The sequence below is a fragment of the Stegostoma tigrinum genome, chromosome 14 (assembly GCF_030684315.1).
Source record: "Stegostoma tigrinum isolate sSteTig4 chromosome 14, sSteTig4.hap1, whole genome shotgun sequence".
In the NCBI taxonomy this organism is placed as follows: Eukaryota; Metazoa; Chordata; class Chondrichthyes; order Orectolobiformes; family Stegostomatidae; genus Stegostoma; species Stegostoma tigrinum.
Genome location: NC_081367.1, coordinates 31,557,320 through 31,612,861, shown reverse-complemented (window position 1 = coordinate 31,612,861; position 55,542 = coordinate 31,557,320). Strand labels below are relative to the sequence as shown.

The following is a 55,542-nucleotide window of genomic DNA, read 5'->3' as shown; positions in this document are numbered from 1 at the left end:
ATTGGCAAACACTCTAATCCTGATATTGGAAGGGGAAACCCAAGAAGCCAGCCTACCCCAGTCCTCCTAACTCCAGCTAACCTCAAAATAGAGGTCACTAGTTAGTCATTAATAGTCTACTTAAGATCCTCAATTGTGGCAAGGACAGCGAAGAGTTAGCCTTTATCTTTCCTGTTCTATTGTGATTGTGTGAATAGGTTGGAGTGGGTGCAAGGGAAGGGCCACTTGGGTGATTTCTGGAACACTACCTGCAGCCCAGAAAATACTGAAATGAAATACAAATATCTAAGCAAAGGCTTGGCACATAACTTTCACTTTATTTTTAAAACTACCATTGTAGCATTAAGAGTATTACCAAGGGCTTCATAATTAAATAGTTTAGAACGTTATAAATATGGAACAATGTTCATGTATTTAGGAGAGGAAGGTGACAGTACAATAACAGTACTACAAAACATGTTGTAAATACAGACTTCTCCTACAAATTTTCTCTATTCTTTTACTTCAGCTAGTTATGACAAAAATTACCAGACTGTAAAAGTGCAAAACTGCAAAACACATCATTTATGAATGAAAAGCTGTTAAATGAGGCATTATCAGTGTAAAACTGGTGCATCTACAAAGCTTCAAAATCATGTCTATTTGGATTAATATCTTCAGGGTGCATGACTCTGCCCATGAACAGGATGGTACCTAGAAAGGAAGAGAAATAGGTCAGTCTTTAGGTTATAAAAAGTAGTTACATTTATCCAGTTATTTTGTATATTTTTTAATAATGCATAGCTTTGGATTAAGTCCTTGACTAATAAAGTAACAATTTGTTTGTTTTCACAACTTTTAGCAGTTTATATTTAGGGCGGTGCATTATTCATAATAAGTATCTTTTTGTATTGTGTAATACTAACATACAAAATGTGAACTTGATTTTTGCTGTTAGTGCTGATACATTGGTGTTAGGAAATTACCTGTCCTTCGATTTCTGATCAGAAAGAAAAATGGATGATCAGCAATGATCTGAGGATTAAGGACCATCATTCTGCTAACAGCAATCATTTCTGCAAAGAACAAATACAAATACAATCCAATTAGATGTTGCTGGAAATTCATTAGTTTAATTTGACTATTTGGATTTGCCAGTCTGAAGAAGGAGATGTACATGATAGTAAATGAGAAGGAAATGGTTAATCTAAATCAAACGACCCACAGCAACATTTGATCTAGCTCTTTTAACAATGACTGCAGCTGAACAAATAGCCACCAATATATTTGTGTCAGCTGTATGTCATGAGCCAAAAAGGAAAAAAGAAGATGCGTCATACAAGTACAGATTTCCCCACAGAACACCTTAAATATACCAAAGGCAACAAAATAACCTGCATAAATGATAAATTAACTAGCATATTCATTCCCCAGTCCAACTCCTGATAATTAATAATATAAACAACGTCTTGATCAATTTTCCTTTGAAATTGCTTCCAACATGGTTTTCCTAAGCACCTTGAAAGACAATGGATAACAAGGAACAATTGGCTTACAGCTACGGAACATGATCAAGGATGTGGAGTGAAATCTCCTGTTCTCATGGGTTGTGAGCTTGGAGGTGGTAAGGGCATGTAATTAAGTCAGTGGTTGCACACCTAAATCCCACTCGTTTCTCACCTACGTGTTGATTTTGGTGGGAAGGTCCACATCTGACCTACCCATCCCACTGTCAGTCAAGGCCCTTAGATGACCAACTAATAGCCGATTGAGAACCACATACATCTCCTTGCCTCCCATAATCCCCAACACGTGAAGACCCCCTTACATTACCCACTGTGGCCTCAGCCTTAAGTGATTATGGAACTCTTTAGGGGGTGGGAGGGGGAGTGGTGGGAAAGTTCTTCTTGGAGCAGTCACTGCCTCCTCAGTGGCACTGCTGCTGTGAGAGCTGCCAGCCCCTGATTGGCTGGAAGCTATCACTAGTTGGGACTTATGTCCTCAGAATCGTGATTCCACAGGAAGTCCCATCACCTTATCACTGCCCGAGTGGTTTGTGGTTCAAAACGTCTGTCTGACAAAAAGCAATGCAAGTTTCTCACATGTTGTACAAGGGTGTAACTGGATAATTAACAGTGCTTTCAGCCACCCGATTATGGGTGTAATGGCTTAAGGACACAGGAAGAACAACATATTTAACCCTTGAAGTACAAACACCTAACGTTGAGCTCTCCCACACAGAAATTATTACTGTGATTATTGTACCAATGTAATTTGTAGTTCTTTTAGATTAGATTACTTACAGTTTGGAAACAGGTCCTTCGGTCCAACAAGTCCACACTGCACCTTGAAACATCCCACCCAGACCCATCCCCCTATAAACCACACACCCCTGAACACTACGGGCCATTTAACATGGCTGATCCACCTAGCCTGCACATCTTTGGACTGTGGAGGAAACCCACGCAGACACGGGAAGAATGTGCAAACTCCACACAGGTCACCCAAGGTGAGAATTGAACCCGGGTCCCTGGCGCTGTGAGGATGCAGTGCTAACCACTGAGCCACCATGCCGCTATCATGCGACAAACTACATCTTGCTTCACACAACAGCCTCTTTCTGGTACGTGACCCAGTGGCTGTTCTCTATCACACAAAACCAAGAAGGCCCTGCACATTACTGCCAGGAGACAAAAAAAGGTGGGAGCAAATCTATCCAATTTTGTTTTTAACCATGATAAGCTGTGGTGAGGATCCACACCACAACATTTTGGTGCTCCAGCCAGCAGACTAGACTCAACGCAATGAGATTCTACCATGATAAAATAACTGGGCTTTAAGCATAAAATAATTAGGGTCAGAGTTCCAGTACATCTGGCCAAAACAAGTCGAACATTCTACTGGTGATGTTGGGGATGAAGAGAAGAGGAAGAGTTGGAAAGGTAGAGAGGGGATTGCAGGAAAACAAAACAAGACAGGCAAAGATTTGATGTCTTGTATTCAATACTCTGTCTTCTTACATTTCATTAATGTTACAGCATTACATAATTTACACATGCAGTTACAAATATTTCAGGCAAGCTTATGCATGTAACTTAGTCAAGATTTCCTTCACTTATGTCTTAGTTAACTGTTGCAGAAGTCTGGTGCCACAATTTCTTAAAAAGTAAAATGGCAGGAGTTGGAAATCTGAAATAAGCACAGAAAATGCTGAAATACACAAGTATAGGTGTAGAGTTCTAGCTGACAGATTAACTCTTTATCTTCACAGCTGTTGCTTTGGTGAGTGTTTCAGAGTTAATGAATTCCTATTAGTCTATGGAACATCATCATCTTCAGTTTAATCACATTTGGTGGGGGTCAATTACCTTCTTGTTCCTGTCATCATTTTGTTGAAATGGGTTGCTATGTTTCCTTACTAGTCTCATAGTTCTGACTGTTAAATTTCAGCCTATCTCAAAATGTTTGCTTTTAATTTGGAAAATAGGCCCAGTCATGAAGACACTGGCAATCTTTACAAATGGCATGCAAAGGACCAGATCTGTAGTCCTTCCCTGTCTGTTTTGAATGGAGCATGGCTTGTGGGGGGGGGGGGGGTGGGGGGAGAAGAGAAACTGAAGTGGGAAGTGACTTACCAAATGAGAAAACCCAAATTCAACAAGGACAATTCAACTCAAGTTTAAGTAATTTTGCTGAAACAAGTACAAAGAATTGTGAATCCTGAAGAAGTTACTAATGTTCTTGAAGGGCAAATGAAGTCTGAAGTACGGAAAGGCTTGTTGTTTTTATTTAAATTGGCTAAACATTTCAAAAAAAATTGAAAACTGTTGCCCACAGGTGTCTGTTAGAATGGTAAAAAGTGCCCTAGTAATTTCAATTGCTGTTTGTTGACAGTAAGTCTTGCCATTATGCGGCTAACAACTTCCACGATCTAATCATAATGAGCATTGCAAGACAAAGTTTGATTGATGGCTCAAAGAGGTTATTAAAGATTAGCTGTATTTGATGTGGAATTAAGAAAAGTTATTTTCTGTGAGATATTAAGGAGCTGGAATATGGAATGGGCTTTCTCAAATGAGAGTTGTTTGCATTTTGTGGCGAAAGCTGTAATAAATAGATAAATCTTATTTTATTTCATCTTAACAGTGTTGAGATCTGCCCCGACAAATACTTGGTCAATCAACATGCAAGGTGTGAGGACAAAAGATAATGCGTGTAAGAGGGGAAAGGGGAGGAAAAAAGTCAAAGGGAGTGGATGCAGAGGTTACAGGAGGCATGAGTTGGAATGGGGGTTATAAAGGTGCCACTGGGTGGCTGGTGATCAAATGAGGGGGTTAGTGGACTTACTATTTAGCAAATCAATTGGGATGCAGTTCTTCAGAACCGAAAGGACCTTTGGAATCAGCTTGTTTGGGCGTTCGTGTTTGTCTCTAGTTTGTGACTGAAGCACTGGACTTATCTACCATTCTACACTTGCACCCAGCCCCTCCCAGACTGGGAATCATGCCACTCAGAGCATTGTTTCCGGAGGATGATATGCCAAGTTAGCCATCTTGGATGCAAATGTCCGGCCCTATGTTATTAGTCTGTAAACCTGCACAAGATGGCAGTATCATGCTTGCTGCCCATTACACCCAGAACCTGATATTCAGTTCCATTAAGTGCAATGGAACAGAACACAAAGTGTTGCATATAATGGACAGCTGATCCTAAATATCCATTTTTCTACAAATACCAAAGACAAATTTCTATTCCTTAACATCAATAAATATAAATGAATAAAGACCTTACACACTGGCACAGGGGACACAGAATTAAAATCAAAATGTGACAAGAAACTAGAGCTTTTAACATTCTTTCAACCAATGTGCAAGACTCAAATATTTGAGATTTAATACAGCACAATACCCGAGGCTGCAGCTGCTTCAGAACCTTCTTCAGTCACTTCAATAAAAGATGTATGAATAGCCTTGGAAATATGCAAGTCCTTCTTTTCTGTAAATAAGGGAGAGAAAATGACACATTTCACAAGCTAAGGAACCCATTAGCTTTGAAGTAAACTGTCAAACTGAATTACAACACTGAAGTAAAAAATACTGCAGATGTTGGGTGTCTGAAATAAAAATCAAAAATTACTGCAAATGCTTAGGTCAGGTAGCATCTGTGGAGAAAAGGAAAGTTAACAGTTCTGATTAAAATGCCCTTTTATCAGAATTGATAAAAAATGTAATAAATTTTGAGCCAATGGACAAATGCATATAGATCGCACATCTTATTTGGTATCCTTGATTCCCCTGCACAGAGACATCTTCTGAAGTCCAATTGCTCTTTCTTCAGTCAAAATGTATCCTGATGGCAAATTTGGTGAATTAACATTATTTTAATTATTGTTACCACTTAAACCATTACTGACTGGTACTCAATTACACGGTGATAACACTAATCTTTATTTAACTGCAACATAATTAAAAAGGACAATCAGTGCTTTTTATAAAATTAATTAATATATAAAGCATGTTGTGGGGGATGCTGGAAATCTGAAATAAAAACAGAAAATGCTGGAGAAACTCAATAGGTCTGGGAGCATCAGTGGAGACAGAAACACAGTTTAATACTTCAAGTCCAGTATGACTCTTCTTCATAAGCTATTTGTGGGAATTCTTCATGTTGCGTGAGTGCTTTGTTTTCTTGATGATATCACCACTGCTGCACACCAGACATCCCCCAATGTTAATGCTGAGATGGATCAAGTAACAGTTTTTTAAAAAAAAGTGAAACCCATAATTCAGAAGTTGCAGTGCTTTGTAGGCAGCTTCCTTTGAGGTCAACAGCAAAAAGAGTCATTTACTTCCTCATTGGCTACAAATTACAGGCCGATAACATGAAGATGACATTCACAGTTGCAACTGCTTTGCTGTCAAAATTTTTATTTTACTAAATAATTTTTTTTAAAAATTTACTTAAATATCTGGGAGTTACAGATGATGAAATACAACTAATTGTAAATTTAAAGAAAATATTAAATAATTTCTCTTTGCATTTTGTGTCTGGATCTGGCACCTTGGATCTACACTGGATGTTGTCTTTGCCACCACCGAAACACCACTAATCTTGTTGCAGTGTATTCTGATCAGCTCTCCAGCATATTGTGGTGAAGATTTACTACTGGAGAACCAGGGAGTAGAGCTGCCTAACTTATGGGGTGGAATGTTCAAAGCCCAATACCACATGGGCAGTGGCAGGTTAGTTGGATAATGTAGTCTTTTATGCAACTGGTTGCTTCCAATGACCCATTAAGCACCTGTGTGCAACCTCTCAACCCTTGACCAAACATATCAAGGCAGTTACATTGCAATCTGTGCCACGTCATATTTTTCACCCTGTGATGAGGTCAGTGCTGCAGCCCAGGGAATAGGTTTTGCCAGCAGTGCCCTGTTCCTGGGGAAAGCTAACGATAGATTGTACACGTCGCATTGAAATCACTACATATATGGTGCCTACATTCTTGAGAATTTCCATGTTTGTGCTTTGATGCATGGCTGAATGTCTTACAAGGATGTTTACTGGGAGATAAGGGCTACCTTTTGCAACTGTGGCTGGCGAGTGTTACACAACCCCATAATGCAGGCTGAACATAGACTCAATGTAGTCTATTCTTCCACCAGGGCTATGGTGCAGCAGACAATAGGCCACCTGAAGAGAATGTTCTGATGCTCAGATAGGTCTGGGGGTGGGCCTTGTAGTAAAGTCCAGAAAGAGTGTGGACATGATTTTAGCCTGCTGCGCTCTACCAAACTGGAGCAGATAATGAGGGGTCATGATGGATGCTGAAGACCTGAGAGAGTGACAGCAGTTTTCTGAGGAGCATAATGAAGTCAATGACAGAGCGCCTAGGGTGAGGTACAGGCCAAGCAAGAGGTAACTGACTTGGTTCCGGTAGGCATAGTAACTGTTCATTTGCTACTATAAAAGGCAAGCAGAAGCAATCTGCTCCTAGAAGCAAACACAGCTTATCTTTAGCCACTTTTGTTTGCCATTTGTGAATGAAAGTGAATATTCCAAACTGTAGGAATGCTTTCCTGTGTGGACACTCCCACAATCAAACAACAAGGTGATATTATGCTTCACTGGATGACATTGAAAGAGTAGCCCTCTTTCAGACAGACTTTAAAATGGGATAACTCAAGGACAGGTAACCTATGTAGCCTGGTTCTTATAGCTGAATTCACAATGACTACTGATCAGATAGATGGAAAGTAGGTTTATATTTACAGATGTGCACTTGTATTTGAAATGCACGTGCATTGGAAGGGTTCCTTAACCATTCCTCTCCCATCATACACAGCTGTTGGCTCACAATGCTCGACGTGGTGCATGGCCTGACTTTAAAAATGGTGCCAGCACAGATGGTCCCAAGGTATCCCACCTGCGGTAAGTAATTACCATCAATATTAAATGGAAGATAACATATGCAGGGTGCCACAGAATCATGGTGTATAGTTAATGAGGTGAGCGGTGGAGAACAGCATGAGAAGACCTGCTTGCGTTCACGAAGCAAAACCTTTCACGAAACTCACTGAAATGGATACCACTTATTTCTAGTCAAATTCAGCCTTTTGTGTTCATATCAATATCATTGATGTACAAAAATGTTACCAATTTGGGCAATTTACTTGCAGAGGTTTATTTCAAATAGAAGGCCCGAGACCAGTGTATTGCCATGCCTAAGCTATTGCAATACCGAAGCCCAATACGAAGAGAAAAAGAGTGGGCCTCTCCTTGGTGCTCCAATTTCTTCTAAAATATGGCCAGTGCCTTCTGTGATTGAATGAGAGAAGTGTGACAGTGCATATTTGCTGTGGGGCAGCAGTCAGAATTCAACTGACTGAATAAACAACTTAGTTTAATAACGTCACTCACACAATAATAGGCATAGTAGTTGTCATTAAAATTTAACTGCAATGATCTGTAACTTGTAATTTTGTGCTCGAGTGCTAGACTTCAAATTAACAGCACTTTGTGATTTTTTTTTTCTAACCCAAAATTCACAAATAGACAATTTTAAAAGTAGGTTTTGAACTGTGGTCATGTCTCTCTCTCTCTCTCTCTCTACAGCCTCCTTTTGACCAAGTTGTAACTGTGCTGCTAGCTTAGGTCAACTGCCCCTGTGTATCTGTGCCACGTTCATCCTTCACTTCAATATCATCAGCGTACCCCGACAGTACCTGAAATACAAATCCTGCACATTGGGATAAACTTAAAAGCGGAGGTAAACGACTAGACAAGACAACCAAAATTGAAAATGAGAGTTGCTTTTGCTGACTATAAATAGCAAAAAACCATTCCAGCAATTAGGGGGTATTCTTTTTACAAGGATATTTGAAAGTAACCGCAATAATGTTAAAATTCATCTTTGTAAACAGGCAAGCTTCAGAGACACCAGTCTTTATTTCCAAAGTGCCACAACCTTTTCAGTATTGTTACCATTACACTATTTACATTCAGGAGGGGGCGGGGGGGGGTCACTGGACCCGAAACATTAACTCTCTGCCTTCTCTCCGCAGATGCTGACCGACCTGCTGAGATTCTCCAGCAACTTCTGATCGTGTTTCTAAAAAACAATTCTCGTTCCTCCAATATCATCAGCTATTAATTCATCCTAACAACCAGTGCTGAAGGGAAGGGCTGCCCGTCTACAGCATTAGAAGAAAGTTTCAAAGATTTGTTACTGCAGCTAGTTTTAAACAGAATTTTACATGCACTGAAACAGGCAAATGAGACAAACTTTAAGTGAGGAGAAAAACAAAAACAGAAGTTTGTAGAAAAGCGCAGCAGGTCTGGCAGCATCTGTGAAGACAGAAAGAAAATCAAAGCTAATGTTTCAGGTCACTGGACCCAAAATGTTAACTCTGTTTTTTTACAGATGCTGCCAGACCTGCTGAACTATTCCAGCAATTTCTGTTTTTGTTCCTGATTTACAGCATCCACAGTTCTTTTGGTTTTTATTTAAATGGGAAGAACTTTACTTACCAGTCATTACTGAGAGGTCAGCCTCAGCACCAAACATTTCAGAGATTCCTAGGCCAGTGAGAACTTCCTTCAAATCAATATTCTGTGTCATTTTGAATCTAGCAACATAATTTTATATGCATTTAAACAAAAATGAAAACAAGAAAGTTGGAATTCATTGTAAACATTTCTTTTGCTTTAATTTTAAATGATAGATCAACGTTTATTAAAGGAGAAAGGTTTCTTCTGCAGAGCTGAAAAGGATTAATGATATCACTTCTGTAAAGCAAAAATCAACTGTTGCTGCTATAGTGCTTAATATATTCCCCTTGAACTGCAATTCCAAAACAACAATTAAAAAAAACCTTGTTCACACAGAGTTAGCACAAGCGGCAATCTCAACTGTAAAATAATTTTTTTTGTTCAGTATGTGAAAACACTTATTGCAGAAGGAGCAAACCTTGACCTTCTCTTGGGACATCAGGCATGGCAAGTGGCTGAGGTGTCATTGGGGGAGCACTTTGTGGCCAGTAATCATAATTCTGTTAGCTTTGAAATACCTATGGAAAAGGACAGATCTGATCCAAAAGTTAAAGTTCTAAATTGGAATAAGGCCGATTTTGACGGTATTGTGCAAGAACTTTCAAGAGACTGTTTGCAGGAAAAGGGACGGTTTGGAAATGGGAAACTTTCAAAAATGAGATCACGAGAGTCCAGAGGCAGTATGTTCCTGTTAGGGTGAAAGGCAAGACTAGATGACTAGAGAAATTGAGGCTGTGGCCAAGAAAAGGAAACATATGACAAGCATATACAGCTGGGATCGAATAAAAGGGAAATCCAGAGGGCAAAAAGGGGACATGAGATACCTTTGGCAAATAGAGTTAAGGAGCATCCAAAGAGATTCTGTACATACACTGGGGACAAAAAAAAAGTAAATAGGGAGAGAATAGGACTCCTTAAAGATCAACAAGACTGTCTATGAAGTATTTCGCATCAATATTTACGGTGGAGGGGGATATGGAATCTAGAGAACATGAGGAATAAATAGTGGTATCTTGAAAAAATGGCAATATTGCATTGGTGGTGGTGCTGGACTTAAAATGCATAAAGGTGGACATATCCCTGTGACCTGATCAGGTGTATCCCAGAACTTAATGGGAAGCTAGAGAAGGGATTGCTGGGCCTTTTGCTGAGATGTCAGTATCATCGATAGCCACGGGTGAGGTGTCACGATACTGGAGGGTGGCGAATATGGTGCCACTATTTAAGAAAAGTAGTAAGGAAAAGCCAGGGAACTACAGGCCAGACATCGGTGGTGGATAAGTTGTTGGAAGGGAATCCTGAGGTACTAGAGTTACAGGTATTTGGAAAGGCAAGAACTGATAGTCAGTATGGTTTTGTGCATGGGAAATTGTGTCTCACTAATTTGATTGAGTTTTTTTGAAGTGACGAAGAAGATGGATGAAGGCAAACAGTGAATACTGTCTATATGGGCTTCAGCAAGGTGTTTGACAAGTTTCTGCATGGCAGACTGGTTAGCAAGGTTAGATCACATGGGATCTGGGGAGAGCTGGGCATCGGGATACAAAATTGGCTCGAAGATAGGAGAGAGAGGGTAGTAGTGGAGGACTGTCTTATTTCAGTCTGAAGGCCTGTAGCCAGTGATGTACTGCAAGAAAATCGGTGCTGGGTCCACTATTTTTTATCATTTATGTAATGATTTGGATGCAAATACAGAAGGAATGTTAGTAAGTTTGCAGAGGACACCAAAATTGGTGGTATAATGAACAGTGAATAACATTATCTCAGACTACAACAGGACCATAGCGAAGGCGGCATTTGGTATGCTTGCTATATTGGTCAGTGTATGGAGTATAGGAGTTGGGAGGTCATGTCATACCGGACATTGATTAGGCTACTTCTGGAATACTGCATTTAATTCTGGGCTCCCTGCTGTCGGAAAGCTGTTGTGAAATGTGAATGGGTTCAAAAAAGATTTACAAAGATGTCGCCGGAGTTGGAGAGTTTGAGCTACAGGCAGCAGCTGAATGGGCTGGGGTTATTTTCCCTAGGGCATCAGAGGCTAAGGGGTGACCTTGTAGAGGGTTATAAAATCGTGTGGGACATGATAGGGTGAATAGTGAAGGTCTTCTTCCCAAGGTATGGGGGTTCAAAACAGCAGGAGCTAGGTTTAGGGTGAAAGGAGAAAGAAAGATTTAGAAGGCACATAAAGGGGCAATTTTTTTTCCACAGAGGGTTGGGCATGTATACCAGAGGCAGTGATGTAGGCTGGTACAATTACAACTTTTAAATAGCATCTGGATTGGGTATATGAATAGGAAGGGCTGAGACGGATAAAGGCCAAATGCTGGCAAATGGGATTGGATTTATTCAGGATATCTGGTCGAGTTGGACTAAAGGGACTGTTTCCATGCTATGTATCTTTAGGACTCTATAAATCTGTAACACCAGACATTTCCACAAAACTTAAAATAAATGTATTCTTCACAATCTTCAAAAACTTCACCTCAAAACAATATTAAAAGTAAAGCATCTTTGTAACTCCAGTCATTGTGAACCTTGCACATATCTATGAAGGTTCTCAGGCAGAATAACAAAATCATAGAGTCAGAGATGTACAGAACGGAAACAGATCCTTTTAGTTCAACTTGTCCATGCTGACCAGATATCCTGGATAAATCTAGTCCCATCTGTCAGCATTTGGCCCGTATCCCTCTAAACCGTTCCTATTCACATACAACATTTAAAGGGCATCTGGATTGGGTAAGTGTACCAGCCTCCACCACCTCCTCTGGCAGCTCATTCCATACATGGACCACCCTCTGCATGAAAAAGTTGCCCCCTAAGTCTCTTTTAAATCTTTCCCCTCTCACCTTAGACCGGTGCCGTATAGTTATGGTTTCCTCCACTTGGGGGGAAAAGACCTTGGCTATTCACCCGATCCATGCCCCTCATGATTTTATAAACCTCTAAAAGTCACTCCTCAACCTCTGACGTTATAGGATAAATAGTCCCAGTCGGGTCAGCCTCTTCCTAAAGCTCAAGCCCTCCAACCCTGGCAACATCCTTATAAATCTTTTCTGAACCCTTTCAAGTTTCACAGCATCCTTCCTATAGCAGGGAGATTAGAATTGCAGGCAGTATTTCAAAAGTGGCCTAATCAATCAATGCCCTGTTCAGCTACACCATGAGCTCCCAACTCCTATACTCAATGCACTGACCAATAAAAGCAAGCGTACCAAATGCCTTCTCCATTACCCTACTGACCTGCCACTCCACTTTCAAGGAACAATGAACCTGTACTCCATGGTCTTTGTTCAGCAATCCTCCCCAGGATCTTACCATTAAGTGTGTAAGTCATGCCTTGATATGCCTTTCCAAAATGCAGCATCTCACATTTATCTAAATTAAACTCCATCTGCCATTCATTGGCCCATTGGCCCATCTGATCAAGGTCCCATTGGACTCAGAGAGGTAACTTTCTTCACTGTAGACTAAACCTCCTGTTTTGGTGCCATCTGCAAACTTACTAACCATACTTCCTATGTTCACATCTGAATCGTTGATATAAACGATGAAAGACAGTGGACCCAGCACCAATCTTTATGGCACACGGCTGGTCAGAGGCTTCCAGTCTGAAAAGCAACCCTCCACCACCACCCTCAGTCTTCTACAACCAGACAGCTCAGTGAGCAAGTTAATGACCTCACCGCCAACCTGAGCTACAAATATCTGCAAGAGCCTTGCTAACCAGTCTACCAAAACTATGTCCCCTGGTAAAAGTTACCTCCACCCTAGGAAAAAGTCTCTGGCTGTTTATCTATACCTCCGATCATTTTGGACCGCTCTATCAAGTCACCTCTCATCCATCATTAGTTCTCTGCGATTTTTGAAGACATCATGAAATCAAGTTCATGAGACAATTCCCCATGCACAAAGTTCTTGCCTTTTCAAGTACATGTAAATCCTGTTTCTCAGGACACCCCAAAAACTTGCCCATCACTGATGTCACACTCACTGGTCTATAGTTCCCTGGCTTTTCTTTACCACCTTCCTCAAATAGTGACACCACGTTAGCCAACTTCCAGTCTTCCAGCACTTTGCCTATCGATGATACAAATATCACAGCAAGGGGCCCAAGAATCTCTTCCCTGGCTTCTCACAGACCTCTAGGGTACACCTGATCAGGTCCCAGGCATTTATCCACCATTGTGTGTTTTCAGATGTCCAGCACCACCTCCTCTGTAGCACAAACATTTTTCAACATGTGGTTATGTATTTCCCCATATTCTCTATCTTCCATATCCTTCTCCATAGTAAGCACTGAAGTAAAATATTTGTTCAGTATCTCGCCAATCTCCTGCAGTCCCACACATGGGGGCCTTTCTGATCTTTAAGTGGCCCTCTTCACTCCCTAGTTACCTTTTTGTCCCTAATGTATTTGTAGAATCCCTTTGGATCTCCCTTAACCCCATTTTCCAAAGCTATGTCCCTATTCTGCCCTCCTGATTTCTCTTTCTCAAGTATACTCCTACTGCTTTTATACACTCGTAGGGAATCACTCTCTACCTGACATATGCTTCTTTCTGAGTCTTGGCCAAAACATTAACTTCTCTAGCCATCCATCATTTCCTACATTCACCAATCTTGCCCTTCACCCTAACAGTAACATACTGTCTCTAGACTGTTGTTATCTCATTTCTGAAGGCTACACAATTTCCAGCCAAACCTTTACATGCGAACATCCGTCCCCAATCAACTTTTGAAAATTCTTGCCTAATACTATCAAAATTGGCCTTCCTCCAACTTAGAACTTTAACTTTTAGATCTGGTCTATCCTTTTCCATAGATGTTTTAAAACTAAGAGAATTATGGTCACTGGCCTCAAAGTGCTCCCCAATGACACCTCAGTCACCTGCCCCAGCTGGATTAAAGGAACACTTGCTAAGAACAAGCTTCATTATTAATCTCTCATGTCTGAAAAGAAAACCTTCCTGCTGAATGAATAAGTACTCATTATAAACTGTGAGATTCTCAAAGAGAAGAGTACAATGTTATTTACATGTTGCAACATAACCCAAATGGATATTTCACAAGAAGTACTGTTATCTATAATCACCAAATTTCCCCCAAATGCATATGTTACTTTAACTAAAAATTACTGATCATATTATAGAAATGCAAATAGATTCTAATAGGCATTATTCCCCAAACAAGAAAATTCCTCCAACCTTGGCAGATATACTTCAACCTTCTGCTTCTTTACTGAGTTTGCCCATTCATTAATTAGTTGAGTTTTGATAAGTGGCTCTAAGGTAGCCAGTTGTACTTCTTGTCTTGGAAGTACTATCATCATACTCATCTCATCGCCAACGTAAGGCATTTCTAAAACTTGGTACACTCCTCCTGCCTCATTTGAGCCATCACTGAATTCACCTGAAAGAAAACAAGGTTACATTTGTAAAGATCTTACAAACTTGGGATGTCACAAAATGCTTTACAGCCAAAAAGGTATTTTTGACGTGTGGCCTCTGTTGCTACATTGGATACACAGCAGCCAACATCGACACAATAAGCTCTCACAAACCACAGAGATAATTACTAGCTTAATGGCTTTAATGGTGTTGGTTGAATACAAATGCGAGGGAAATAATGCTTGATTCTGGAAATAAACTTGCATTCAAATAAGGCTGCAGATGAAGCCTTTTTTTAAAAAAATAGCAGCTGTTTGAATGATTTTTCTTTGACAAAAATTGGTATTCCCTGAGGGGAAGGCAATGGCCTAACGGTATTATCATTGGACTGTTAATCCAGAGACCCAGATAACATTCTGCAGACCCAGGTTCAAATCCCCCACAGCAGATGGTGGAATATTGCATTCAATAAATATCTGGAGTTAAGAATCTGAAAGTGACCATGAAATATCCCATGAATGAATAAAGGGAGAAAAATCTTTACAGTGCAAGTCTAGATTTCATGGCCAAATCTTTGGTGTCAGCATTGAGCTTATTAGCTTCTGCCCCAGCTGACACCATTCACCACAACAAAATTACAAAAGATGATATATTAAGTGAATATATTGATTTTCAGCATTTTTAATGTGTCACTGTCTATTGCTGAGTGCTATGATTAAAACAGCCCTGCTACCGTGTAGTTATAACAGAGAACCTCAACTCATTATGGTTAAAAAGGCTAAGGAAACAAAAGGAACAATGTACTCTAACAGATTTAAACCTTCATTACAAAGGCAGGTCAAATGAATGAAATGTCAATTTTAATTAACTGTGTAAATAAGCAAAATATTTGCAAACCGTAATTGAAATCTCCTTGTTGGTACATCATGGGTATCTGGATTTCACTTTCGTCATCTTTGGTAAACTGAAATGTGCGGGTATTCTCCCCTCTGAATTCAGACTTCCAGTTTCCTTTGAAATAAATTGCATTAACGAGGACTAGACGAGTTAAAGCATCGAAGTCCTTTGGTGATAGGAGATTTTGTATCTTATCTGAGCAGAGAGGAAAATATGCAAGTATCATCCCACAGAGATACAAATAACACAGGGATTTATATTGGTAGCAAAACTCACTGCACACTAAGCAAAATTATTCATGAGCAGGTTGTGAATGTAGCTATTGTTAACACTCCATAGCAAACACACACATCACACTCTTTCGTGTGTGACGATTATAAATTATAGAGGTTGATAATAAGGATCCACAAGGAGGAAATTGCTTACAGTTTGGAGCACACTCACTGAATTGAGCAAACTCATGTCAGTTGAACTGTGAGAAGGAGGAGAGGAATAATACACTGAATAGTAAATAATTAGAACAAGAGAGAGAGTGTCTTGAAACGATTTGGAGAAGGTAAACTGCAACTGCCGTCGAGACATCAACCGCCTCAACCTCTCCACCCCTCTCACCCACTCCAACCTCTCCCCCGCAGAACGGGCAGCCCTCCGCTCCCTCCGCTCCAACCCCAACCTCACCATCAAACCCGCAGACAAGGGTGGCGCAGTGGTAGTATGGCGCACTGACCTCTACATCGCCGAGGCCAGACGCCAACTCTCCGACACCACCTCCTACCGCCCCCTCGATCATGACCCCACACCCGAGCACCAAACCATCATCTCCAACACCATTCATGACCTCATCACCTCAGGGGACCTCCCACCCACAGCCTCCAACCTCATTGTTCCCCAACCCCGCACAGCCCGTTTCTATCTCCTTCCCAAAATCCACAAACCTGCCTGCCCTGGTCGACCCATCGTCTCAGCCTGCTCCTGCCCCACCGAACTCATCTCCACCTATCTGGACTCCATTTTCTCCCCTTTGGTCCAGGAACTCCCCACCTATGTCCGTGACACCACCCACGCCCTCCACCTCCTCCAGGACTTCCAATTCCCTGGCCCCCAACACCTCATATTCACCATGGACGTCCAGTCCCTGTACACCTGCATTCCGCATGGAGATGGCCTCAAGGCCCTCCGCTTCTTCCTGTCCCGCAGGCCCGACCAGGCCCCCTCCACCGACACTCTCATCCGCCTAGCTGAACTCGTCCTCACACTCAACAACTTCTCTTTTGACTCCTCCCAATTCCTACAGACTAAGGGGGTGGCCATGGGCACCCGCATGGGCCCCAGCTATGCCTGCCTCTTTGTAGCTTACGTGGAACAGTCCCTCTTCCGCACCTACACAGGCCCCAAACCCCACCTCTTCCTCCGGTACATTGATGACTGTATCAGCGCCGCCTCTTGCTCCCCAGAGGAGCTCGAACAGTTCATCCACTTCACCAACACCTTCCACCCCAACCTTCAGTTCACCTGGGCCATCTCCAGCACATCCCTCACCTTCCTGGACCTCTCAGTCTCCATCTCAGGCAACCAGCTTGTAACTGATGTCCATTTCAAGCCCACCGACTCCCACAGCTACCTAGAATACACCTCCTCCCACCCACCCTCCTGCAAAAATTCCATCCCCTATTCCCAATTCCTCCGCCGCATCTGCTCCCACGATAAGACATTCCACTCCCGCACATCCCAGATGTCCAAGTTCTTTAAGGACCGCAACTTTCCCCCCACAGTGATTGAGAACGCCCTTGACCGCGTCTCCCGCATTTCCCGCGACATCCCTCACACCCCGCCCCCGCCACAACCGCCCCAAGAGGATCCCCCTCGTTCTCACACACCACCCTACCAACCTCCGGATACAACGCATTATCCTCCGACACTTCCGCCATTTACAATCCGACCCCACCACCCAAGACATTTTTCCATCCCCTCCCCTGTCTGCTTTCCGGAGAGACCACTCTCTCCGTGACTCCCTTGTTCGCTCCACACTGCCCTCCAACCCCACCACACCCGGCACCTTCCCCTGCAACCGCAGGAAATGCTACACTTGTCCCCACACCTCCTCCCTCACCCCCATCCCAGGCCCCAAGATGACATTCCACATTAAGCAGAGGTTCACCTGCACATCTGCCAATGTGGTATACTGCATCCACTGTACCCGGTGCGGCTTCCTCTACGTTGGGGAAACCAAGCGGAGGCTTGGGGACCGCTTTGCAGAACACCTCCGCTCAGTTCGCAACAAACAACTGCACCTCCCAGTCGCAAACCATTTCCACTCCCCCTCCCATTCTCTTGATGACATGTCCATCATGGGCCTCCTGCACTGCCACAATGATGCCACCCGAAGGTTGCAGGAACAGCAACTCATATTCCGCCTGGGAACCCTGCAGCCATATGGTATCAATGTGGACTTCACCAGTTTCAAAATCTCCCCTTCCCCTACTGCATCCCTAAACCAGCCCAGTGCATCCCCTCCCCCCACTGCACCACACAACCAGCCCAGCTCTTCCCCTCTCCCCACTGCATCCCAAAACCAGTCCAACCTGTCTCTGCCTCCCTAACCGGTTCTTCCTCTCACCCATCCCTTCCTCCCACCCCAAGCCGCATCCCCAGCTACCTACTAACCTCATCCCACCTCCTTGACCTGTCCGTCTTCCCTGGACTGACCTATCCCCTCCCTACCTCCCCACCTACACCCTCTCCACCTATCTTCTTTACTCTCCATCTTCGGTCCGCCTCCCCCTCTCTCCCTATTTATTCCAGTTCCCTCCCCCCATCCCCCTCTCTGATGAAGGGTCTAGGCCCGAAACGTCAGCTTTTGTGCTCCTGAGATGCTGCTTGGCCTGCTGTGTTCATCCAGCCTCACATTTTATTATCTATTAACAAAAAGGAGTGCCCGTCTTTAATAACAAACGTCCATGTCCAGGTCCAGAAGCAATATCAAGATGGTTGGACTGTCGTACCAGATTACGAACTCTACATCAGGTAAGGGTGCAGAAGAGATTTTACCAGATTATGGAATTTTATTTAACACTGACTAAAGAACCTGGCCCTTTTTTTCCATCAGAAGGAACAATGTTCGAGGAGCAATCTAATAGAATAGATCAAAATTATGTGGTACTTTCAGGAGCTAAAAAGGAAGGAACTATTTTCACTGGTCTATGCAGCAGAGACCATAACGTCATAAGCATCACAAAAGAAACAAGATGTTGGCAGATCTTTAACAGGCAGAGAGATCCTAGGATATAAAATGCTTTCCTAGGAACAGTAGCACTTGCAGCATCTGAAAATCTTCATTAAGGAAAGATGAACATTCAAAACAAAAAACACAAATATTTCAAAGGAAAGGATCTGAAGAAGGGTCTAGGGCCCAAAATGTCAGCATTCCTGCTCCTCTGATGCTGCTTGGCCTGCTGTGTGCATCCAGCTCTACATCTTGTTATCTCTAAAACAAGTGCAAGCCTGGGACAACAGCAGAATGGGACTAAGTGGATAATTCTTCAACAGAACCAATGCAAGCACAAACAGGCTGAATTGGTTTCCTCTTTAAAGGCACAACTTGGATTCTGTGCAATGGTACCGTTTATTAAAAAACAGGCATCTGTATTAATATAATTGTACAAATTGACAATACTTACTGTTGGTTTGATTCTGCACCCACTCATTGATATGATCAGCCACAGAAGACGACTGGCTGAAGTCAACATTTTCAACACTGGCACTGAAATATTCTTTAAGCATCTGAAGGAACTTGTCACTCAGTTGAAATCCTTCCTCCACAAACAATGAGTTGACAAGCCTCATAACATACTGCTGGCTGTCTGCTTTCATGGATTGAGACAGGTCCCGCAACAAATCAAATTCCTCACCTGATTAAAACAGAAATCAACAACTTTACAAAATATATGTCCCTTGAAAATGCTGTGCAATGTTGCCTTCATTGTAAGAATAATGAAAATTAAATATTCATGTTCTGTTAACTCAAAGGGCAATATATCAGAATACTTTAGATATTGTCCGTGTAACAAAATACATTTACCCAAACAATGCTTGTAACAGCAATGTGCAATAATTATGCCAGTGATAACCAAGTTAAATTTAGAAATATTATGGCTTTTCTGGAATGTTTAAGATCTACTAATTGGCTGATGGAAACTTTATCCAAAAATATACATTTAAATGGAGGATCAATATTCAGGTGTTATACGCTATCCAAACAGCAGGCACTGGGCAATGCTTTAAGACTATGAAATCAAGGTGAACTAACACTGATTGCAGGATCTTTTTAAGTTGTGAATTTAACCAGCCACAACCATGCTTGTATATTCACATTTAAGGGTCTTATGAATATACCACAGACTTACTAACCAAAATCAATTACCTTAATAAACACAACATATACCTTTTTGCAAGTAGTCGTAGCCCATGACGCGTTGAATTTGCTCAAGAGTTGTACTCCCAGCACCAAGCTTAACCATTCCTAAGGCATTGGCAATACTAAATGGGGAGTAAAAAATATTGCCATCTTTCTCCAGTGACCGCAACTGATGGTAAACTTTCACTGAAAAGTCAGCAGTAATACCATCCCGAATGCCTGCATCAGCCGTAACATATTTTACAACCAACAGGGTCAGGAATCCCAGCAAAGATGTCATTTTTGAATTAATTTACAAACCTATGGGAAGAGAAATCCCAAATTAGTATTGCAAAATACTTATGAAAACTTCATACTACAAAAAAAATTTAAGAATGTAATATTGCCTATATATCTGAAATAGCAAGTAGAATGAATAGCATTTCAAAGTAGTCAGACTTTGAAAGAAGAAAATATTAGAATATTGTATTCTGTGCAACCGAGATGCAGAGGGATACCAGCATTGGGCATAGGTCGAAAGCAGAGTTAAAGGAACCAAGGCAGCTCTGACATTTTTCAGTTATGGCAATGTGAAAGGAGTTACGCCAGGCAATGGCAGAGAAAATAAATTGTTGCATTGTCTTATATCTCAGAAGTATCCCAAAGTGCAACAAATTAATTTGAAGTGTGGTTTTGGACGTACAAAAGTGAACAAGTAATTTTGCAGCAGGTATTCGTCAGTTTGACTGGACATTAGCAGGCCTTCCATCATCGTTCTGTTGGAAACTGTTGGTCTAACTTAAAGCCTCAAAAACCCCTTTGTATGGCTTAATTCCAGCTTTACCTAGCCACCATTTGAAAATATCTACAGTTTGGATTAATATAATCCAAAGGACTGGCTGTGTTTAATTTTCACCACTGCTCATCATCTTGATTCTGGCCCTAAACTCAGTCAACTTTTCTTTCCTTTTCCAACTCACCCTCACCCACAATCCACTTCCCACCAATGCTAAAGTCTTAAGTCAACCATTGCATCTATCAATAACATACTCTGTATCAAACAATGTTTCACTTCAGTTGCCTTCTGCACCTTCATGGCATCAGTATGCAATTTTGCAACATGAATCATCCCTTGTCCTTGTTTGCAAACTCCCTCTCCATTTTCAGGTAATTTACTTTTGCAACTTCCCCCAATGTCAACATGCTTGTGGTCAAGATGACAGCGGAGTAGAACACTCTAACAAGAATTCCTGTACTACTTATGTTTATTTCTCATTTTCTTCTTTCCACTCTCCCCCCACTTCCTCTCCTCTTGGGTGTTATCTCCTGAGGTAAAGCGGCTGGAGGCCCAACCCAAGACAGGACAGTTTAAGCGGGGACAGAGATGACTGTTGGAATGGAGACCGGTGCGGGCGGTCAGTAGTTTGCGAGCCCAGGCAGACCACGTATAGAAGTCTCCTGCACCGATCTATTGCAGACCATTTATAGAAAGGTTATAATGCTTTTCTTTTTAACTTTAATCTCACGTTTCTAAATGATACTATAAACAACAGTAAGTAAATGTAACTTTTCTCCCCTTTCTTTTTCCCTTGATTTCTGTCTTTTATATCTAAGATCTGTACCCAGATATTTTTATTTATGATGGCAACTTATGGGGTGACATTGTAAAATTTTCACTGTATTCCTGTACTTCCATACTTGAGTACACAGGAGAATAGAGGATAGTCTAATTCTTCTGTGCTTTGATCTTCTGATTCAGACCTTATGTGGATCTGATCCCATGGTCGGAACAGAGCTTTCAGTCATATCCCTATTTTCTAGACGTTTTCCCCAAAACGTTGCTACTTCTTTAAAAGCCTCTTGTAAGATCACAGTTTGTCCACCTTGCATGATTTTTACTACCTGCCAGCCAATCCTCTTCCCTCCAGTAGGGTGCTCTGAAAATGCTAGTTGTTTCAGTTTTCATTAACATATGAAGATAATAAAACTGAAATTCATGCTGTACAGATGCATTTTTTTCTTGTACTATTTATCGCTCAACCATCATATTGAAAACAGGTTACTTGGTTAATTATCTCATTGCACATCGTAGAATCTTCTAGCATAAAAATTGGCTATCACGCTTCAATGTTTTAACAGTATAATGATGATTTAACACTACAATGATGACTGCACATCAAAAAGTACACTTGATTGACAGCAATGAGTTTCTCATACCCATTGCTTCCATTAATCTGCCAGTCAGTTGAATGGACAAATTTAAGTTATCGGCTGTTCAAGCCACATTACGTTTAATGCTATCCATTTCTATGCAAGACATCATTGGAACTCATTTTACAAGCTAACTGAAAATTACATTGGGCAGTAACACTTCTAGACTTCAGAAATAGGGTAATTTAATTTCACGCTCAAATAAAGTCAATAATATTTTAACTTCTTGTCAATAATGTCAACTATTAATCAATGGTTTCTGATCGCCCAAATCCTTCTGTCATACTGGCTCATGCTGATTGCTTTCCACAATTATGGCAGTATACTAGACTTATTTCATTAAAAAAAATAAAATCACACTATTGCTTTCACATTCAAGTAGCGCAAAAATAATTACAAAAAGATTATTTTTGATATACAGTAAAAAGGTTACATTAATACAAGGCCTGAGTTTGAACAGTGTGTCCAAGCACACATTAAAGTCTGGCTTTTATTCCATCATTTATACTAGCCATGCTGACACAGTAAAATTCAGAGGAAACCAAAATTCCGTATGGTATAGTCAATAGATGTGAAGCAAGAAAAACACAGGTCAGACAGCATTCGAGGAATAGGAATGTCAACATTTCAGCCCGAAACATTGACATTCCTGCCCATCGGATGCTGTCTAATCTGCGGTGTTTTTCGTGCTTCACAACAATTGACACCAGCTTCCAGCATCTGTAGTCCTCACTGTCTCCACTCCATATGGTATATACACATTACGTCCCAAGTTATCCTGCACATCCACCAGTGGAACCGTGGATCAAAACATACAGGTTTCTACTTTGCATCCATGAAGCTGAAGCCACAAATGAGTAATGAAAGAAAACAAATACATTAGTGTTGTTCACATCAATGTAACTTGTTACTTATTGAACAGAGACAGAGACAGAAACAATTTATCAAAGGAATCATTTATGCAAGGCATCCCCAGTTTCACTGCATTTATTTAGAATTAAACTTATACAGAGTCCCTGATTTATGAACATCCAACTTATGAACGCGATCCCATACCAGGGTGTAATTTTAAATATATAAAAATACAAATATATCCCGTATTTATGAATGGCTATTTTATATTTTACTGCAGTGTTCCAACTTGCATGCAAATACAGTTGCAAAAGGAGTCAGAGTGGAACCCATTCTCAACCCAGAAACTGCTTGCGTTTTTAGTACTCACAGATACCTGCAATGTATGAAGCAGTATTGTTTACTTACATCACTTCTAAATGTCAAAAATTGTGTCCAAAGATTTGTGATAAAATGGTACCAATTGAAAGCAAAGTACAGCTTCCTAAAAAAGCATTAACTATCAAGATAGCTCCATGATAGCAAACTAAAGCTCAATTTTAAAACCTATCAAGAATATTAACCTTGCTGGTATCTTTTACATCCTTGTCAGATCTGGTATCCATCATAATGAAAACACCACGATGATCCTTGAATAATAATTTAGCCAATTATTTGTTTTACTTCCTACCTCCATCACCCTCTCAACTGAAAGTGCTTGCAGTAAATTTGTTATTTTTTAATTCAACTGAATACACAGCGGCTTCAGCAAACTTCAACTTTACAAGATTGCAGTGATGACCATTTGTAATGGTTAAAAACTGCATGATAATGCTATGATTCCAGATACTTAATATGTCTGCACAGCAACTATATAACTACATTTCGTAAAGCACTTTGAAGCAGTGTCTTTAAGTTAATTGTGCAGAAGATCAGATGCTGTGGAAATCTGCAATGGTCAATCAAGATGTCTCTCAGAAAAATAACAATTATAGCTTTAATCGCCATGTAATCATTAGTGATTTGGCATCTAGCAGTCTAATTAAGTAAATTACACAGCAGCCGATGGAACACAACTAAATCAGCTCTAACCAGAATTACGGGCACTGCTTCTGCTAACTTGGCATGTTTGTTGGTATTTTAAGTCATGTTGTTCTTTGAAAAGCTAAATTTTACTTACATTGTTTTTGTGAAGCAACTCATTTTTAACAAGATAAATAGTAATTTGAGGAAATAGCATTGAGAGACTGGGGAGGTTAATTAATTCTGAGTGAGATGCAAGAACAATAAGAACAATAACAATTCTTAGCATAAGAAATAAACATACAGGAAATAAAGTGCTGCCAGAACATTTCTCTTTTCCTTTCTGTTCCCCACTTAGGCTTTTGCCAGCAGAAAGTTGGAACCACGAAGATCGTCATATCATTTTTCTGATTCAGTTCAAATGTAATTAAAATTATCCAAGTAAATATCAAGTTCATCCCTAAAAGTTAACATTATGTTTTTTGGTTTTGAGGTTTTGTTCTAATGTCCAGATGTATAGTGCATACCACACTGGGCTACTATTACTACTTCCCGTTAACTCACCATCATGCCAACAATGCATTCTCAGCTTTAAGGATGTCAAATAATGATTTTTAAACCAAATGTTGGAAATGTGAATTGAAATTTTAAAAAAAGATTGGTAAAACCACAGACTAAAAGGTAATTTGAGAGCATTGCCAAAGATACCCACCCAAAATTGCACTACTTTGCATTTCACAAAGCAATGGATACTAGGTCTGCAAAAATCAACAGAAGGCATGATCCCTGGAGAATGTGAAGGGCCCCAACATCTCCTGTCCTACTCACAAGGCAATTAACTGATCACTGATACTAATCACATGGACAGCAGACCGTATCAAAGACAGTTTTGGACTTTGACTAATCAAGCCACTTCATTTGGATTCTACTGGCAGTTGAAGATCACATGGGAAATTACCCTTTGTATGTTTTAAGCACATTTCCCTCAATGGAGTTGGGAGGAAGGATTTGAGAAATGGACCTAAGCAAGATCAATCCTGCCTCCTTGTTTGAGTCCACCTGGCAAGCTTTGAACTCTGTTTGCTGCTGTGATCATCCAGGAACGTAGACAGAGATTTCTGCAAGAAATTCAACCCAACAATACTGTTTCAAGAAGAACAACCAACTCAATGATCTGTTCTTTCAATCTGAAGCAGATGCCACTGGATTCAGCCTGACAGTCGCAGAATCACTAAACCCAATAACAATGTTATTTTTTAAAGGCCTGTAATTTGGCCAACCTTTCGCTCAAATACCTTTACAAAGTCAGCAATGTGTGTGCATCCACAAAAGACAAAGTGCGTGTGTTATTATTTTCTCTAGATCAGTTTAAGTGTATTAAAACCAACCTCTTTCCATGTTAAACTTGTGATGGCCTGTTTGGTTCCTTCACGATCACACCACGTGTAAAATGTCACTAAAGTACGAAATAAATCCTTTCCCATAAAAGAAAATCTGTTGTGCTCAAATGAGAAGGAAATGGAGATGGAGAGGGGGTGCGGGGGGGGGGGGACTGCCTTCAACCCATTCTCACTTCACCACTGTTTACATGGATATATTCATTTTATCCCCAATTGAAAACGTTGTTTTCCTAACTATCAAGAGCCCCAGCACTGCAAGCAAAAACACCCATGAGGATAGCAAGCCTGGACTTATGAAACTTGCAGTTCTATTGTGAAAAAAGTAGAACACACTATACATCGTCTCTTAGAGATTTTACATTCCAAACGTGTACAACAAAGAACAAATAGACTCATGTTATTTTGTAATTCTGTACCAATGGGAACAAATCATACAAGTTTGTAACTTAATCTTGCGTTTTTATATATTGCAAATGTAAACAATGCTTCATCCATGCAAAACCAAACATGGCAGCAGTTTAATCAAAGTAATAAGCACTTACAATGCTGCCCCTGAATGACCTGGGAAAATTTGAGTTATTTGAGAAAATATGGCAAGGGTGATAAAATAGAACTCTTGATTGCGAGGTTGGGGGCTTGGCACAAAGCTGCAACTAGGTTTTTAAATGGTCAGATAAGAATCTTGATAGTAAGTGTAAATTTACATACATTTACATCTCATTCATAACCAAATATGCCTCATTTACATGCAGCTTTCCATTAGCCTTATTGCACTTTCCTGCCCTCAACGTGATGACACTACAGAGCAGCCAAAGTCAACTTGATTTTCACATAATGCCACGCAGTTGAGAAGGCAGTGGCACTATACTCTGCCTTGTCAGAATGTCAAGTCATGTTGTGCGGTGTATCTGCCATTGAATGGTCCCTTGACATCAGGTTTCTATGCAGGTCATGTCTGGGGCTTCAGACAGGTACTGTCCAGGCAGAAGATGACATGAACGGCCAGACATACTGAGTACGTCCTGCCAAGTACAGATTCACTCTTCTCAGTTTGAACTCTCAAAGGTGAGAGGTTGACAGGCTGGGTGGAGTGGGTGGCATGGGTACCTCTGGAATGTCCTGACAGGAGGCTTCCAAGAGACATGTATATGGTTCTTCCTCCAGCTGGGTGCCGAATGGCATCACCCTGTCTCCATGTGAGGAAGAAGTGCCTGCTAAGAGGTTCAAATGTCTCTTGATCCAATCCAGAGCTCAATCCTCTGCACCCTCCACTCCCCCAGTGGCCATCCCCCAAACCCCTCACCTTGCTATTGGTTTTGAGTTTGAGTCGCTACAGCAAATGGAGTGCTGGGATGTGTGCCTATCCAGCAAATACTGACTGTGCTGGACCCAGATCTCCAAGGCAGCCACTAACCTGCCATTGGAGTTAGCTAGATGCTTGCATGTCAGAGGCAGTGTGGTACAGATAGTGTTGATGGACTCCTTAAATCTTTGAGTCGGTTTCCCCCATTGGCTAATCCTGCCTGTTGCTAGTGTCTGCTTGTTCATTTGGGTGAAGTTTTGAATGGCTAACACAATTGGGTCCTCTCCTGCCTGGTCTCTGACAGCCCTGAGAGAGCTAGCGACCTGCAGCAGGTCTTCCACAACAATCTGCCGAGATATGGCAGTAATGGGCTCACCAGAACGTGCTTCCAACTGTACTCTTGCTCAAGTACCCACCGAGTGGTCAGTCTGGGGAAAAGGTGCAGCAGACAGCCTTGCTTCCTCTGATGCAGATGTAACTTTCTCCTCAAGAGGTGGAGGAACAGCAGCTTTCTTCAGGGAGAAGACTACAGATTCTACTTGGTGTCTACAGGACACAAACAAACAATGAGCTGACAAAGACTGGTAGAAGCTTGACATGTTAAGAATACATTAACAGTCATGGTGACAGGGCAGCAAGATAAACCCTGATGAAGGGGCTAGGCCCAAAACGTCAGCTTTTGTGCTCCTAAGATGCTGCTTGGCCTGCTGTGTTCATCCAGCTTCACACTTTATGCGTGTACCAGGTTATGTTAGGAATCCCACAGAGCAAGTCCTTCGGCTACCAACAGGCACACAATAACATGACTGCAGTGGCAAACAGGTATAGTGCATACATCATGAAGCAAGTTACAGACAATTGCATGAGATAATTTTGCCAGACTTAGGACAAAATTCTCCATAAAAGCCCCCAAAATTGACACCTAGCCAATTTTTGCTAAAATTCAACCCGTAAGTCTACATTGACTAAGCCAAATCAACAGGAAAAAGATTCCATTCTCTAAGTGGTAGACAACTCTTATTTTTAATAATGGCATATTTATGAAAGACATGAAGATTCTTTGGATTGTGCTGAAATGGTCCACATATTCAAGGTTTGAATCCATTATTTAAAGTGAAAAATTGATTGCAATAACTACCCTAGTGGATGGGTGGTAAATGATAACTACCAGGAACCCAAAGTGGGTTGAAAGAGAAAACAATATAATGAACCTTTAGAAATTCATTCTTCCGTTCCACGTCATTAAACCTACTTGAATGAATTCCAATCGGAATTTAAACATTCACACCGCAATAGTAATTGAAATTGAATCAAAATAACTTGCTATTAATATGACACTTGCCTTCAATTGTTGAGAATGCAAAAGGAGGTAAAATCAGGGAGGTCACCGTGGAATAAGTTCTGCTGCCTAACAGCAGAAGGTCTTGTATTAAGAGAGAAAAATAGCTATAAATCTATGGCCTGAAGTACATCTATACAGATACAATGCTGAATTTCTATGGCTATCCTGGAGGCAGGAATTTATGTTCACATTTCTATGGAGTTTATTTGCTCATATTAGAGCTTTAGAAATTGAACTAAAAGTGAAAACACAGCAAAACTGGTTAATAGCGAATAGCCTGCTGACTTGTGCATTTCTCCCACAGCATTGTGCCCTTATTTTCTATGATAAAATGAAAGAGCAGAGGCATAGCCATTAAAAAGACTAGTTAGTTCTTCTGAGCAACCTGCTGTCACGTTTTCTGATGTTGGTAATCGGAACCTCTGGGAAAACTTCAGGTCTACTCCTTCTCCAAAACTTGGCCCCTCACCAATTCACTCAGCTCTTTAAAGCTCCTTAAAACCCACATCTTTCATTAAACTTTTGGCCATCCTTCCTCCATCCCATCTGTCTCAGGATAAGTTTTCTTTTTCCGATTACATTTAATGTGCAACTTGAGACATTTTCTGCCTTAAAATGCAATATATAAATGTTGTAATTCTATATTTAGGTCACCTTCAAGGAGAGCTTTTTGAAAAACTTTCATTGTATTGTAACTATAACCAGATACATTATCCACTAAGACTGCTCAGTTTCCAAGATCTCATGTCTTTGCCCTGACTGACGAACTGATCAATTGATTCTTATGGTTGTCGTCTGCCAGCCATCTGTCAGTGATGCTAGATTTTACTTTATATGAGGTTGATCCTTCGCATGTTCTAGAGTTACCAGGGTCTTTCTGATCATCCTCAAACAGGCACAGTCTTGATTCTGTGCAAGCCTTCATTTCAAACATCTATCTTTATTTTCATTGCTTGCTTATCCAGTTCTGCAATGAGTAAATCTAAAAACCATAGTTCCATCCTGTTTTAGTAGTAACTTCAGTTTCAGCTGGGACACAAGGTCTTCCGATTCATATTAGGGAATTTGGTGGTCATATTTCTGACTTCCCTTGCTGTCAATGTACTATAGGACTGTGCAAAAATCTCAATCATCTAACATATTGGGCAAGACCCTAGACTTTTCTAATATCTAAAAATACAGGACAAAATCCTGAGCTCGGGCTGCAACAAATACACACAGAGCCAGAATGATTTTTACCTGGAATTTGAATTTACACCTCCACTCTCAGAGAACAATCAACCAAACCTTACACTCTGGACAAAACTAATTTTTACACCTCGAGGTACCCAAGTCAGATAGTATGAAGCTTCAGAGATACAGTAGTGGATGTTCAACTTCAATCAAAATACATCCACACATAGTCTTAACTATCAGAAGGCCAAGTGACCTCAAAGGGAACACCAGAAATACACTGACAACATAGATTTGACAGATGATAATGGAGTACACAGTCTGTGCAATTGCTAGCCCTGATCTTACTGGGATGTGGAGGTATTAGTGTTGGACTTGGGCAGACAAAGTCAGAAGTCACATGACACCAGGTTATAGTCCAATGCGTTTATTTGGAATCACAAGCTTTTGGAGCACAGCCCCTACGTCAGGTGCAGTGAGAGGTTACCAGGGAGAGAGCCCTTTTCAACAACAAGCTTCTACAGAGGACAGCTTCCCCACAGGCTTCCAGCCCCAACAAACAGCTTCAGAACCAAGAACCAGAGAGTCTGAACAGCAAAGCTGAATCAGGAAGCCAAGCCAAGGGCATCACTGCAATAAAGGGCATCCATGGCGGGGGAAGCCAACCATGCACTATCTGAACAAGAACTTCCAGACACAGGCCTATTCTGGACCAAAAGAACCAAGAACCTCAGCAACTGGACACACTTTCAAACTGCGTTTTTCATCAGTGGTGAGCTGAAACTTCTGAGACCGCATAGTTCTGACCTAGGTAGCAGGAAGGGGAAGACAGTGACAAAGCAAGGGGGTCCAAGGGTAGGAGGTCTGATTAAAGATTCTGTGATTAAAACTGTTGTTTTAGGTTCTAACAGTGTTTAATTACTGTCATCTGTGTAACTGATAATGTAAATTCCACTGTTTATCAGATTTGCCTTTACTTCATGTATTATACTTACATTTTGTATTTAAGAAACAGATTATTTTGCCCTGAAACACCTGTCTACTGCCTTCTTCATTTCACATTGCTAAATAAGTGCTGTATCAGAACCAGGGATCTCGGGGTAATTTGAACCAGCTAAAAATCAGAAAATTACTCATCACAAACCGGAACCCTACAGTATATGGGAATTTTTAGCCTTGCTTCCGCATTGAGAAATTCTACAATTTGGCTGCTTTTGTTTTCTTCCCCGTTCGGGTTTAGGCTATGACTCATTTTTACATTTACATGTGCTTGTTCGTCATGTTTGAAATTGCCCATGAAGATGCCTTTGCAGTCCTGCAGTTTGCACAGCCAATTTGAAACTGATCTGCTTCTTGGAAGAGATAATGGGAACTGCAGATGCTGGAGAATCCAAGATAATAAAATGTGAGGCTGGATGAACACAGCAGGCCCAGCAGCATCTCAGGAGCACAAAAGCTGATGTTTCGGGCCTAGACCCTTCATCAGAGAGGGAGATGGGGTGAGGGTTCTGGAATAAATAGGGAGAGAGGGGGGGAGGCGGACCGAAGATGGAGAGAAAAGAAGATAGGTGGAGAGTAGAGTATAGGTGGGGAGGTAGGGAGGGGATAGGTCAGTCCAGGGGAGACGGACTAGTCAAGGAGGTGGGATGAGGTTAGTAGGTAGGAAATGGAGGTGCGGCTTGGGGTGGGCGGAAGGGATGGGTGAGAGGAAGAACATGTTAGGGAGGCAGAGCTGGGCTGGGCTGGTTTTGGGATGCAGTGGGGGAAGGGGAGATTTTGAAGCTGGTGAAGTCCACATTGATACCATTGGGCTGCAGGGTTCCCAAGCAGAATATGAGTTGCTGTTCCTGCAACCTTCGGGTGGCATCATTGTGGCACTGCAGGAGGCCCATGATGGACATGTCATCTAAAGAATGGGAGGGGGAGTGGAAATGGTTTGCGACTGGGAGGTGCAGTTGTTTATTGCGAACCGAGCGGAGGTGTTCTGCAAAGCGGTCCCCAAGCCTCCGCTTGGTTTCCCCAATGTAGAGGAAGCCACACTGGGTACAATGGATACAGTATACCACATTGGCAGATAAGCAGAGGTTCGCCTGCACAATATGGAAAGTCATCTTGGGGCCTGGGACGGAGGTGAGGGAGGGGATGTGGGGGCAAGTTTAGCACTTCCTGCGGTTGCAGGGGAAGGTGCCGGGTGTGGTAGGGTTGGAGGGCAGTGTGGAGCGAACAAGGGAGTCACGGAGAGAGTGGTCTCTCCGGAAAGCAGACAAGGGTGGGGATGGAAAAATGTCTTGGGTGGTGGGGTCAGATTGTAGATGGCGGAAGTGTCAGAGGATGATGCGTTGTATCCAGAGGTTGGTGGGGTGGTGTGAGAGGATGAGGGGGATCCTCTTTGGGCGGTTGTGGCGGGGGCGGGGTGTGAGGGATGTGTTGCGGGAAATGCAGGAGACCCGGTCAAGGGCGTTCTCGACCACTGTTTGTGGGGGGTGGGGGGGGGAGAAAAAGAGTTGCGGTCCTTGAAGAACCACTATCAACCAATCCCCAAATCCTGTACTCACTGTACTGCCAGTGCCATTGTTATAGTGATTTTGCCTCCAGGGATTGCAAGGTCAGTATGGCTTTTATAATGCTTCAAATCCTGTCTGAAGTGTTTCTAATGGTCTTCAAATATGCAATGCCACTTTCACATCTAAGTAAATCTGCTGTTATGTTTCTGTGATAACTTTCATAAGTTTATCAAATCTTATACCAGGCCTGGTTCTGTTCATTTCAAAATCAATTGCAGTCTTATTGAGAAAGACAGGCCAGTTCAACAAGTTCACAACTGTTGTTACAGGAAAACAAAGCTTGGCTCATTCACACTACATGCTGTAAGTTAGACTGAAAAAGTTAAAATAAGGATTTTTTTTTGATGGTATGTTGTTAAACACAGCGGATGTCCAAGGAGACTTGGGAGTTTCAGGTGCATAGATCGTCAAAATGCCACAAACAAGTGCAGAAAATAATCAAGAAAGTTAATGGGAATGCAGGCCTTTACAGCTAAGAGGACTGGAGTATAAGAACATGGACGTGACTCTGGAGGTATACAAAAATCTGGTTAGACTCCACTTGGAGTACTTTAAGCAGATCTGGACATGACGCTTAGGAAACATACTGACCTTGCAGGTAGTACAATATAGGCTTACAAGAATGGCATCTGGGCTTCAAGAATTAAGTCATGAGCAGAGATTATACAAGTTATGCCTGTGTATCTTCCTAGAATTACGAAGGTTAAGGGGCGATTTGATCGAAGTCTTCAAGATAATAACAAAGGAAAGACATGGTAGGCAAACAATTCAGAAGAGATGTTAGGAGGTATTTCTAAGGCAAAGTTTCATAGAGGTTTGTAACTCTCTTCCACAAATAGCAGTGGATGCTGGATTGGTTATGATTTTTAAATTGGTGACAGGTATATTTTTTTTTCCCCCCCTTTATTCATTAATGGAATGAGGACATGTGCTGCCTAGGCAGCACTTATTGTCTAACGGGTCAGAGTCAACCACGTTACTGTAGGTCCGGACTCACAGGTAGGCCAGACCAGACAAGGTTGGCAGAAGACAGAGAACCGGGTGGGTTCTTCTGATAATTGACAATTCATTCATGGTCATCATTAGATTGTTAATTCTGGATATTTTAATTGAATTCATCTGTGGTGGTAGGATTTGAACCCAGGTCCTCAAAATGTTACCCAGGTCTCCGGATTAACAGTCCTGTGATATTATCACTGGGCCGTTAGCTGCCCATAGCAAATGTATTAAGGAATGTGTGCCAAAGGCAGGCATAAGGAGTAAGGTCACAGATCTGCCGTAATTGCACTGAATGGTGGAACAGGTGCAAGAGGCAGAATGACCCATTCTTGTTCCCATGCTTGATAATGGCTACTAGTAATATTCCAGTTACTTGCCTGCTAACATATATCCACTTAACATAATAAAAACATGATATAAATGCATATTGTTGCACTCAATAAAATTACCACCCTCTTATTACCAAGTATATCATTCTCACTGCTACAATACACATTCCAACACAACTCAAAAATTAATAAATAATTATGTTTTTACAAAATGTGTCACCTCAACTGCTTTTCCTGCTGTCCTGCATCAAACTCAAGATTCCTCCTTCTGCAGCTCTTCTTACTTTGGATTTGGACAAATAACACAAATGGGACAACCCCAACTTAATATTTCTTAGGACTTCAACATTCTGCAGCTACTTCATTGTCAGTTTTTATTTCATTCTTCAAACATAAATTTTACAATCCAAGTACAGGGCCACTTAAACATTATGTTCTAATTTATCATATTTTCCATCCTTCATTATAGTTTTAACACTTCTGTGATTATTACTGGAGAAATAATGCCAGAATAAAAGACATCACTGCGCAACATTTGCGCAACCAACTCAATAATATTGATGTTAATAGCATAAAAATAGCAAGTACATTATTCTTATACAATTTAATTATTCAAAATAAAAAATGGAAAATGATATCTTGATTTTTTGGCTTGAAAACAAGAACAAAAAACCTAAACTGGACATTTACATCAGGTTAATTGTATTTTAATGGCCACTGCACAACGACTTTCAGATAATTATTTTTCAGCTTGTTTGGTCACTCCACTTTGAGTCATAAACATTGATTAGTTTTGTTATCTGGTGTTTTGGTTACAGGCAACCACACAATCGACAGGCCTCTATAAAAATACATGCAGATAATAAAAGCCAAAGTGGATAAGTATGCTGTTTACGCATTCATATAATTTGTTGTTCACTCTCAATCAAAACATCAGACTACAGTGTGACCTAAGACCCTAAATCAACTATTTCCTTTCTTTACAAACAACTGCCTGAATAAAATTTATGGATTAATTTACAGATTTGTTTATTAAATTAATTATGTTACTTTAAGTGAAAATATTGACAAAATGCAGTTTCAGTGGTAAAATTGAAGCGTACATTGTGTTAATGATATACTTGACAGCAGATCATAAGGACAATGATCAGTACCATAGGTGTGACGAAGCAAACTATGTGAATAATGATGTGGAGGTGCTGGTGTTGGCCTGGAGTGGACAAAGTTAGAAGTTGCACAATACCAGTTCTCTCTGCCTATAAATTCTGCGTATGTGTGTTCTTCTCTCACACCTCACCTGACGAAGGGGCTGCACTCCAAAAGTTTGTGATTTCAGATAAATCTGCTGTTGTGTGACTGTATGAATGATGGCAATTCTGCAGCATGATGAGCACTCTTGAAAATAAGCCATTTGTCTCCTTCTGGGTGATATAATATTGTAGAATATCAGATAAAACTTCCTAACCTTCTGGACTAGAAGACAGATAGCAATCCAAGACTGTGTAGTTAAACAGCAACATGAGAGCAACAAACAAAGCCAAATCACTCAATGCCAATAACGACTGCAAAATAACTGCACAAACATCAGGAATTAATGCATTGTATGGCAATAGCTAAGAGAGAAAAGTCATAATTTCAACCATACACTGAACATAAAGCATGAATCATTCACACTGAAAAGAACCTGTAATTCCAGATACTCAAAACAGCTTCGTCAAACATTTCAATATAGTGTTTTGAAGGGATGCAAAAATATTTTAAAAGTCCCCTATGTATATCACCAGCAAAAGCATTCGTTACCTTAACTACATCAGCAGTTAAATCAATGTGTGTAGATAATTTTTCTACAAATAAAAATTCAACGATTATATACTGCAACGTTTCAGTCGCATTCACATCTAACAATGCATTGTGCTTTTCTGCCAGACATTTCATCCTGCAACTTTTTTTCGCCAGGTGGTCGATTATTTAATTATTTAATCTATTTTTTTTAATTCATCAAAAATGATACAAGCGGATTAAGCAACGTACATCCAAAAGGTCAACAAGCTTCAGCTTGCGTTGTACAGAAATCAGATGCAGTACAAGCGATGAAATGACTAATACAAAACCGGGCGGTGCCGAAACCCAGGATTCATCAATACCCGACAACAGTGAGATTAACGCTCGCAAGTCAGACAGCTCCAGTTGCACTTACGAAACACCTCCTGCAGCTTCCACTCCTCGGTCAGGATTAGATTTTCACGGGCGGTATGCAACTCAGACAAAACGTTTAATAAAGACTGTCAAGACCTTGCTTGTGGCATTTTCTTTTATCACATCAAAGGTAGGTCGAAAGGACAATGCAGACCTTTATTTTTGAGATTTCCTAATAGGTAACTGCAAGTTGTTTTGAACGTAGATTCCGAAAACCCTCCCTGCTCTGCAGATTACGCCAGATTCTCTGCGCACTGGTGGTACTGCATGAAGCCTCACCTTGTAGTCCCGCCCCTCCACGACAAGACCCCGCCCTACTCACGGTGTCTTGCCCAGTCTTAGATTTTCATTGGACAATTGGACTTCAATCATTCCGATGACGTTAGAGCGCAGTGCTCTCTGGCTCTTGTAGTTTCTCAGACGCCCAGGCGCATGCGTATTCATGAACAGGCTCACAATGACCGGCAGTCCCTGCGCAGAATCCTCAGCACTGATTGGCTCAAGCTCGACAGGGGTTTCCGGTCGAGCCGTTGCCGACGCTGCGTTTCTCTGTTGTCGGTGCTGCAAGGCAGCGCCTTGAGTGAGGTCACCGAGGAGCCAGGTCTTTTGGAGGGGGTTGGCTGCGGCCCTGGTGTGTTCAAAACCATCGATGCATGTGGGTGAGTCCTTGTCACCGTCTGTGTCGCTGGTTTCTAGGCTTGGCCCCCGATGCTGTTCCCCCCCCACCCCTTCCCGGTCAGTGGAAAGGTATCCGCCCAGCCCCAGACTGGGCCGCGGGCCGAGGGGCTACCCGCCTCACGCTCCCCAGCTTCTGGGCAACCAGAGCTTCACGGGTACGGCTCAGTTTTCTATATGACGCAAATCATCTCGGAGGATTTGGGGTAGTTTTAAATAGAGACGCAACTTGCGGAAGTAGATGTTTGAATTGTAGCTGCCCTGTGTATGGACAAACCTGGGTGTGTACAGGATCTCAGTTAATATTGATCAGTCGTTCATACATGAAAGCTCACCGCTGCCTTTTAATGCACAGCCAGGCGATTGAAGTCTTTAGTCTTCTGGCGTCTTGCATTTAAGTAAGTCACAGGCCCCTTGGAGTTCTTAAGTTTGCGTTAGGTCGAGTACGACGACTTAAAGGGATGTGCGACAATTTGCGATAGCGACCGTTTCAAAATTTCAGATGCATTCTTAGGGTTTCTTTTGATTCTGAAAACCGGATGTAATGTCATGCGAGAGATAATGGGAACTGCAGATGCTGGAGATTCCAAGATAATAAAATGTGAGGCTGGATGAACACAGCAGGCCAAGCAGCATCTCAGGAGCACAATGTCATGCGTTTGGGCAGCAACTCAGTCTGTGGTTTTGGGTAATAGTAGGATCGTTTCTGGGATTTGAATAACATGCTGCTAAAGTTTCTGCAGCAATGTAATGGATATTATATGAAGACTAAATAGATTTCTAGCACGTAATTTGATTAGTGGTCTCTAAATTGGAATAATTTTGTAATTTCGTTTGTATCCTTGTAATTATCACGTGACACATATTCACAACTTTTACGATATATCAGTAAAAACCGAAAGAACTGAGGATGCTGTAAATCGGGAACAAAAACAAAGTTGCTGGAAACGCTCAGCAGGTCTTGAGAAACATCTTTGTAACTTTTACAAATAAAAATTGTACATCTGGATAAAAAATGCGGATGTTAGAAGTGATGATCAGAAGCCTAGCCATAGCAGAATTGGCATACAAACAAAAATATAACATATGAGCAGGAGCAGGCCATTCAGCCCTTGGAGCCTGCTCTACCATTCACTATGATCATCAAACTAAGTATTCTGCTCCTGCTTTCTCCCCATATTCTTTGATTACTTTATCCTCTAGAATTATATTGATCTCCTTCTTGAAAATGTTCAATGTTTTGGCCTCAACCAATTTCTGTGACAGAGAATTCTACAAGCTCACCACTCAGGTTTAAGAAACTTCTCCTCATCTCAGTCCTGAACAGTCAGTCCTAATAAGTGCTCAAATATGTTACTAATTTGATGGCAAAGGGATACGTCACTTGAATGTTGCAATGATTTCTGAAACCTGGATTTGAATCCTCTCTAAAATGACTATTTATTTTATTTGGTTATAAGAGTTTTGTGCATTGGAAAAACAAACCACAATTTCTTCTTAATGCTTGTGGGTGTGCTATAATTTATAATAATTATTATTACAACTAGTAATCTTATTCAAGTTTAACAGCAACTGGTGTATGAGAGAAAAAGGTTTTACAACTGCCTTAAATTCTCTAGAGGTTGAAACTATATAAAAAGAGCTTTGTATTACATGTTATATGTGACTTTTAATACCTGAATTAATTTGTTGTGAAATGCTTCGGAATATTGAGTTGTGAAAAGATGTTATTAAACAGAAGTTGTCATTCATTTCAGTGGATTTGTCAATGATGAATTCAGAAGCGAGAATCTCCAATTAGCCATTACTAACAAATTAGTAACCTATTTCAACACTTATGGAGTAATAAATGTTATATGAGCAATTTAATGAACCAGTTTTGTATCCTTTATTTGCAGAACATACACACTTTTCTGCAAGCCATTTAAATAAAATATTTATGGGTTGAATTAGCTATCCTTTGGCTTGCAGTGTTTTCATCCTTGAATATTGGGATAACTGTTCCCAACTAGATTGAAACAGCCAACCAAATTTTCCTACAAGCAAGTCTGCAATTCACTGTTGAGTTATGTAATCACCTTCTGTACAAGCGTTAAGGTTTGGTGTCTTCCTTGGGTGGGAATAATTATGACAACTTGTATATCAGGCAATTCCAAATTCAAATAGTGTACGTTTATGCTAATTATTATTTGTGAATCTATGTATTTTGTAAGGAACTGGAAGATTTTGATCGATTTTGTAGCAAAATTGAATATTTATATTCACTATCCTTAAATGGTAACAGGGTATGTGTAAGAGAGATAGTGGGAACTGCAGATGCTGGAGAATCCAAGATAATAAAATGTGAGGCTGGATGAACACAGCAGGCCAAGCAGCATCTCAGGAGCACAAAAGCTGACGTTTTGGGCCTAGACCCTTCATCAGAGAGGGGGATGGGGTGAGGGTTCTGGAATAAATAGGGAGAGAGGGGGAGGTGGACCGAAGATGGAGAGAAAAGAAGATAGGTGGGGAGGAGAGTATAGATGGGGAGGTAGGGAGGGGATAGGTCAGTCCAGGGAAGACGGACAGGTCAAGGAGGTGGGATCAGGTTAGTAGGTAGGTGGGGGTGCGGCTTGTGGTGGGAGGAAGGGATGGGTGAGAGGAAGAACAAGTTAGGGAGGCAGAGACAGGTTGGACTGGTTTTGGGATGCAGTGGGTGGAGGGGAAGAGCTGGGCTGGTTGTGTGGTGCAGTGGGGGGAAGGGGACGAACTGGGTTGGTTTAGGGATGCGGTGGGGGAAGGGGAGATTTTGAAACTGGTGAAGTCCACATTGATACCATTAGGCTGCAGGGTTCCCAGGCGGAATATGAGTTGCTGTTCCTGCAACCTTCGGGTGGCATCATTGTGGCACTGCAAGAGGCCCATGATGGACATGTCATCTAAAGAATGGGAGGGGGAGTGGAAATGGTTCGCGACTGGGAGGTGCAGTTGTTTGTTGCGAACCGAGGGGAGGTGTTCTGCAAAGCGGTCCCCAAGCCTCCGCTTGGTTTCCCCAATGTAGAGGAAGCCACACCGGGTACAGTGGATGCAGTATACCACATTGGCAGATGTGCAGGTGAACCTCTGCTTAATGTGGAATGTCATCTTGGGGCCTGGGATAGGGGTGAGGGAGGAGGTGTGGGGGCAAGTGTAGCATTTCCTGCGGTTGCAGGGGAAGGTGCCGGGTGTGGTGGGGTTGGAGGGCAGTGTGGAGTGAACAAGGGAGTCACGGAGAGAGTGGTCTCTCCGGAAAGCAGACAGGGGTGGGGATGGAAAAATGTCTTGGGTGGTGGGGTCGGATTGTAGATGGCGGAAGTGTCGGAGGATGATGCGTTGTAGCCGGAGGTTGGTGGGGTGGTGGTGAGAACGAGGGGGATCCGCTTTGGGCGGTTGTGGCGGGGGCGGTGTGAGGGATGTGTTGCGGGAGACGCGGTCAAGGGCGTTCTCGATCACTGGGGGGAAAGTTGCGGTCCTTGAAGAACTTGGACATCTGGGATGTGCGAGAGTGGAATGTCTTATCGTGGGAGCAGATGCGGCGGAGGTAGAGGAATTGGGAATAGGGAATGGAATTTTTGCAGGAGGGTGGGTGGGAGGAGGTGTATTCTAGGTAGCTGTGGGAGTCGGTGGGCTTGAAATGGACATCAGTTACAAGCTGGTTGCCTGAGATGGAGATTGAGAGGTCCAGGAAGGTGAAGGATGTGCTGGAGATGGCCCAGGTGAACTGAAGGTTGGGGTGGATGGTGTTGGTGAAGTGGATGAACTGTTCGAGCTCCTCTGGGGAGCAAGAGGCGGCGCCAATACAGTCATCAATGTACCGGAGGAAGAGGTGGGATTTGGGGCCTGTGTAGGTGCGGAAGAGGGACTGTTCCACGTAACCTACAAAGAGGCAGGTATGTGTAACATGTTTTTCATGTCACCACTAGCATTTGCTGTTCATTCTACGTTTTAAAGAACATTGTAGTCAATATCAATCTGTTTCGATTAGAATAACTCAAGTTGAGAATGCCATTTCATGTTCTGAAATCCTCCTAAATCCAGATTTGCAGTTCTATAGACTACTGGTTTTTTCCCCCCACAATTTTAATTCATACTGTGTCAAACTCAATGGAAGTTTTGAGATTAAGAAATACAAATTCTTCTACATGCAATATTTTTATGTTTATTTCTTTTTTTTGTGGAGTAGTGGCTGTCACTTTTGCAAGGAGGACAGAAGAGGATTGGCTTGGCATTGAATGCCTCTGCAGCACTTTTTCTGTAAGAGTGTGATTAACCAAGGATGACAATGGAAGAGATGAGGAATGAAGCTGAGACAACCTCCATGGTTTCCATGCCACTGTATGCTGTGATGTACCCAGTGTTCAATGAGGTAGATTTTCTTTAAAATCTTGAAGTGACTAAAATGGAAGTAGACTATAACAGAAAAGCAGACTGAACCAAAGAAACAGAGAGGCAATATTTAGGTAATGTATGATGGAGAAAGAAGCTAAGAAAACCTGAATAGGGTGTTGTGAAGACAGATATTTATTCTGAAATTCTGAGAGATTCAATAAATATGTGGTGGCGCTTGCCAATTTTTTTTTGCGTTAAAAGTAACAGGATGCCCGTACAATGTTTACCAGAAAATATTTTCCAAACAGTATACATGCTCATCTTTGCAAATCCAGTTCTGTGTTTGAAACGTTCACGTATTAATACTGCAAACTGCTAAACTTTCAATCTTTTATCACAGCTGGAGCATGTTAATCTATCAGCTGCACAGACACTCCGAGCTGCTTTCATTAAGGTAAGTTTAATTGCTGTCACAAATGAAAACTAAACCTGCTTACAGTTCAGTTACCTGACCTATACTTTGAACAACTAAGCAAAATGCAAGGGTAATGTCTATTGTTTAGCATTTTAGATATTTTTGGAAACATGATAACCAGCATTATTTATAAAAATGATTTTGGCAAAAAGTGTTCATGATCCCTTTAAAGCAGATTTTATATTAAAGAATTTAAAGAAGTGGTAAAAATGTGACTGTTTGCTACCTGAACCACAAGGAGCACATTCACTGCCAATACAGTCACAGTACCTATGACGACACTGCTGACATTGAGCAATGCAGAAATATTTTAACAAGTACAGTACCAATAAAATGTGCTTTCTTTTCCCCTTCAAAATATTTCGGATCAATTTATTTCAAATCCTGGGTTTCACAGTCCCACTCCCAACGTTTAGCCAACGTTTCTGCTTCTCCCTCGCTCCCTCTTGCCTACTCTTTACCCTGCTCCCTTGCTTACAATGAATGGTAATGAGGGGTTGAGGGTGAAGTGTACACAGTGAGCGCACGCTGTTGTGATTAATGGCATTGAATATGTGCCTGTGGCCAGAGTGGGTGTGCACCTCTGGTTCCAGTTGCATGTGGATGACGTCAGTGACACCAGCTTCCTGCTGTAGTGTTGTAGGTAATGTGTGATGGAGAAGAGGTACAATCTTAAAACAGCTGACCAATAGCCCATGTCGAGTAAAGCACTATCTACTCTTGCTTAGTATACGTTTAAAGGAATATCTGAGCATTGTACTAGCTCTAGTGCGGCTACTATTTTCTATCCTTGCAAGCCCTTTTTATTTGTTAATTCAGATGATCTAATTGGTGTCTGACTTGTGGACGTTTCTGAAAGTTTAGCCCATGCAGAATATAAATGATAGTTTTGGCAAGAGTGTAACTTGAGGTAATTATGAATTTAATCCATTCAAGATAGGAATAACTGTTTTAAGTGTTTGTTTAAGTCTGCTTCTCAAAAAAGGTCCTCAATCCCTCGTGCCAATTTTAACATTTATAAAGTTATCTGTGCATTGTGCTTTTCCTGGAAACAGTGATGTTATAACATGTAGAACTGTGTGTAATGATTCACTAAGTTCAGTAATAGTGAGTTTGCACTGCCCTATCCTTTTTTGAGTTTGTTCAGATTTCACTCTGATTTTATAATCTGGCTTGTAAATAAAGTGGCTTTCTGGAAGCTCCATTGGCAGTAGAGTCAAGTCTAAGGACACAATTCCCTGCATCTTGGTATTATGTTGCTAGTCTTGAAGAATGTAATAATGATATGGATAATGGGTTGGAAAATTCTATTGTACGGTCGTTTTCAATTGAAAACTCTGTTAGTATGTTTGACAGAACAAAATTCAATGACATTTGAGGATATTCCTCGTTTTTAAAAAAAATCTTGAGTTGAGATGGAATGAATAATGTCCATATATCCTTTGTAATTATTCTCCAATTTAGAGTCATAGAGCACAGAAACAGACCCTTCGGTCCATCCAATCCGTGCTGACCATAATACCTAGCTAAACAAGTACCATCTACTTGCACTTGGTCCGTATTCCTCCAAGCATATCTTGTACTTGTCTAAATGTCTTTTAAACCTTGTAACTGTACCAGCATCCGCCACTTCCTTTGGAAGTTCATTCTACACATGAAACGTGTCTTAAAAAAAGTTGCCCCTCATGTCTTTTTTAAATCTTTCTTCTCTCACCTTAAAAATATGTCGCCAGTCGTGAAATTCCCCCACCCGACGGAAAGGACATCTGCCATTCACCTTATCGAAATGCCTCATGATTTGAGGAACCTCTAAAAGGACACTTCTCAACTTTGTATGCTCCAGTGAAAGAAGTCCCTGCCTATCCAGTCTCACCTTATAACTCATAACCCTCCATTCCCAGCAACATCCTGGTAAATCTCTTTTCAACCCTGCGCAGCTTAATAATTTCCTTCCTGTAACAGGGCAACCACAGCTGGACATAGTACTCCAGAAAGGGCCTCAGCAACATCCTGTACAACCTCAGCATAACAATTTATTGAACTTTTGTCACTGAAAATCAAGTTACATTATTTAAGAGCACAACTGGCTGTTGAGATAGTGATTTCATTGCTGAGCAAACAGAACAATACATATCTAAAAAAAGTGTACAAATTTGAAATATCAGTCGTATCTACTGTAACATTAAGAACAATCTTGTTTATAAATTAATGTGCTTTGCTGAGAACAACCAATTCTGTTCAAGAAAGAAAACACAATACACTGACAATCAAAGATAGTAGGAACTGCCGATGCTGGAGATAACATGGTGTGAAGCTGGATGAACACAGCAGGCCAAGCAGCGTCAGAGGAGCTGGAAAGAAAATTTTTCTGAAGAAGGGTCCTGACCCGAAACATCAAACTTTTCTGCTCCTCTGATGCTGCTTGGCCTGCTATGTTCATCCAGCTTCACACCGTGTTAACGCTGACAATCACTGTTTAGTTGAAATGACAAAGTCCTGGAATGTCTTAATACATTAAGTTTTGATACGTGAACTTCAATCAGTATTGCTACCTTTTTAAATCACACTCAGTAAATAACTCTGAAGAAGGGTCTAGGCCCAAAACGTCAGCTTTCCTGCTCCTCTGATGCTGCTTGGCCTGCTGTGTTCATCCAGCTGTACACTTTTTTGTCTCAGTAAACAGCCTTAATGTTGTATAAGTTGTCACTTTCAGAACAAGGATTTCAAAGTTATTTCTAAAGAAGTTAGAAAAATATGAGGAAAATATTCTTCCAAATTCTCTGCTTGATCACTTTGTGTGTGCAGAAACAAAATTGTTCACTTGGGGCAGCATGGTGGCTCAGTGGTTAGCAATGCAGCCTCACAGCACCAGAGACCCGGGTTCGATTCCAACCTCGGGCGACTGTCTGTGTGGAGTTTGCACATTCTCCCCGTGTCTGCTCGGGTTTCCTCCGGTAGCTCTGGTTTCCTCCCACAGTCTGAAGATGTGCAGGCTAGGTGGATTGGCCATGCTAAATTGCCCGTAGTGTTCAGGGATGTGTGGGTTATAGGGGGATGGGTCTGGGTGAGATGCGTCAAGGGGCAGTGTGGACTTGTTGGGCCGAAGGGCCTGTTTCCACACTCTAGTGAATCTGATGTAATCTAATCCAATCAAATGCAGACTGCTTAACAGTGAAATTTCATTGTTAAGCATCTTTCTACGTAGTATGTCTGAAGCAAATATTAAATGTCTGTCAGAGGTTGTTAAACGTCCTCAACTCGCTATAAAGTTTGGTTTAGTGTTCTACATATTGAATATGTTTTAAACTTGACTGACGTTTGGGTTGTTTAACAAAAGTTATATGGGATATCACAATTCATTCTTCAAGCAAAAGTTGAAATGTTATCTGGTTAATTAACGCTTGAATAAAATTTATCCCAGAATGAGTATGAAAAGCTCCCTTTTTATTGTACAAAATAACACTTTTGCCTGAATGACACCCAAGCTCTGAACAATGACTTTGTATCTGAGTGGATCTAATGATGCGTATTACACTCCTGGGGAGAGATCAGGTAAAACATTCCTTAGTTGATAATCCGTATCTCAATTTTACCATATTATTCTTTCATAGCGCCAGTGCCCTAAGTCTTGTACTCTTTCCATTTCTTTTTATTTTTTCTTGCACTTAGTGTCTCTCTTTCTCTTGTTTCTTTACAAGTATATTTTAATTCTAACTTAATCGTCTTCAGGCTAGCACTTTTTTTTAAGCTTGAGATGTACTACCTTCTGTTTCTCATTTGTGTTGAAACCAAATGCCTGAAGTCCCATGAAATTGTAGAAGTTTTCAGTTTTGGGATTGACTTTGCTACAATAGTGATCAAGTAGTGGTGTACAACATTGTAGTTTAATTTCATATAATGAATTTCACAGCTAAGTGCATTAGTTTGATGGGGAAACAAGTGTAACTAAATGGCAACAAAGAAAATTGTTGGCGATAACTGTTCCTTTAATTGCATAATGATAGTGAACCCAATATTATATAATTACTTCATATGATCCCACAAAATTACGTTTCCAAAATTAACTTTTAAAATTTCTTTCACTGACTGAGTTATAGTTATTTTAGGCTTGCTTTTACACACTTAATTTTCATTTCCAATTAAAATTAGTTGCTTCTTGCAGTATTCCAATTTTTGTCAGAGGACTAAAACTTTCTTTAATCTCAACAGATTTTGGCGACGTCCTGAAACAGTATTGTATTTTGTATTTAAAAGTAATGATGGCTTTAATATCAGACCCTCAATATCATTGCTGTTGTATTCATTGCCCTGATTCAGCAGGTGGCTGAACTTATTTTTACATTAGAATTCTGAGACCAGAGAACTGGGGCCTAGAGATCAGATTTTAAAAACTGGATTAACTTGGGTGTATTTGATTGAATGCCATTTGTTTTTGTGGCAATAATATATCCACACAGTACATAGAGAAACAAAGCCTTATTCAGTTCCCATGGTAAGAGGTATCCTAATACAGTTGAGTTTTTTTTTACTTGCTTTTCTTTGCTAATTGTCTTGGGAATAGCAGAGAGATCAACCCAATCTACCTTGACCTCTGATTATGCTGCAAGTTTCAAAATGCTTTCTTTACTTGAAGCAAATGTTGATAATTTATCCTGTGCTGTTTCACATCTGTGCTTGACAGGTATGTAAAACATAATTAAGTGTTTTTTTTAAAGTTAGACACTTTGCCCCTTGAAGCAAACTCCTTGGAAAAACTGGATAGATATATTCAAGTCAAGCCTGTAATCACTGTCCTTGAACTTTTTTTTGCAAAAGTCATAAATAAATTCCCACGTGATCCTGCTGTTCTTCTATTAGTTGTCAATAAATCAAAAATCACCTCAACCCGAATTGTGTGAATTTAATGGAACACCTGAGGGCTTTGGCTAAATCTGACCTTAAGTTCGCAGGTAAATAGTTCATCTGCTAACTCTGTATAAAGTATTTTATAAGCAAAGACTGCATGTTAAACTGTTTAATTTTGGACTAGCATGTGAGTGACAATGTTATTTATAACCAAATATTAAACTTTGTTGCACTTGCCTGTCCTTGTAAGATCTTATGTAACTTTACAGACCATCCATAGGCTATTTTAAAAATAGTAATCATTTTGAGCTGGATGGAATACAGTACATGTTCACGAATGCTTGGTGAATTGATGATCTCTTTTCAATTTTTAGGCAGAAAAAGAGAATCCTGGTCTCACTCAGGACATTATAACCAAAATTCTGGAAAAAAAGAGTGTGGACGTTAATTTCACTGAATCATTACTGCGCATGGCCAGTGATGACGTTGAAGGTTTGACTGTTTTCATGTCAAATAAATGTAATAAGTAACAAAAATAGCCTTTACTCAATAAGTGTCTTATAATTTGTTGTTTTTTCACTAAACGTACAACAACATCCTTTGAATCTGTTAGAACATTAAATTTTGTTTCCTCACTGAACCAATAGATTTAGTCTGTTTAATCTCAAAAACTGAAGAACTGCATCAGGAAGTGCAAACAAAAAATGAGTGAAGTATTAGTCTGTATTTTGTCATGTTTTATCTGATTAGGCCAGGAGCCAGTTTAGAATGGAGCAGGTTATAATGGCCTTGCATTCTTTTAACAACTGTTATCTGATGTAAACATTCTAACCTAGAATTTGCTTTGTGCAGAAGAAACACTTGTCCAAAACAAGTTTTCCTTGAGTATAATCTAATTTACAAATAACTAATCCATGCATGACCATAGCGAATGTTATGTGACCTACAAGTATCAAGTTTGGAATAGAATTCTCCATCTGTGACTAAATATTTCAATTTGTTATTTTAATGGTAGGTCCAGAATTAAAATTTGACTTTAGACTCGGACTAACAGTAGCCTTTTTCACCTCTGTAATTTTTAGATTGTAAAGATTAAACTATACATGGGCCTAAACCCAGAATAGAAAACTCAATAATTCCATGTACATTGATAATCAACTACCCAATCTGACAAAATTCATTTTAATCTCCTCCTGCCCTACAAGCATTTATGATCGCTGCAATGTTCCACTTTCTAGTTACTGATGCCTGCCCCATTAGTCTTGTTTCTGTAGTTCTGTTCCTTTAAGACATTTCTTAAACTTGCATCTTGATCAACCTTTGACCTGTACTTTCTTCCATACTAGCAGTTGCTTGACACTTCCTTTTTTGTGAAGTATTTTGGAATTTTTATTTTGCTAAAGGTCTATAGAAATAATTATTGCATTATTCGTCTGAAAAATTGTATCTAGAAATTTATTTTGAGTTCAACCATTACAACTGATCTGAGGAGGGCGAAATACCCTGTTACCTGCTCTATATCGTATCATATCACCTTGTTGAGCTATTGTACTAAATATTTTGAATAAATTATTTTAAATATAGTGGCATGTTCAAATGGCAATAAAATAATTTTGTAAGTTGTATTGCATTGTAAGTTAAACATAATCAGTTAATCCACAATGCACTGAGTGTTGAAGGTAGGCAGATATATCCTGAAAATTACTATCAATTTAGTCAAAATTCATCTTGCAGCTCCATCAGATTTGTTAAACAGTACCATGATGAATATATTTCTATAACTGAAAGTATAGCAGTGAATTGAATTTGATAAATTAAATGCTGTTCCCATAAAATTGTAAAACTTTAAATATGGCACTGTCTGATAGTATGTTACTCATATGTAAAGGTAATATGTTACAACTGCAGTGCAATCCATATTATACTGGATCAAGTGATGAATTTGCACTGACAGTTCTTCTTTCTTCCTTGTAAAAATATCAAAGAGTTCAATTTGTTGATGTCTTGACTAGTTGCAGGATTGTGGTAAGAAGAAAGTAATGCACTGATGACGCACCAAACTTCTTCATATTCATTTTAGGCTCATGAAGTAGATAGATATCTCTTTGTCCACTACCTTTGCTTAATTAGATTTAGCACACATGGTACAAAACTTCAAAAAATACTGTAACGCAGTAAAGCTGATGTGGCATCTCATCCCATACTTGACACGCATAATACTGTTTAGAGCTCTTAAATCTGAAGGGTTTATTATTTGAAGTATTTAGGAATTCTAATCTATATTAGATTAAAATAGAGTTTCTGATTTGGCATTGATTCAGCTATCTACATTGTTTAACAGCTTTTGTACTTGATTGGATAAGCAATGATGTGAGTTTGAGCCTGAGTATATTGTTTCTTGTGCTTTTGAGAGACGTGGAAACTGCAGATTGGAACTTTGTAGATTCAGATATACCCATGCAAATGATTAAGGCACTGATTATTTAATGTTGGGTACAATGGCAATACCAATTCTATTGCCTTTTTTTTAAAAGCTCCATTAACCAATGTTGGTAATTTCCAGCTGAACTTGCTTCTTGTGATTTGCAGAGATAGTAGGAACTGCAGATGCTGGAGAACCTGAGATAACAAGGTGTCGAGCTGGATGAACACAGCGGGCCAAGCAGCAACAGAGGAGCAGGAAGGCTAACATTTCGGGTCTAGACTCTTCTTCCGTTAACCTCCCTGCTCTGTTCATCCAGCTCTACAACTTGTTATCTCTTGTGATTTGCAAGTTTGTTTTCTTCATAGACAAGGAAAATAATTTCCTCCTTTAATTTTACCTGAAGCTAGCTTCCAGTATTCATTGTGTTTTTTGGTTCTTGCAGTAAAGTATAACCAATTGCAGTTTCTTCCGGTGTAATTTCCTGTTTGAGCAGTTTATTTTAATTGTTGACTTCCCTTCATAGCTTTACAATCTGTTCTTGCCTAATAATGATCACTTTGGCATCAAAGACTCTTGAACAGGTCCTGTTTTTAACCCTTAAAATACAGGTACAAGTTCAAAATAACAAGGTGCAGAGCTGGATGATCACAGCAGGCCAGGCAGTGTCTTAGGAGCAGGAAAGCTGATGTTTTGGGCCAAGACCCTTCATCAGAAATGGGGGAGGTGAAGGGGGTTCTGAAATAAATAGGAAGAGAGGGGGAGGTGGATCGAAAGAAATGAGGATTTCTGATGAAGGGTCTAGGCCCAAAACGTCAGCTTTCCTGCTCCTAAGATGCTGCTTGGCCTGCTGTGTTCATCCAGCTCTACACCTTGTTATCTCATATATAATTAAAGGTCTAATTTAAACTTTTGTATTGTGCTGAAGATGTCTCATTTCACTGAAGTGACGGAAAAGTGTTTAGCTATTAATTATATTAGGATCATTTTTCTTGGAAGTAATTTTCTTTCTCATTATTTTGTATTCATAGAGTACATGATTGACAGACAAGAACCTGAATTCCGGGAGCTAAATGAAAAAGCACGAGCACTGAAGCATATTCTTAGTAAAATTCCCGATGAGATCAATGATAGGGTTCGATTCCTTCAGACAATCAAGTAGGTATTGTGAATGTGTAACAGATCTGCTAAATTGAAATCAAGCCTTCCTGCATATACTATATTTTCTTTTCACACTCTTTAATTTATCTCTCCAATGACTATATTCATCTGCAGATTTTCTCCTTCAAGTTCTTGCTTAGCTTCATCTTAAAGACATCTGTGAAATTTGCCTCAATACCAACTACTGGCAGTACTCAGTTTCACAGTGCAAACACTCTTAACAAAAAAGTTCCTCTTATTTCATTGATTGGATTTACTCATGACTTTTGTATTTATAAATTCTAGTTTTAGACTTCAACATGAATGATGCTACCTTGTGTCTACTTTAGCAAACTCCTTTGTGATCTCCATAAGGCACTGTTCCCATTAGAAAGACAAAACCCCCAAACTGTTTAGTCCTTTAAATGATGGTTATAATCTCTCAGTTCTGGCATTAACTTTGTCTGTTTTTCCTCTTTCTCTGGTACTTGTTTTTTTTCAAATTTAGAGACCAGAATTGTGCAGAATATTCCATGTACTAAAGTTCTCTTTCAGTGTTTCATGTGCATTTCACAACTTCTGCTTTCCAGTGCATTTCTGTAGGAATGAACCACAGTGGCTTTTCATTTATAGCAACCTTATTAATCTGAGTTGGTACTTTTTAATAATCTGTTGTCCCTGATTCCAATCCATTTCAGACTAATTTTCTGCTGAGTGTCTGGTTTTTCCTTCCATATCCTAACTAAACGTGCCACCTCATGATATTTTAAAGGAAACACCTTTTTAATTTGATAGGTCCATTCCACAAGTGTGTTGATGTCTTGTATTTTGTTGAACTCTTCCTTTGCTTTGCTATACCCACAAATTTTGAAATGTTACTTCCAAATATTGAATCCAAATCATTTCTATACAAGATGAAAAATCATGTTCTGGAGAAGGGTCACTGGACCTAAAATGTCAACTCTGCTTTGTCTTCACAGATGTTGCCAGACCTGCTGAGATTTTCTTGCAATTTGGGTTTTTCTTCGTGAAAAATTGTGACCTCATTACAAATCCCTTTGGAACAAAATTTCCCTTTACCACCCGTCTAAGTCAGTAATTTTAACTCCCTACTGTTTGCTATCCTTTACCCCTACTCGGATATTAATCAAAAAGTAAGAGTCAAAGTGATTGTTCAAAATGCTGTTGTATGTTTGAGGTTGGATGAACTAGAATAGTAGAAGAGAGCTTGATAAACTTTCTTTTTCATGACTGCTTATGTTCCAGTCGGATTCTGAGAATTCTGCAGCGAGTGACATGCTTCGTCTTTCATACATGTCAGACTGATGATGAAATATTCTGAAATTGCCTGGATTAGTACGGCTCCAGAAATACTCAAACCTTATACCATCCAGGACAAAGCAGTCCACCCGATAGGTATCATGTCCACCGCTTTCAGCATTCACTCCCTTCATTGACACACAGTGGCAATTGTGTACCATGTTGAGGTGCACTGCAATAACTCATCCAAACCTGCAACCTCTATCATCTCAGAGCGAATACAGCAGGTGCATGGGAACACCGTCACATACAAGTTCCCCTCCTCGTCTTGTGCTATTCTGACTTGGAACTATTACAACAGTACTCTTGTTGTTGGGTCAAAATCCTAGAACTCCCTTCTTAACAACATTGTGGGTGTTCACCGTCCCAAAGAACTATCCAAGTAGTTTAAGAAGGCAGCTCAACACCCACTTCAAGTACACTTGACAATAGGAAGTGAATGCTGGCATCTTAAACTTTTTTTTTTAAGGTTCTCATTGAGTCTCAACCCAAATTTATCTTTAAACAGGTTGCTGTAGATTATGACACATAAACATGCATTTATTTCTGTAGGCATACTTCACATAAAGTGGATAGGGATTAAGTGTTCAGATTTATTCAGCCATTTAAGATAGATAAGGAGGAATTTCTTATGAGAGTAGCGATTCTGTAGAATTCTTTACTGCAGAGGGTTGTAGGGTTGGGTCAGTAAGTTTATTTAAAGACTGATAGATTTTTAATCAGAAAAGGAATGGATGGATTGAGGAAAAGGCAGGAAAGTGGAGTTGAGGATCATCAGATCAGCCGTGATCTTATTGAATGGTGGAGCAGATTCGATGGGCTGAATGGCTGTCTTCTGTTCCAATATCTTATGGTCTTAATCAAAGCTATGAGGAGCTTTGAGTCTGGTACTCTGTTTGAAAGTGTCCAGTATCAAATTTCAAAGCAGATAAAATCAATGCTATGTATCTGTCTGTACTATGAAACTTGACAGTACTCTGGTTACCTAATTTAGCTTGGACTCGGAGGTGCGCAGCACATGAAAAAGCACTTTAGCCGATTGTGTCTGCTTTGGTCAAAAACAACCATCAAACTGTCCTAATCCCACTTTTCTGTAGCCTTGTCTGCCTGGGCATCGCAAATATATATATCTAAATACTACTTAAATGTCGTGAGGGTTTCTGCCCACGACTAACCTTGTCAGCAGTGAGTTCTAGATTCCCACCACCCTCTGGGTGAAAAAATTTTCATTGCATCTCCCTTAAACCACCTACCCTTTATCTTAAATCTTCACCTCTTGGTTGTTAATCCTTCCACCAAAGGAAAAGGTTTATTCCTGTCTATCCTGTCCATTGCCTGTCCTAACTTTGTATATCTCAATCATGCCCCCTTTCAGTATCCTCTGCTGCAATGAAACAAACCCCAGTCTACCCAGTTCCCTTCACAACTAAAACTTTCCAGCCCAGGTGATATTCTGGTAAATCACTTCTGCATCCTCTCCACTGCAATCACCTCCATCCTATAATGTGGATTCCAGAACTGCACACAATACTCTAGCTGTAGGCTAAACAACTTTTTATACAATTCTAGCATAACCTTCCTGCTCTTTAGCTTGCTACTTTATTTTCTGAAGTATCTCAAATGCTGCCTTAGCCACTTTATCCACCCACCCTGATTTTTGAGGGAATGGCGGACATGCACACCAAAGCCCCTCTGACCCTCAGTGCATCCCCGGGTTTTCCTGTTCTCATGTGTTCCCATGCCTTTAGAGTCCTGCCCAAGTGAAGCATGGCACTTACTAGGTTTGTTAATTTCTCTAGCATTTTCTTTTCTTTTTCTTTGCAGGGATATTGCCAGTGCAATAAAGGAGCTTCTTGACACTGTGAACAATGTTTTCAAAAAGTACCAGTACCAGAACCGTAGAGTAAGTATGACATAATTAATGCCCAGAGATGCTGTAATATAAATATTGCCAATTATACCAATTGATGGATTTATAATGTGAGTTGTACAAGGACTGCCTACATTTCCAGTATATTATTCTGGTGAAAGGTGCTTTAAGCTTCTTCGTTTAAACTGTTCCTGAGACATTGAGCTATAAAGAGATAATGGGAACTGCAGATGCTGGAGAATTCCAAGATAATAAAATGTGAGGCTGGATGAACACAGCAGGCCAAGCAGCATCTCAGGAGCACAAAAGCTGACGTTTCGGGCCTAGACCCTTCATCAGAAAGGGGTCTAGGCCCGAAACATCAGCTTTTGTGCTCCTGAGATGCTGCTTGGCCTGCTGTGTTCATCCAGCCTCACATTTTATTATCATTGAGCTATAAAGCTGTGTTATCATTATTTCACTTGTCACTGTTTCTTTCAAGTCCTTGTTAATGTGAAATTGATGACATCTGTGCTTGTGAAAATTATACTGCAGTCATCATAAAATGCTAATTAAATGTGAAATACTTTGATAACTTCCATTTTTAAATTATGTAACTCGGATTGATCTGCAACATTGAGACTTTGATGGATGTGTCTCATCCATAAGTACAATGTTTTGAAGAAATACATCCAAATAATTCACAGCCAAAGACTGCTTGTTTGGATGGCTAAACTGAGTTTTATTTTTAACTTGTGTGTAAACCTTTAAAAAAAATGATTAAATTTTATACTTTGTCACTTTCAGGCGCTTGATCACCAAAAGAAAGAATTTGTCAAATACTCCAAAAGCTTCAGTGATACTTTAAAAACCTACTTTAAAGATGGAAAGTAAGTATTACAGTAAGATGAAACATTTGTATTCCTTTTGCATTCGTAGTGTCATCTTACAAATCAGGCTTTGTGCAGTGTTAAATTTAGTTTGTAGTTGTCACAATAGTTTTAAGTATTTGAATAAAAATTTGAATAATATGATGTTTCCTATCAGGGAAGCATGGGGAGGACTTGACTGCCTTTAAAATAAGTGACCTTCATACTTCACAAGAAGGTTTGTTTTTGTAAATACAATCACCAATGGGAATAGTTCACCACATTCCATGTTTGCTAATGCTGATAATTGTAGAGTGTTCCAGTTAAGACTTTGTTTAAAACCCGAAGACAGTAAGGTATAGGCCATTCATCACATTGAGTCTGCTACGTCATTCAGTGAAGGCTGATTTGTTTCTCAGTCCCATTCTCCTGCCTTCTCCCCATTACCCTTGATCCCGTTACAGATAAAGAATCTATGTATCTCTGTGTTAAACACGCTCGGTGACTTGGCCTCTTCTCTGATGTCTCAGTATTTGAAGCCAAGACTCCAGCTCATCAACTCTGATTTGGAGATCCTCAAGCAACCAACATTTGCTACAGCTGTGGTCACTATAAACACAATATGGTTCACCAGTTTCCATATCATGCAGTTACAACACATCAGCTGTCCTGGCATCTCTGTTTTAACAATTAGTTCTTAATTTGATGTTTAAAAATTTCTTACTTTTGTTTTTAAAGTTTGGGGTAACCTGTAAATATTTCCCCTGTTTGTCTTCAATCTGAAAGTAAGCTGTAATTGTCAATTATATCTAACACCAAGCAATGAACTTGCAGCTTACTTGTGATGTCATTGTTTTCTGCTGGGGGCTCCTGATCCTGGTTCCATTTTAACCTGTTGAAAAAATACCTTGGAAACAATGAGCCAAAAAAGCAAGTTAGAAAGCACTTCCTCCCTTCTGCATTAATTCCCACCCTGTCTCCAGAGCCCCTGAACTGTATACTCACTTGGGCTGGGTCTCACTCCGGAAGGGAGGCAATGGCCTTGTGGTATTATCACTGACTGCTAATCCAGAGACCCAGATTCTGTTCTGGGGGCCCAAGTTCAAATCATGGCATGGCAGATGGTGGAATTTGAATTCAATATAAAATATCTGGAATTAACAATCTAATGACAACCATGAATCTATTGTTGATTGTCAGAAAAAAACAATCAACCAGAACCCGTCTGGTTCACTAATGTCCTTTAGGGAAGGAAACTGCCATCCTTACCTGGTCTGGCCTACATGTGACTCCAGACCCGCAGCAATGTGGTTGACTCTGAACTGCGCTCTGGGCAATTAGAGATGGGCAATAAATGCTGCTCAGTCAGCGACGCCCTCATCCCCATGAAAGAATAAAAAAAACTCTCCTCATTGACAATGCAAAGTTTATTGATTAAAATTGACTGCCTTGCATTTCCCAATACATTTGGCTTTATCTTGAGCAATTACAGCGGAGGATAAGTATATTGGATTGCTTTAGAATTAGGATAAATCATGGATTGAAACAATTGTTTTTGTTTTTAAACAGGGCAATTAATGTGTTCATCAGCGCCAATCGATTAATCCACCAAACCAACTTGATACTGCAGACCTTCAAAACTGTTGCTTAGAACCTCCATTTGTGAAGCTTTTTAATTTTCAATCTTAAAAGGTTGATCTTTATATGTAAATTTAAATAGTTACAACTGTATAAATTAACACATCCATTTCAGAACTTGAAAATGTTGAATAAAATAATTGTCAACTTGCACCATATTTTTGTAAAACATTGTAGCTAATCATGATTTCTCGTTTAAAAAAAATTGCATAACTTTTGCTATTACTATTGTATCCAAAACAAAGCCAAAAGAATTTGCGCCTTAACATATCTTAATGTGACATTCCTTTGTGTAAATATTGCTGTTATGTTTCTGAAGTTAACTTGCTGGCAAAAAAATACAAGTTATGTATTTAAATGATTAGTGGCAAATAAATAATTCACAATTTAACTATGTTGTCTTCCATTAAGTTGCATTATTATAATAATATAGCTGCGGAGCCTTGAAAGTAGTTCATTGGGATGAAGCTAATATTTAATGCGATTGGATTTTCAGATTGGATTGAATCTTTCAACTTGGATCTAGATGTTGCTGTTATTTTGACCAGTTACTTATTTAAGCCTGATGTTATGTCTCCTTCAGTGCCTGCACAACATGTAATTTCCAGTTGTGTTTATACACAGACCAGTAAGCATAGAATAAAACTTTTGTATGAAGAAATAGTTGCACTTTAATCAAGACAATAAAGTATCTCGATTTTTGTGACCCTCCAACAGTGGCATTTTATGATAACATGACATTTTAAAAAAGTTTTCCAGAGTTGTTTTTTGACAATTCATTATTGTGTAAATGTAATTCTTAGTTCTTAATTTGATGTTTAAAAATTTCTTACTTTTGTTTTTAAAGTTTGGAGTAACATGTAAATATTTCCCCTGTT

The 55,542-nt window shown here is 40.3% G+C and overlaps 2 protein-coding genes across 5 annotated transcripts; one reads left to right on the top strand and one right to left on the bottom strand.

The window, feature by feature from the left end:
* Positions 1-297: 297 nt before the first annotated feature.
* Positions 298-35,383, bottom strand: serpini1 (serpin peptidase inhibitor, clade I (neuroserpin), member 1). 4 transcript variants are annotated; one of them, XM_059651074.1, is made up of 9 exons: positions 35,364-35,383; positions 19,762-20,034; positions 18,998-19,228; positions 15,321-15,515; positions 14,241-14,445; positions 9,010-9,107; positions 4,888-4,974; positions 966-1,055; positions 298-693 (listed from the first exon to the last, which is right to left on the bottom strand). In XM_059651074.1, exons 2-9 carry the CDS (start codon positions 20,012-20,014, stop codon positions 617-619), a joined length of 1,236 nt encoding a protein of 411 aa, XP_059507057.1. In that variant the 5' UTR covers positions 20,015-20,034; positions 35,364-35,383; the 3' UTR covers positions 298-616. The 4 variants fall into 4 exon arrangements, with proteins under 4 accessions (XP_059507057.1, XP_048397903.2, XP_048397902.2 ...); XM_048541946.2 differs by lacking the exon at positions 35,364-35,383 and adding an exon at positions 35,086-35,357; XM_048541945.2 differs by lacking the exon at positions 35,364-35,383 and adding an exon at positions 35,239-35,353.
* A 195-nt stretch (positions 35,384-35,578) lies between these two features.
* On the top strand, positions 35,579-55,055 carry pdcd10a (programmed cell death 10a). Its single transcript, XM_048541948.2, has 8 exons — positions 35,579-35,743; positions 39,961-40,143; positions 40,507-40,560; positions 45,801-45,918; positions 48,880-49,006; positions 52,133-52,211; positions 52,965-53,047; positions 54,596-55,055. Exons 2-8 carry the CDS (start codon positions 40,054-40,056, stop codon positions 54,675-54,677), a joined length of 633 nt encoding a protein of 210 aa, XP_048397905.1. The 5' UTR covers positions 35,579-35,743; positions 39,961-40,053; the 3' UTR covers positions 54,678-55,055.
* The last annotated feature ends 487 nt before the right edge of the window (positions 55,056-55,542 follow it).

Bases quoted from the DNA above. Each gene is read 5' to 3' on its own strand.
- serpini1 (XM_059651074.1), bottom strand. From the start codon at position 20,014: ATGACATCTTTGCTGGGATTCCTGACCCTGTTGGTTGTAAAATATGTT. The intron at 15,516-18,997 runs GTAAGTATTGTC...CTCTCTGCTCAG, and splicing joins GGTGCAGAATCAAACCAACA to ATAAGATACAAAATCTCCTA. The intron at 4,975-9,009 runs GTAAGTAAAGTT...CCTTATTTACAG, and splicing joins TGACCTCTCAGTAATGACTG to AAAAGAAGGACTTGCATATT.
- pdcd10a (XM_048541948.2), top strand. From the start codon at position 40,054: ATGACAATGGAAGAGATGAGGAATGAAGCTGAGACAACCTCCATGGTT. The intron at 40,561-45,800 runs GTAAGTTTAATT...TTCAATTTTTAG, and splicing joins TCCGAGCTGCTTTCATTAAG to GCAGAAAAAGAGAATCCTGG. The intron at 53,048-54,595 runs GTAAGTATTACA...GTTTTTAAACAG, and splicing joins ACCTACTTTAAAGATGGAAA to GGCAATTAATGTGTTCATCA.